The sequence below is a fragment of the Cucumis melo genome, chromosome 11 (assembly GCF_025177605.1).
Source record: "Cucumis melo cultivar AY chromosome 11, USDA_Cmelo_AY_1.0, whole genome shotgun sequence".
NCBI classification, from domain to species: Eukaryota; Viridiplantae; Streptophyta; class Magnoliopsida; order Cucurbitales; family Cucurbitaceae; genus Cucumis; species Cucumis melo.
In genome coordinates this window covers 13,414,905-13,486,993 of record NC_066867.1, presented here as the reverse complement: position 1 = coordinate 13,486,993, position 72,089 = coordinate 13,414,905, and the positions used below count along the sequence as shown (strand labels likewise).

Below are 72,089 nucleotides of genomic sequence, written 5' to 3'. Positions count from 1 at the left end.
TAAGGTCCAACCTATAAACTGACTCCCTCTCGGTCCAATAAGAGGGTGGGGCCCCTTGTTTGAGACTTGGATATACTCCTTAAGGGAACAACCTATATACTAACCCTAAAGCGGGTGGTGTGAATTCTATCTTGCACCTTATGTCGCTAGTCATCCACCCAGTCTTACCTCTAAAATGGGAGGCTTATTGGACCAGCGTTGTTGAGCTGTCCTCACCTATGTAGATCTAAGGATAATTCCGTGTGAACAGAAGTTTATAGTTAGTTTAAAATGAAGATTAAGTCACATAGGTCATCAATGATCAACATAATCAGTTTTATATAGTCGATGGTGTTATAACTTAAAATTGAATATTTCATGGTTCCAGTCTTATGTAAAATTTTTACATAGGATGCCCCCACTCTCATGTCTCTACTTGAACGATTTAGGATCACATTGTTTGTCTATACGAGATAGAATATAATTGAAACTACAAACTACCAGTTTTATGACATAAATTCCAACACTGATGAGCCAATGCGATGAAGTCCCTATGATAAGGACACTGTGCAAAGATAATTCTAGCGGAAGATGAATTTCGCAAAGGGATTATGTGATGAAAGGCCTCTACGTGAAAAGAGTTACATGGTATTCTCACTCACATGCATCTTAGGAAAATTTCCAAGAGGTCACCAACATAGGATTGTTCCACCTCATAAACTCAAGGCATTACATGCCTACCAACTTCCGCTTGGTTCGTTCCCAAACCACATCTTACTGGGAGAGGTTCCCCCTACATCCCCTACGACTTGACAACATCATCCTTACATGTCTTTAAGGCTTATTAGAGTGAAAGCATCCCCACAAACCAACACGAGTCCTTTTAGCATATTTTGTCCTCACTCACATACATTCTAGAAAAATTTTCCAGGAGGTTACCCAACATAGAATTGCTCCAAGTTAAGCATGCTTAACTATGAAATTTTTATTATCGAGCCACCGAAAAGGAAAGTGCACCTTGTTGGTATAGGTATTAACTTTTAATTCTTTTAAGTCTATATTAACTTTACATTCATGTCCTCAGGATCCCTCTCATTTAGATGTGATATTGATTCATTCAAGTCCCCTTCCTACACTCAGGGCGTTACATCTATACATAGAAAAATCCAAGTCAATTTGGAATTGTTTTTACCCTGAATTTGCTATGAAATAACTGAGGTCGTATCCAAGGATTCTGAAAAGTGTAAGGGAGACTCTTGGCCAAGGAAGCTAAGCTAAGGAGCTAGTTGACTGTGTCTGTGAGTGGTTCTTCTTACAAATGTTTCTCAAAAGAAAAAAAAAATCTAAAAGATACTTGAACCGTTAACCTTAATTCTATGGAAACCATGATGATGTGAATTTCCTCTTGCTTTCAAATTTTCAAAATATGTATAACATGTGAATGAATAGAACATCTAAAATGAGGTAATATACTACTCATGTTGTGTAGTGTGTGAACTTCCAAGAGAAAGAAATTTGCGAAAACCAATTTCTCTGGATCTTATATGGTAAATATGTTGTAACATGTGACTTGTGACATACATTATTGATGAGGTTGGTATTATTCGAAAAAGTGAAAATGCTTGTGAGATATTAAAAGGCTAAAATGAGAATATCTTTATACCCTATACGAAGTAATGTCTTATCCATGTTCTGTAATCTAGGATAAGATGCTCTACTCTTGATGTGTGATCTGGAATTGAATGCTCTATTCTTGCTGTGTGATCTAGAATAGAATGTCCTATTCGTGTTATGTGATCTTGAATAGGATGTCTCATACTTGTTGTATGATTTGGTGTGGGATGCCCTTTGCTTATTGTGTGATCTAACATTGGAAGACGCTTTGTGCGTGAGGGATTGATGGTATTTTTCAAATGCATTGAGGTTTCTCCGCTTGACCGTAACTTGGCAAAAGAGTGTGATAAACACTTAAGCCAAAGAGAGGGTACAAAGACGTAATTGAATATGTGGAATAAATCTGCAAGAGAAATGATTATTATGCGAGAGGCATACGACGTGATAAATATTGTGATAATTGATTTACATTTTGCTATGACGCCTAATTTGGAAAAAGATTATGTTGCAATAAAGCAAACTTGATTTTATTTAAGATGTTTGCTAAAAGATTTCACTCATGACCAGGCGTTTTCGTCTAACCTTTCAAATGTATTGTTTTATCCCCCCCCCAAGGTATTGAAGGACATATGGCATTGAACTTGCAATCTTGATCTCCCACCGTGTCTCCTCAATCGCATCGTTTTGGTAGTGGTCACCGTCTACTCATATATCATATAGTAGCTAAACAAGGGAAGTCCAAGTCTTGTTGAGCCATGTTTATTAGTTTTGTGATAGATGTTGTAAAAGTACTAGATGTACCTATATTTGAATTATCAATTAAATTCACATTCATCAAAGTCTACATTCTGCGATAAGCTTCTTGCGATTTTCTTTTAGTTTTCGCTTACTAGGCATTCGACGCGATTACTTCGCAGAGAATCTCGCATAGGATGTCTAGGCGGGTTGCGTCTCGCATAGAGTGAATTGGAACGAGGGCATGACACTCTCTATGGCACGAAGGGGTTTCTATTTATTGGTTGAACCATAAATAGATTGTTCATTATAAGAATATTGATATTTAAGGACTATAAGTAACCCAGGGTTAAAATAGTAAATTTGATCCAACTAGTGTTACAAACACTTGTGAAGGACTAACTTACTATTATTAGCCTACATTCGTGGACACGAAAATATATTTATAGTGAGAAGAGTTCTATTGTGTATTTAGTGGAGTGCACACGTAGTTAACGTGTAAGCCCTCGTTCCATTCTCTTTTATTTTATCTATATATTTTATATCTCTTTAATGGTAAAAAATAAGTTGAAATACTTTTATACTCCTTAAGATTAATTCGTGTAATAAGAAAATTTTAGAACTACATTAATGGAGTTTTAAAGCATAATTGGTTCTGTATGGGTGTTGAATAGAATGGAGGAGGGTAAAAAGGAAGTTTAAATTTAAAGAGATGGGCATTTTTGTCATTCCATCATATTTTTAAGTTTTTTTTTAAAAAAAGAGAAAATAACTTCTTCTTCTTCTTCTTCGTCTTCTTCTTCTTCTTTTTTTCTTGATTCTTCTAGACAAAATGACACCCTCCCCCTTTTGATATTTTCTTCTTCTTCTTCCTAAGCTCCGACCAACGTCGCCCTTTCCGTTCCCAATCTCCTCCTTTCGAAACTGTCGCCCGTTGTTTTCGTCCACACCACCGCGATAGAAGGACTCCTCTTGCGGTTCAGCCGCTCGTCGCTGCCTCCTGAAGCCGTCGCCTCTCCTTCCGTATGTGCTACTCGACCAAGCCAGCTGCTACACCACATTTCTCCTTCAGCCGCTATGTGTGGTAACCCATCGGAGATCGTTTAGCCGCTGGCGTCTATTTTTCTTTCATAGTATGGTTGGAAAGCTTATTCAATGTACTATAACTTCTATGAAGAAATTGTGAGCTAAATATGATTGGAAGTAAGCTTAATTTCATAAACAAGACTTTACCCTGAAGTGGAGCACCTGCTCCCTGATTCTGCGCATTCCCGGTAAGTCTCATCGGGCATCTATCAGCTGTATGCCCCTCTTGGCTACACTTGAAGCTAATCCTGATCCCAAATAAACAACGACCTAGATGGTGCTTCCCACAAGTGGTACACAACGGCTTCCCTCTAGCAGCTTCCCCTACCTCAAAAGGTTTTTGCTGGAAACGACGAAACTCACCACCTGATCTGAAGTTCCGCTGTGGCACTAAAATAGGCTGCTGCTCAGCCTTCCTTTTCTGTCCTGAGGTCGAACCTCTACCTGCAACCTTGGACGAGTTAGCCCTCTCTTGTAAACTGAGACCCACTGCCACAAGCAGTGCATCGGCATGAGTGGCGGGTCGGAAGACTCGAACCAAACCCTGGATGTCAAGCCTGAGGCCTCTAACAAACTTATCAGCTCTAGCCGCCTCAGTCGCTATCATCTCGGGAGCTCCTACTGCTCTACTGTCATGTCGTCCTGTTCTAGGTTCAGAAACTCCTGCTGTTTGGCATCTCTCAAACTAGCAGAGAAGAATTTCGCATAGAAACTCTCCTTGAACTGTTGCCAGGTGATCTGACCCACGTCACCCCCTAGCATTCTCTTTATAGTCTCCCACCAGGCAGTACCTCTGTCTGTCAACATAAAAACGGCGCACTGCACTTTCTGATCCTCAAGGCACTTCATATACCAAAATATGGTCTCCAAAGACGATAACCACAGCTGAGCCCTGGTGGGGTCCTCCAAAGACCCATCGAACGTCGTGGGGTTATACTTCCTGAAATCTCTCAAGTGCTTGGCCTCTGCCGACAACTGATCCGGCACGACTTGGGGCACAACTGGAACTGGAGCAGGAGCTGGCGGGGCAGGCTGCTGCTGCTCCCACGTCTGCACAATCAAATCCCTGAACCTCTGCTCCATAGCAGCGAGGTCTGCATGAGTAACTGGCGCAGCCGGGTCGGTGGCTTGGGTTATAGGTTGCACCTCAGGTTGAACACGCCCTGCTCCCCTTCCTTGGCCACCCCTACGTGCACCTCTCCTTGGCGGCATTTCCCTAACAACCACCAATGATCCCTTCAGTCACATGTGATAATTAATTTCGCAGTTTAACTTAGGTAAGGTAATGCATATAGAGTTATACATATAATTTCATGAGAGCATACCTGACGAGTGGCAAGGATCGTTTTAGCCATAAGGACACAAAAACACAGACTCACATCATAAGTCAGTCTACAGAACCTAAAACTTAGGCTCTGATACCAACTGTAACGACCCAACTTTCCGGACTAATCTGAGGTCACTACTCAGTACTAAGACTCAACCACAAAACACACAAACTCATAAAGGACCGGTTACGATTCATTAAAATGTTTTATAATATTACAAAAGCAGTTTCATACCCTATTTTACATCACAGTCACGAGAGTTTCAAAATACAGTACTCAAATCATCAAACACAACTCACAAAACTAAATATTCTAACCGTGACTCGGACTGATAATGAAAATAGAGAGCAACAAAAATACATCAGCGGAAGCATAAAGAAAACCAGACGCGTCCATATGGCCTTCACGCATCCTTCTTGCCCCTCGTCGGTCTGTCCCTCGCTGTACCCTTACCTGAAAAGTTAAAGAGGAAAAAGGGTGAGTATAAAATATACCCAGTAAGGGATCCACTACTGGACCCGTTAGGGAACAACAGTTAACTTTCTATTCAGGGGTACCCTACATAAACAGTCTAGTGGTTCCGTAGAACGCACACATCAGTCTCGTGATCCCGAAGGATGCACGTATCAGTCTAGTGACCCCGAAGGATACACCTATCAGTCTAGTGATCCCGAAGGATGCACGTATCAGTCTAGTGATCCCAAAGGATGCACATATCAGTCTAGTGATCCCGAAGGATGCACGTATCAGTCTAGTGATCCCGAAGGATGCACATATCAGTCTAGTGATCCCGAAGGATGCACATATCAGTCTAGTGATCCCGAAGGATGCACGTATCAGTCTAGTGATCCCGAAGGATGCACGTATCAGTCTAGTGATCCCGAAGGATGCACGTATCAGTCTAGTGATCCCGAAGGATGCACGTATCAGTCTAGTGATTCCGAAGGATACACATATCAGTAAGGTACACTACCCTATAGATGAAGCTAACCGTTACCCCTCAGTGCATACTAAACCGTCTACGACAGTCACACTCCGACAACGTTCATATTACAATTTTGTCATAGACTTCATCAGTCAGACAGTATAGGTTTAAACAACTACATCCTCAGTTGTTATATGCGTATCCAATTCACGCATCATTGTGATATTCTTTAGATCCAGTCAACTAGCCAAAATCAGAATCGGACTCATAGTCCTTCCACGACATAACTCCATAACCAATATCCAGACAATAGACTATCACATACTTAACCTTAAGACTTTAAAGTCCAACGACATACAATTCCAGTTCACAACGTAGCCCATTAATATAACTACAATTCACAGAACATCCGGGCATCGATGTCAATCCGTAAACAACTCATTTCACACGATGGCACACAAGCTACAACTAGCGGTCACGCTACTTTTAATCAGACAAGAGCATATAAGTGATATGTATTAGTCAAACATGCATCAATTCATTCAGTACAGTTTCTAACGTATAATCCCCTGTGGATTACTACGTTTCCAGCCTCGATCTGAGGTCCAGTAGTAAGAAATCCCTTACCTGAAACTTGGTTATGCCCCTTAATCGAGTCCACGCTCAACGAATCCACCCAAGTAAAGGGAGCTATCCCCAAATAAACTTGTCGTGGGACCCGAGAACTTGAGCGTCAAATTTCTAATACCTTCAAGGAACGAAAGATAGGGTCATGATTTACTCCAATATCTAAACTCGAATCGATTATAGCAACATTGGGAAACTCATCAAAATAATTCTTACCGAAGACTCACCGTGACCCGAAGTGGAGGGAAGAAAGCTCAGGTGGTTCGGTGGACAGGGAGCTCGGCTTGGGTCGCAGCTCGGCTCGACTTGTGGCTTGCGGCTCGGCTGGATCCTCGGCTCGGCTTAGCTCGCGGCTCGCGGCTCGGCTCGGTTTCAACTCGACTAGCTCGGCTCGGTCCTTGAACGAAAAGGTGACCCGGGTCGGGTGTGCAGCGCGAACTGGATTTGAAGGTGGCAGCAGAAGAACCGACGCCGGCGACGACTGGGCGTCAGCGGCCGGTCGATGGTCGGGGATGAGGGGTCAACGGCCTGCTCGGATGGACGAGATGAAGAGAGGGATCATCGGGGATGGCGGGCTTGCGTGGTCGTGCAGACGGCGGTGAAGAAAGACGAGGTCGTGCGGTCGTTCGTGGGCGGAAGACGAGGTACAGAGGATGTCTACGGTGAAGAAAGAAAGAAAAGGAAAAGATGAAGAAGAAGGGATGGAGGTAGCGGACGGCGGCGTCGGGTGAAGGATGGAGGAAGAAGAAGAAGAAGAAGGAGTCGGGAGGGGGGGAGACGCGCGGCTAGGGTTTATTTAAATATATATATATATATATATATATATATATATATATAATAATAATAATAATAATAATAATAATAATAATAGTAATAATATAATTATATTAATAATAATATAATTATAATAATAATAATATAAATAATAATACTTATATTAATATTAAATAATAATAATAATATTAAATGATAATAATAATAATATAATTAATATTATATTATTATTATATCAATTTACAAAATATTAAATTTAAAGAAATTTCATATCCTTAAATTTCTTTTTCTTCCATTTTCGAAACCAACCAAGAATTTACACCAAAATTTTAAATTTCTGAAAATTCACACGAAATGATAAAAATTTACCTCGAAAAATTCGGGGCATTACAATGTGTGAGCTATTTTTGGCCGTATCCTTAGATGCCTTGCCATGGTTGTACGGATTACAGGTTTGTTGATGGACTAATGGGTATGAGTTAATGGTGCTTTTCACAAATATTATACTTCTAATGCATATTTATAATTTTTCTCTTTAAGCATGTTTTATGAGCTTTATATTTAAGAAACTTGTCACTCACTAAGTATTCGACTTACATTTGAATGTCCCCCCCCCCCTAGGTAGTGAACAAAGACCAAGTGTTGATTGATCTCTCGTTATCAGTCGTAGATCTCCATTATTCTTTTGTATGTTTGTAGTTTTTTTTTTTTTGTAATGCATCAGGGAGTGATTAGATGTAGCGAGAGTGAGGCCAAGAATTTGTATAGGAGATCCCTCTTTAGAACGAAATCATTTTGTATGAAATTTTTTTAGTTAAATTCTGAACTTTACTGAAACCTTGAAACTGTCTGGATAAGTGTGTGGTGAGACACACTTGTTTTGTGTTGTGGAGTTTTGAAGTTATATAAAATTATATGGAAGTGCAAAAATTTCTTCCCTTTTACAGGTTTGGTTAATCCATATTTTAGGGGAGGTTCTGCCGAAATTTTTATAGAATTTTCTTGAAAAAGGTTTTACAAATCCTATATATGAAAGGAATGAGTTTAAAGAGTAGATTCACAACACGTTCTAGGTTAGAGGGAAAAACTTAGACCGGGGTGTGACATAACGAATATTGATTAATGTGGTTAATGAGTTTAGTAAATTAATCTTATATTTGTAGCTTCTGATATGTAGATTCATTAGGTTCCCTTCCTAGCTTGTAAACCGTAATAAGGTTAATATATATTTGATGTAATTTGAAATGTTCAAATTTACTTAGGAAATTAATATAATATATGGTGATACATTATAATGTAAAGTTTATATTTTAATTAGACTTAATTGTATAAATTTAATTTTGGATATGATTCACAAATTAATTTATGTAAGAATAAAATATTCGAATGAGTTCAAATATTAACTTAATATGAATTAGATTCATATTAAAATTACTGGTTAAAACTTAATTTGTATATGATATACATTAAAACTATAGGTTATGAGATAAGTTTATGTATGGATATGATTCAAATTGGATTAAATTAAATATTTTGTATTTAATTTAGCAATTAAATTAATTAATAGTTTAGTTTAATTCTATTTAGTTAAATTTGATTAAATTAAATTAAAACCGTAGGTTATGTGAGAAATATTTGATTTAAATGAAATATTAATTAAATATGATTTAATTAGTTATTAAATTTAAGGGAAATTGCATCAGATGACAAAAAAATTTAGAAAAAAGCAGTCAATAGCACCTCTTTTCTGCATATTGCAAATATGACAAGTAATTAGATATATCATAAGACTATCATAGGGTTATCCGTTTTTAAATTTGTTACTTTTAAAAATTAGAAAATGTAGTGACATAAACCCTATTATCATAAAAAATTTATTATTTTTGCAAACTCCCTTAATTTAATTAATTAATATTATGAAAATTTTCATAAATATAACAAACAAGCAAAATATTGAAGACTCTTGTAACAAAAGGAAAAAGGCCATGAAGGTGGCTATCTTTAAAAAAACATTCCAAGTTTGTCCTTCTCTTTCATCGTCTTTCTCCTCTTCCTCTTTTGTGATATTTTTTTTCTTTCTATCATCTTTCTTCTCTTCCTCTTTTCTTTTTTCCAATCCAGTATTTGGTTCAAGATCATGTATGAAATATAAAAATATCTATTTTTTTTATCTTTTTTCAAACTATTCTTTCTATCGTTTTCTTCTCTTCCTCTTTTTTTTTTAATCGTTCAAGATCGTGTACAAAATATAAAAGGTCTATTTTTTTTATTTTTTTCAAACTTTGATTTGGTTGTTCAAGATCGTGTACTAAATATAAAAGATCTTGAAAAATCGTCGTTTAGATTTGTTAACAAATCTAAATGATTGTGTTCCAAAAATAGTCAAATGTAAACGACTGTGACCAAAGAATCTTGAAAAAAAATCGTATAGATTTGGATAGCTCTATAATACCCAATTAAATTGAGGAAAAATTTTGATTAAATACTTCTACCGCGTAAAGGCTCTTATCCTTCAATAGAAAGCTAACTAGTCAACGAAGTTACATCTAGCCGTTAATATTTCATGGTCCAGTCTTATTGCATAAGATACCCTCACTTGCATGTTGCCTACACAAACGAGTTTGATCATTGTGTTTGTATCAAATACAAAGTAGATCATATTAACAGTATTACCAAGTATCCAACCTTATTTCTATTCTATAGACCCTTAAGCTATATCTTGAACATTGATCTATGTATGTCTCCACATACGGTTTAAGACTCACAAGGCAGCTTAGGATGTTAGTTTATTGGATTTAGGGTCATTAAGACAAAACTAATAAAATAATTCACAATTATTGAAAATTACCGTAATAACATTTTATTAATAACGATCGATAAATTTCATTTACTATTTATGAGTTTTAGGACATAAAACCTAACAAAAATATAAATAGGATGCGACGAAATACAAAACCAAAAAAATAAAAACAAAAAGATCTCACCAAGTACGACCAAAGGCATACAACAAAAATAATCGCACCAACACAAATGTACAAAAAAAAAAAGGCAGAGCCAAATATCCCCACATAAAGTTTAGAGCCAAATATAAGAACAGGAGAGATAAAAGAAAACATTAACTGCCAACCAAAAATTAACCATTTGTATCAACTAAAGCACCAGCCAGCTAGGTAGTTATGAAGAAACAAAAAAAAAAAAAAAAAAGTGAATAAGTCCAAAGATATCCAAAATCAATTCTCTTTGTAATATAAAGATTGACCACATCATCCACAAAATATCAATACGATGTGCCGTAGCTTTACTATATGAAACACAATGTGCCATAGCTAGTAAATGTTGTGCGCACACATTATTGGACTATAGTAACACCCACAACCATCCATTGCGGTTGTTGAGATGGTCACATTAATGGCAACAAGTAGTAGTTATGTCATGGCCAGGCATGACTTTATTTTATATGATTTTACAAACAATTAGAGTTAAGGTAAAGATTTTGCATATAAATGAATAGGGGAGAGGAAGATCATGTGAAAGTATATTTAAGTGGTCATGAAGAGGTTGGATGAAGAGGCTAAAGAGGTAAAAGGCATATGGCTTAAAGAGCAAAGGTGACTAAAGCTGACACGTCCTTTCTCATGAAGAAGATACCCAAAGATTCAGTGTCTCAATTTCATAGCCACGAGCAGTCCATGAAATACTCTACCTGATCTCTACATGTGAATCTTTTTAATTTTTACTTTTTTCTTTTCTTTTCTTTTTTTATTCCCACGGTTTTTCCCCTCTGTACATATATTATCAAAAGTTTGATCAATACCGTAAGGAAAGGAAAAGTGTTTATTTGTTTTCTTATTCATTGTGTACTGATGCGCTATAAAACTAAGTCAACATTTTGATTAAGGTACTATTTCAAAGTTTGTTTTTACTTTTTGAAATTTGGCTAAAAATCAAATCGTTCTACTTAATTTTGTGAAATAAGGAAGAAATACCCTCAATTTAAAATAAGGTTAATTTACATAAATATAACAAAAACCCAAAAATATTCACGGTCCGTGTAACAAAAAAATAAAAGCCCAAAAAGTCGGTAAAATATTTGGGAAGATTCGTCGCTTCTTTTTTTTCTTCTTCTTTGTAATTTATTCGTTTTCTTCTTCCAGATTTCTTCATCTCCTTTTCTAGATTTTTTTCTTCTATTTTTAAACGACTTATTCTTCTGTGTAAATCTCCTATTTCATATTCGTCATTTTTTGCAGGATTCTATGAAACTTCATTTCTTCATATTCAAGAATATCAAGATTGTTTAAGTATCATTTTGACATTATCTAAACGATCATTTACCATGGTCAACACGATCGTTTTTCTTCCATATCATTTATAAAGAATTACACGATTTTGTTGGCATGGTCTAAACAACCGCTTACCATAGTTAACATGATTGCTTACCGTTATCAACATCATCGTTGTTTAAGTTTAAAGTATTTTTCCAATCGTTTAAAACGACCTACATGATTATTTTGACATGATCTAAACGATCACTTACCATAATTAATTAACACAATCATTTAGCATGGTTAACATGATCATTTGATTCGAAGTTTTTAACGATTGTTTACATTGGATTATACGATTGCTTACCATAATCAATACAATCGTTTTCCATGATCAACACGATCGTTTAGCGTGGTCAATAGGATATCGTTTAAATTTGAAACATTTTTTTTCTATTATTTAAAAGAATTACACGATCATGTATTATGATCTAAACGATAGTAGATAATTCATTTACACTGAAGTACACGATCGTTCAGAAGAAGATTACTCACACCCGTGTGTGGCCGATTAATCCGTCTTGACTAGAACATTTTTTGTACTTTTTATTATGGGCCTATAAATTTTTTCCGTTTTCAGAATTGTTATATATAGTCTAAATATTTATACTTTTAAAAACCTTAAAAAGATGATTGCGAAACATAGTTGAAGAAATTAGTCTTAAGAAACTTATCGTTGTTTTTAGTAATAGACTAAAAATTCAAAATTGTATATATATAAATTATAAAATATGAAAATCATAAATAAGAACTTGTGAAAAATTGAGAATAATTTTGAAAAAATAGAAACCAATAAAAAAATTATTAAATAGATGAGAAAATTGTTTTTAAAAACTTGGTTTTGTTATTTCAAATTTGACTAAAAAATACTAAAGATGAAAACCAAAACAGTAAAATAATAGGACAAAATAAAAATAGAAATAAAAAACTAAAAATAAAGATCTTGTTGTATGGCCATTTTATTTGATTTTTAGTTTTTTGTGTTTTTAGAATTAAGTTTTGCTACGTAACGTCTTGGCATGATTTTCATATTTTTTTAATTTAAAAAGAAGGGATTTTTCAAAAATATAACAAAATATATAAAACAATTCTAAAAACGGAAAAAGTCTATAAGCCAACAATGAAAAATACAAAAAATATTCCGTCAATTACACGCGTAATATATTTGGTAACGCGCGTAATATATTTGGTACACGATCGCTCATATTTGACTATTATTTGGTATATGATCGTTTAGATTTTAATAACTAAATCTAAACGATTTATTTTTTAAATTTCTGCCGTACAATTGTTTAGATTGGTTAAACGATTTTTTGTAAGATTCTTTTGCTACACGATTGTTTATTTTTTGTGTACACGATTGTTTAGATTTTGCTACCCTAATCTAAACGGTTTTTTAAGATTTTTTTGTACACAATCGTTTAGATTTTGCTACTTTTTGTAACGATCGTTTAGATTTGACTACCCAAATCTAAATTACGTTTTTTTTCCAATCTTTTATATTCAGTATACGATCTTCAACCAAATAAAAGTTTGAGAAGAAAAAGAACGAAATGGTAAACCTGAAATAGTTAAAAGATGACCAATTTTATAAATTTTATTATAAGAGTAGTAAATAGTTTGGTATTTTGTTATATTTACAAAAGTTTAGAATTCTTAGTCTGAATTTTCAATTTTATTTAGATTTTTTCTAAGTCTGTAAAATACTTCTATTTATGACATTATATAAAAGACTTAAAAGCTAGCTTTCCTGTAAATTAAAGCACTACATAAATTTCAGGCTATGGTTATTCAAATAACTATTTACTATTTTGAAGATATAGATTTTCTTTCTTTCTTTTTTTTTTCTTTTAGTCAAACAAATGATTCTACGTACCAAAAAGCTTCAAAAAGACGTCTTGTTTTAATTAAAATGTTTTGGAATCCTTATGGGAGGTATCTTAATTCTTAATTTTTTGTTTTTCTGCATGAATATTGGATCATGTCGCAAAACACTCTAACTCACTTTTTAAATTACCTTAAATTAAATCTATTAAACTAACTTTTGATAATAATAATAATCAGGTTAATTTTCATAAATATAACAAATCATTCAAGTATTTATCGTACATTTAACAAATTCATTAAGTTAATCATTTTTTGGGTTTGGTCTTTCGTTTTTTTTCTCCTCTCGCTGCGATTTATTTCTATCGTCTTTCTTCTTTTCATCTTTTCCTTTTTTCGCTACGATTTCTTTTCATCGTCTTTCTTCTTTTTTATTTTTTTCACTACGATTTTTTTCCATCATCTTTCTTTTTTTATTCTATTTTTTACGTCATTTAAATTTGGATAACTGTGCAAAGAATCTTGAAAAAAAATCGTTTAGATTGGAATAGTCAAATATAAATGATCGTGTAAAAAAGAGTAAACCATCGTGTAAAAAAGTAAATGATTGTGTAAAAAAAAAAAATGATTGTGTAGACAAATATAAATGATCGTGTACAAAGAATCTTGAAAAGATCTTGTAGCAAAAGAATTTAAAAAAATCAAAATCGTTTAGATTTGGGTCCAAATCTAAACCTAAACGATCAAATCTAATAACTAAATTAAATGTAACCAAATTAAACGATAGAATTGAAAAAATAAATCGTTTAGATTTGGATAGTCAAATCTAAATGATATTGACGGGGCAAATTTGGTATTTTTCATTGTGGGGTCAGTGGACTTTTTCCGTTTTTGAAATTGTTGTAAATATATTTTGTCACTTTATTATATTTTTTAAAAGATCCCTAATAACTTTTTTCCTACTTCAGTTTTATTGTAATTTGTCTTTTAACTTTATTTTTTAATTTTAAATTAATTATTGTCTCATTTTCTTCCAACTATTCACGCTCTCTTTCCATATTAACTCTTTTGTATTTCAACCTTTCAAATTCTTTCTTTTGCGTTTTAACTTTATTTTTCAATTTAAAATTAATTATTGTAATTATTAATTATCTCATTTCTCCCTACTATTCATATTCTTTTCTCATATTAATTATTTTCTATCTCTTTCAACCTTTCAAATTCTTTCTTTTCAAATCTTTGGTATAAATATCTCATTCTTTTTTCATTCATGTTCACAAGTCACAACAAAATACTAAGGGTGAAAAGAAAATCAAATCATGTTTTTCTATTCTCTTCTATTTTTCTATTTTTTTATTTTGTTGTCTATTTTTTTATATAGAAATATGTTTTTGTATATTCCTTCACTCATAGGTTTGTTTTTAGTACACAACATAAATTGGAGAAACTTGAACCACCAACTTTGTCATTGACATATACATATATATATACTTTTTATGTTTAAATCATGAAATAGTAAGAATCTTTTTTTAATGTAACCATAAGATTCTTGCTCATATTTTTTCTTCATTTAGTTTTTTTTATTAAAACTATTTTATTAATGAAATGAATCAGTGACTTATATTTTGATTTTGTTAAAACAATGTAAATATTGTTGGAATTTATTAAGTATACATAAAGGTACTAAAATGTGTAAAGCAAAAAATATTAAAGTGTTTCTTTTAATTTTTTTACCTACAAAATCATTAAAAAATTATGATTTTACATTTATAATTTCATAATTTCAAAAAAAATATGATTTTGATAGATGTTTTACCCTTTCATTATAACTTTTTTTTAGTCTTGCTTTTAGTGGTAATTTTGTCATTCACGTAGATTTAATGTTTGTAATTGTTTTCATATTCAACACGATAGAAGTTACATTTTGCTAACTTTTCGTCTCCTTATTGAAAAACAGTTTTGATTCTATAGCTAATATTAGTTAATACTCTATGTTATTAGGATCATAATGTACCTTTTCCATCTTCCGTAACTAATATTACATAATGATATATGTTATTACATAACTAACAACCTTTCTATCTTCCACTTTATTTGGATATATTAGATGGTTAAGTTTGCAACGTATAAGCTCAAAATGTTAAGTGATGAAATTTGAATTATGCAAACAAATCAATTCGAACATACATTCTAAAGATGACAAAAATGTATCTTTACTGAATAAATTCATTTTTCACTCATTACAATGTGAATATAAAAATGATATAAATATGTAAGTATTAAAATGATTGTTCTAATTTTATAAAATTAAGTTAAAACTATAATTTTTTCTTGTGTGATTTTTACTTGCATTGCACGCATTCTTTACTGATTATTATAAAAGAAGGATATACATGGTTAGAGTGTATTTTCCACGTATAACATAATAAATAAGAAATACATATTTAGAAAGAAAAGAAAAATGACAGGTAATTCAAAATTCGAAGACCTAAAATAGTATGTTAATAAGTTTAGAAAATGGACAAGTTTGAAACGTAAAAGCAAAAAGAAAAATGAATATTAATTGATCTTTGACAATTATCCAAAAAAAAGAAATGAAAAGTCGCATGAAAACTACGTCGTTTTTTAGTAGTGTTGATATGGATTACGCGCCACGTATAAAATCAGAATCCTCCTGCCGCCTCGACCTGACGCAAGAGAAAAACCAACTAAACGGAACACAAAGAGAGATAGAAGTTTTTTTTTCGCTCCGTTTCTTCGGAGATTTTCCCTTCGGCATCAACCCCAAAGGTATTCTCTCTTCTTCTTCTTCAAATGTTTCGACAACCCTCCTTAATTGTTCGCTGCTTAATTAATAGGTTTTTTATTCTTTTTATTTTGTGAATTACCTTCGCTTTATATGGTTCTATGATTGTTGCGATTTCATCAACCCGGAAAACCTTTGATCTACATTTCCAACTCTTTGCAATGGTTTTCGTCCAATTTTCTGTCCATTTTTTCTCTTTGAAATGCGCTTGATTTGTTCATAGTAATGAATTTGAGTATTATGTTGTGGTTGTCATTTTTTTTTTAATTCTAATTTTAAAATATTAACAACAAGAACCAACGGAGAAAATAGTCAAGATTGGCATTAGTAATGGTAAATTTCTGTGCCTTTAAATATTATGGCTCTTTGGATATTTGTTGAAGCTGGGGTTAGCTGTATCGAGAATCAAGGTTATGCATGTGAGGACTAGGAGTATACTTGGTGCATTTCTTTTGGGATTCAACCGCCAGCTCTAAATTTATATGGTTGGTTTCATATTCACTTCGAATTCTTTTTATCTTTTGTTTTTGAACTACCTCTTGAATTTTGATCTAGGCCAAGTCACGTAGACTGCAACACTGCTGTAGTTTTATTCATCTTATCTGGTCAATTTACTTAAATTTTGATATTCTTTACAGATGCCAGCTGAAAACTCAATTCCATATGATCGAGATGCAGAGCCCTTTGTTGAGGTCGATCCAACTGGAAGGTTTGGACGATATGATGATCTTCTTGGGTCTGGAGCCGTAAAGAAAGTTTATAGGGCATTTGATCAGGAGGAAGGAATAGAGGTTGCTTGGAATCAAGTTCGATTGAGAAATTTTAGTGGGGACCCAGTGTTCATCAACCGTTTGAGATCTGAGGTTCAGCTGCTGAGCACTTTGAACAACAAATATATCATTGTTTGTTACAGTGTTTGGAATGATGATGAGCATAATACGTTGAATTTTATCACCGAGGTGTGCACATCAGGAAATCTAAGGGATTATCGTAAGAAACATCGACATGTGTCAATTAAGGCCTTGAAAAAATGGTCAAAGCAAGTACTCGAGGGATTGGATTATCTTCATACTCATGAGCCTTGCATTATTCACAGAGACCTCAATTGCAGTAACATTTTTGTCAATGGGAATATTGGCCAGGTATTTGATTTGCAGATGAGTTCTTTTTTGGTTTCTATATTCTCAATCGTTACTTTTTGTTGCAACATCAAATCTCATTCTATGGAAATGATCAGAAATATCAATGATTTTCTGACTTTCTTGCAGTACTCTTTTGAAGATTTGACTGAGTTGCTTGAATAACTGTTAATATCCTTAGACAAGATTGTCTGTTGACTTTATATTGGGGTAATCGTCGGAAATGCACTCATAAGTTTTTCGCCTTTCACAAATAACACTTCTGACTAATTCTTTTAATGAATCTTGGCCAGGATCGATATCGAGTCCAAAACAAGAATTTTAACTTCTTTTGGTGCACAATCGAACCACCAACTTTCTGGACTTTCTTGGTGAAATCCTTTGAACCTCTCCCTTCTCCCTTTATCATAACTCCCTCCTTTCTTGGTTCAAGAAAAACATAATAAGATGAAGTTTAGAAAACGCCTCAAGCAGCAAATTGAGGACACATTGCCAAGTTGGAGGAACAAACTTTTCTCCTACAAGGACTTGAAGAAACTTGTCCTCTGTACCTCTTAAAACGTCCTTTTCCACAGGCATTGTGTTTCCACGTGTAATTTCCCTTTGCCGGTATCATAAAACTAAAATCTAATCCCGACAAAAAAAAAAATAGAACAAAAAAGTTGAATCAAAAGATATTGAAATAGGGGAAATAAAAGCAAAGCTTGTGACAGAGGGATCAGAAATTAAATTGGGGATTTGGATTTGAATATGAAATTTGAAGAAGATTTGGAGAAAGATTGCTTTCGTTAGATTTGAGGGAATTACAAATAGAATAATATGAAAGAGTCAGTCCCAGTCTTTGTCTTGGCTGGGATTCACCAAGAAAGCCAAGAAAAAGTCTGGATGTCAAGTTAAAGATTTTGTTTTGGTCATGGTATCAATCGGTATGCACTGATAACCATTAAAAAATTAGCCAAACAAGATGCTGAGTGAAAGGTATAAAACCTTTGAGTCCTATTTTTCAGTTATCTTTTATTGAAAGGTGAAACTAAAACTGTGTTTATGATCAATTAGTTGGCATCATCAAGTTGTGTGATCATAGCAGCGAAAAACTGCAGTAAGGGGAAATGCGTTAACATCACTCTGTTTTTCTCTTATTCACTAGAATGTGTTTGTGGTTAGAGAAAACTCTTTTACAACAATATTTCCTGGATCCAAGTATCAACTATTGAATCTCAAGTCGGCTTGCTAATTTACAAGATTCCCAAGATAAGATTAGACCACAAACATTTAATAGTCCACCTACTTGTTTATCTTGTGTGGCTTTACAATGCTTAAGGGGGTTATTACATCCACTCTCCTTTGAACAGGTTAAAATAGGTGATCTAGGGTTTGCAGCTATAGTTGGCAGGAGCCATGCTGCACATTCAATCATAGGCACACCCGAGTATATGGCACCAGAGCTGTATGAGGAAGACTACACAGAGATGGTGGATATATACTCCTTTGCAATGTGTTTGCTCGAGATGGTTACTATGGAGATACCATACAGTGAATGCGATAGTGTTGCCAAGATATACAAGAAGGTAACAACTGGAATTAAGCCCCAAGCAATAACAAAAGTAACTGATGATGAAGTCAGAGCTTTCATTGAGAAGTGCATTGCGCAGCCAAGAGCAAGACCTTCCGCCTCTGAACTTCTCAAGGATCCCTTCTTCGATGAAGTCAGAGACGAAGATTCTGAACAGACTTCATAAAGACAGGGTACTACTACCAAGTACTGACTGACGAACACAAAAAAACTAAAAGTATATGGTACTCTTTTACCTACTGCATTTCAGTGTGTAATTGATTTCTAGTTCGATTGACTTGGCGTCAATGAAATGAAATCTTCTATTTCCACTTAGGCTTAATTTTCCTTACCCATAAGACAAATATTTTATAAAAGGTGTTTCGAGTTTTAACATATGGAAATACACAGGCGAAAATGAAAACATATTGTCTATAAAAAAGGACCAAGTTGAATTTAGATAAGTGAAGGAAGTGCCTCTAGATTTGAGGTAATAGTTCGAGATCCCATAACATTCTTCGAAGATTGTATGACTTCTTGTCCAGTGGCATAGTGATGGCGGCACACAGGCATATACACATCAGCCCCAGCGATAAGCTCGGTCTTTGTCTCCTCTGTTTTTCTCAATGTAAAAAAAGCTCTTTTCCCACAAAGTTCACATCTAGCTGTCAACTTTGTTACTGTATCAGCCAGAGGAACAACATCAAGCACTGAACCAAAACTCCTCCTGCCAACAAAAAAAAAAAAAACCGTACAAAACCCACTCACCAAATTAAACTTTTGAATTAACCCATGATTGCTCATCAGATGCAAGATACCACGCAAATCTTTGAATAGTACCTTAAGTAATCTCCGTCTAAGCCAGCAACAACAATGATTTTACCATCTCTATCAGCAACATTGCAGCAAAAATCATAGAGATCATCGAAAAATTGAGCTTCATCAACACCAATCACGTCCAGCTGCCGGTATTATTGAGAGTGAGATACAGAACAAGTGAATTTCCCAAACTAATACTATACAATGATTGTTTGTAAAAATTATACCTCATTATAAGCATCTTCTCCGAATTTCTGACGAAAAGATGAAAGATGTGGGAGAGCCCAGCATGGAAATTTGGCCCCATCATGTGTTACTACTGAATCTACGGCGTATCTTGTGTCTTTACTTGACTTGATCATCACCACGTTCCTGCTCATCATATAACAAATCAAACACAGATCCAATCCATGATCAATCTAAAAGGTAATTTGATCTGTTTGCAGATCGTAAGAATAACAGTTGGATTAACCCTTGGGATGCAAATTTCTTTACTTGCCACTGTTGCTCGCGGATTTGATCCGGCGGAGGAGCGCCGTGGTTTTTCCAGCAAACATAGGGCCGATGATGACATGTACTTCACCGGTAAGGCGATGAGAAGATTCTGGTCTAATGGCGTCGGCGTTGGAGGAGGTCAACGAAAGTGAACTCCTGCAGGACTCCATGGAGAAGGTTGAAGACGAAAAGTAGGGAAAAAATTAGGATGAAAAATTGAAGGAGATCGAAGGTATACGTGATGAGAATTTGGGGTCTGGTTGATGAAAATATATAGAAGAGGGAGAAAGAACCAAAAATCGGAGTGGAGGGTTTGAAATTTTCATTGGATGGTTTTGAAATTTTGGAGGGAATGTGGAAAAAGTGGGGACTTGGAGTTGGAGGGAAACTTCTTCAAGAAGTTTCGACTTTTAAATGGCTTTCTCGTAAATAGTAAAGAGAAAGAGGGTGAAAATATCATATTAAACTTAAATTAAATTAAAGTTAACTAAATGAACCGGTTTAACTTTGATAACCGGGTTATGATTTTTTTTCACGTAATTTAATGGTTTGAACGGATCGGTCCCACAAAAAAAAAAAAAAAAAAAAAAAAACAGACCGGATATATTTTCAACTTTAATTTGGTAATTAACTGGTATGTTTGAATTTATAAAGTAACCCTATAGATATAAAATCTTACACAATAAATCAATTAATCACTTTACAAAATCTTTGAAAATAAATCCAAAATTTTCCACATTTATTTCTGATTTATTATGTTTAACCTTCCCCACGTAAATTAACTAGGGGTTTTTTCAACAATATAACAAAGCGACAAAGTATTTAAACTGTACAGAACAATTTCAAAAATACCTCATCAACCACGTCATCAACAACGCGCGCGTAATATATTCGCAATCGTTTAGATTTGGTTATTGTTTGGTACGCGATCATTTAGAAAAAAAAAAGAAAAAAGACGGTGGAAAGAAACCACAACAGAAAAAAAAAAAAAAAAAAAAAAAAAAAAAAAAAAAAAGACGATGAAAGAAATCGCAGGAGGAAGACCATGAAAGAAATCGCAGGAGGAAGACCATAAAAGAAATCGCAGGAGGAAGAGAAGAAAGATGGAAGGGAAAACCTGAAATATTTAAAAAATGACTAACTTTATGGGCTCTGTTACACAGACTAAATAGTTTGGTGTTTTGCTACATTTATGAAAGTTTTCCAATTAATTATGTTTATTTAGCTATATTATAAATAAATGAGGTGTTTCAAAAAATCGAACTAAGCGCAAAAATATTTACACGGTATAGAACAATTTTAAAAAGGAAAAATACTCACAGGGTCACAACATGAAATAACAAAAATACCCCTGAATTTATCGGTCACATACGTGTGAACAAAATCTTTTAATAAGTCTAAACGATCTTATACCCTTCTACCTAGTCTAAATGATCTCTGTAGCAACTCTAAGCAATATTGTACCAAGTCTAAACAATCTTGTACTCATGTGTACCAAGTCTAAACGATTTTGTATCAAATCTAAATGGTCTTGTTCGGTTTAAACGATATTATCAAATCTAAACGATCTATTGGTGATAGTGATAAACAATTGGTCGTCTAGATATTGATACACGATTGTTTATATCATGTACCAATATCATTTAAATCTTGTATCAAGAAGGAAAAGAGAAGCTGACAACGAAGAAGGAAGAAATTCTGGGAGAGAAAATGAAGAAATTGGTAAATATTTACGTAAATAATCATAATATTATAAATTAAGGAATGAGTAATAATATGAAGTGGAGATGAATAAATTGCAAAGAAAAATAAGAAAAAGAAGTAAAAAATCGTCAACATTATTCCATGGAAAACCTGGAATTTATGAAAATATCATGAACTTTTTGATTTTGTTACATAGGTCGTAAATATTTTGGTGCTTTGTTATATTTATGAAAATTAACCTAAATATTATGGTAACAATCCATTTATACCCATCAACTTGTGTTGTGTCAATTTAAATTGAAAACTAATAATTATATAAATTGAAACCTTATGAACCATTTGGGGGGAAGGGTTGGGTTATGGGGGCTAGGGTTATGATAGACCTATTGTTATGATAAATCTAGAGTTACGATAAGATGTGTTTGAGGGAATGGTTATGAAGGAAGTGTTATGATAAGATGTGTTTGAGGGAAAAGATTATGGAGAAAGTGTTGTGACAAAATGTGTTCGAGGGAAGGGTTATGTGGGTAATGTTATGAAAAAGATATGTTTGGGGGAACAGTTATGTAGATATTGTTATAATTTTTTTATATATTTTTATTTCATATTATGAATTTGATACATAAATTTTGTATATTTAATCTACAAAATCGTTCTAGTTTTCGTAAAACAATTTGCCTTAATTTCTTTAAATATGACGTTCATTTTCAACATTTTTTTACGTGCGAATAATTTTTTTTAATTCATATTCTAAATCCAATACAAAAATTTTGTATATTTAATTTATCGAATCGTCCTAGTTTTCGTAAAACAATTTGTCTTAATTTCTTTAACTATGGCGTTCATTTTCAACATTTTTTAAGTATACGTTACATTTCAACAAATTAGTTTTATGAATATGACACACAACTCGTAAACATGTAAATAAGTGCAAATAACAATTGAAAATACGAAGTATCGAAAACAATGAGGTTGAGATTGATATCAAAATTTAATTACTTTCAATCAACTTTATGTACGAATTCATGTCAGTATATTTGTGAAATTAAAATTTTGATATCAATAAATACAATACGAGATTGATATAAAAAATTTAATTTCTCAAATATATTGATATGTATTCGAACATAGAGTTGATGGAGGTAATAAAATTAAAAATTTAACTGTGTAATCACAATAAATTACTTAATTCAAAAATAAAAGAAGAAATTAAAAATTTAACAATGTAATTGTACCAAATTCATAACTTAAAAATAAGTCGTGTTTTTAAAATAAAAATATTGAAATTAACAAAACTCATAAGTATTATAAATGAGAAAAGAAAAATGGATTAAAGAAGAGTTGAGGAACGGTTGATGGGGTAAAACTAGGGTTATGATAATAACCCTTCTTCCAAACAGGCTATTACTTTTTGAAGTTTGTATTAATTCAAATCTTAAACTTTTATGACTTTATCAATTTAAACCTTTAATTAAATTTTATTAACATACATTTATAAAAATTAATAGATTTATATTGATATAATTATAAAAATTTATAGTTTAAATTAATATAATTACGAAAGTTCATCTTTTAAATTGAAACAATACAAAGTTTAGAATTTAAACATGTAGAATAGAATTTAAATATATATTTGGAGAGTGCTCCTAAAATTTAGCTGAAAATTAAAAAAGAAAATGGAAGAAAGAGTAAATTTAGAGAATCATATAAAGAAAATGAATAAATTGGAAGAGGCAATTAAAATTATGATAAGTATTTGCATGTGATTCACCTAAGCTATCATCACCAACCCAGCTAATGGCAAGCTGGAGGAGACCAACCTCCCACTAATCAAATCCAGCTTAAATGTATAAAAGGAACTTTGCTTGAATATACATCTAAATATATAAACAAAAAGGATATGAAACTCAACATTTTATTACCATCGAAAATGGTAGCTCTAAAGAATGTGTGGAATGTTTTATTATGAAAATGATGACTTGCTATATTAGACTGTATTTTATACATTTATTCTTAAGAGATGGAGCTTATTCTATCATATGCAAAAGAGTAAATTCAACATAAGTAATATAAAGAGTGCGACACATGTTAGCCTTTTGAAACGACATGATATATATATATATATATATATATACACACGCTCGAATAACCAAGGACTAGTTTGGACTAAAAATCTAATTTATGAATCTTGTATAAGCTCCAACATAATTAGTAACCAATCTCCTAATGTGAAAGATTACGAAGTAAATAAATTAGGTAGATGTATACAAAATGTTAATTGGGGTTTGATTATGAAGGAATTCATGTGAAAGTTGAAAAAACCTTTGAAGGTTCACTTACAATTGGTTTTTCAAAAGTTCATATTTTGATCAATGGGCATGATATGCAAATGGAAGGACAAGAATCAAGTAAACCATAAAAATGTTAGAATTAAAAAAAAAAAAAAATTCCATAAAAAAAAGTTGAAAAAATCCATGGTTAATGGGATGGTCTGGTCAGACTACATTTCCATGCATGACATTATGCACCCCATGTTTAAGCCCTTTTATATATTTTGATTGATGATATTTAAAAAGATGTTAATTATTTATAAACAAGGGAAGTTGAAAGGGAGAGAACCATTTTGAAAGAAATAATAATAAAAAAAAACTTAATTTTATTTTGTTTATTATTATTATTAATCTTTCCTCCTGTAAGTTTCTAGTAAAGATCAAAATTAAAAAAAAAAAAAAAGGAAAAAAAATTATAAAAGGAAAGTGAGAGAAAATCTTCATCTTCCAGTTTCAAAGTTCTTATACATTTCTCACGCTAGACACCTTCAAGCTTCTGTTTTTTCACGTTCTCTTTGTTAGTGTACAGTTTTGTTTAAACATAAATAGAATTTCCCGATCTGCTTGGTAACTGAATTTGCTTTCGCGTAATCAATCTCAAACACAACAATTCAGAAAGGCTTAAAAGCAAAGTTTGTGGGTTGAACCAACATATTTACACACAGAACAGAAGAAGAACAAGAAGGATGAAGATTCCTGTCCTTATCATCCTCCATCCTCTCAGATCTTAGCTTTGCAAGATTTGGCTTTCTGGGTCTTCGCTAATCGGTCCGTTTTATGGGAATCTCCACTTTATTTTTCGATCTTCTCTGGAATTCTATTAACTTTGGATCCCCTTATTCCTTCTTTTTTGATTCAAATGCTTTCTGGGTTTTCTCAGGTTTGTTGAATTTTGGTCGAACAATTGATCGACGATGGATCCAGTGTTCCCAAATTGATTTATTTTTAATATCTCTTCTCTTGGGATATACATTTCTTCGATTGTCTCTTTGATTCAAAATAAAGGTACTGCTTCTCTTATTGATTTCTCATTCACCCGCATTTGATTCCATTTCCTTCTTCTCTTTCACCTTCAAGAGGTTACAGATTACAATTCTTCTACTTATGTTTTATACACCGATCTTCTACTATAATGAATCCTCATACCTGATTTTATTCCCTTCATTTCATTTCTACATCACTCTCCTCCAAATTCGATCTTCAGCTCTGCAATGGATGTTGGGAATTTAGATTTCTGTTGTGTTTTTTCTTATCTGAATCGACTAGAAATGTGTGGATGCTATCGCATTTAATGGTTTTTGGACATCTCAATGATATGGCTTCTGTTGCTGTGGTATGTAGGAAAAGGAAAATGCAAACCGATAGTGGAAAATTATTTGTTGGTGGAATATCTTGGGATACTGATGAAGACCGTCTTAAAGAGTATTTCAATGCATATGGTGATGTTGTAGAAGCTGTCATTATGAAGGATCGGACCACAGGTCGTGGTCGAGGCTTTGGCTTCATTGTTTTTGCTGATCCAAGTGTTGCAGATAGAGTTATAAGGGAGAAGCATAATATTGATGGAAGAATGGTGAGTTTGTTAACCTCAAATGCGTTTCTTTGGACCTGCAGAGATAGCTCATTTCTTATTAGCTCGTGATTCGTAATGTATTGCTGAGCCGTTTATTTTTCATCCTTGGTGAAATTTCTAATTGTCTGAGGATTGAAAGTTCTTTTCCTGATTAGTTTCTCAGCTTGACTTCAATCACTATAGTCTGCATTTGCCATTTTAAGGCTATTTGAACTCGACCTTCATTGTTCAATTTTCTTCATCCCCAGGTTGAGGCTAAAAGGGCTGTTCCTAGGAATGATCAGAACATTGTAGGTAGAACCAGTGGTAGCATTAATGTTTCTCCTGGTCCTGGACGCACTCGAAAGATATTTGTTGGGGGGTTAGCATCTACTGTTACAGAGAGTGAATTCAAGAATTATTTTGATCAATTTGGGACAATAACAGATGTTGTGGTGATGTACGACCACAATACTCTTCGACCCAGAGGATTTGGGTTTATTACATATGATTCTGAAGAAGCAGTAGAGAAAGTTCTTATCAAGACTTTCCATGAATTGAATGGCAAAATGGTTGAAGTCAAGCGTGCAGTTCCCAAAGAGTTGTCTCCAGGCCCCAGCCGTAGTCCACTTGGTGGATACAATTATGGTCAGAGTAGGGTTAATAGCTTCCTTAATGGTTACACTCAGGGTTACAGTTCAAGTACAATTGGAGGCTATGGTGTTAGAATGGATGGTAGATTTAGTCCAGTTTCTAGTGGTCGAAGTGTATTCACTCCATTTGGTTCAGGTTATGGAATGGGTGTGAACTTTGATATTGGCTTAAACCCAGGGTATGGGGGAAATTCTAATTTCGCCAATAATCTCAACTATGGACGGGGACTGAGCCCTTATTATACTGGTAACTCAGATAGATTTGGCAATATAGGATATGAAAGTGGCAATGGAGGAAACTCGTCCTTCTTCAGCTCAGCAACTCAAAACTTGTGGGGAAGTGGAGGGCTCAACAATGGAACAAACTCTGCAAATTCCAATGCTCATTTGGGATCAGCAAGCGGTGGCAGCATTGGGGGAACTGGATTTGCCAATTCTGGAGTTAGCTGGGGTAGTTCGGGAATTTCGTCTCAAGGTGGAGGAAACAATGTTTTTAGTAACTCTGGGAATCTTAATTATGGAGGTGTTGATAGTAGTTATAGTCTAGGAGCTGGAGGGTATGGGAGGAACAGTGGTACTGCTTTGCCTCCAACATCATCATTTCCTACCTCAACTGTCGGTTTTGACGGCCCCTTTGCTGATTTCTACAGTGCCGGTTATGGTGATCCCACGTGGCGTTCTTCCAATTTTGAAAGAGATGGATCTGGACCCTTTGGTTATGGGCTCGGCAGTGCTGCTTCGGATGTCTCAGCCAGAAGCTCTCCTGGTTTTATTGGTGGTCATAGTGTTAATAGGAGGCAGTCAAACAGAGGTTAGAGCCACTGTTTCAAAATTTATACAATGCCTCAATTCATTGTTTCAATAGCATCTCCTGATTTCTCTTATGAGAAATTTTGTTTTCCAAATGCTCAGATTATGAACGACCAATTTAGAATTATATTTTTATTGATCTTGCAGAAAGTTGTCATAGCATCATCATCATCTATGCCAATTCTGCACTTGATGATCTAGATATTAGCTCATTTGATACTAAATCACAATTATTTGAGTTGCTAACCGAACAAATATATATTTAGTTGGCTGCCCTGTGTATACATTTTCTTTTACACTCAGTGTGGGAAAGATGCATGTTCAGTATGTGTGGTACAGCTGAAAAGTGGCATAGTATATTGTAAGAATGTTTAGAGTTAGCTCCCAATGAACCTTTTTTGGGTGCCTGGATCTTGTTTCCAGTAACATGCTGTCTAAGGAATTAAAACACCATGTTGGTTTGTATTATTGAAATGTCTGGCTGAAGTAGCAATCTTCTATAGCTGTTTTCTTGGGGTTGCTAGAAAAAGAAGGGAACAAGAATAACTTATATAGGCATACTAACTGAATTTACTGAGTTATATAATGAAGGGCATTCAAATGTCAAACTTGCATAAACTACTCAACTGATCTTTTTTTTTTCCAATGGAAAGGTGATTTCTCTCACTTTCACTGCCTTGCATTTGGTGATTGAATTTTTATGGGTCCTCTACGTAACCTCTGTGTTCACATGCACACATATGCTTGCAAAGCTGCAATTGTGCAGCTCACTCATTTAAACTTGACAAGCTCAAGCATTTGGCTAGTTTTGGTCTTTGTAAATGCTTAACAACCTCATGCTTGTTGAATTCTCCTCTTTCATATATGAAAAAACTTGGCTGTTTCTTTTTATGCTCATTATCACTCAAAGAGACAGAAACTACTACTCAAATTATGCATTTACAATGTCCTAAAATATATCCCTTTTCATTTTATCATGTGATTATTGAGGCATCGAATATATTTAGTACAGCCTTTTAAAATGTTTTAATTAGTGAGTGTTTCCCAAAATCACAAAATGGTATCAGATTATCTGTGATGTTGAATTAAGTTTAGGAAACTGAAGCTGTTTGCCAAGACACAGTACAGTGTTGTTTATCATTTCGTCATTTTGTGTTATCGTCATATAGTGTTATTCTTTTCCTCCTTTTATTTGTTGCCTATCTGATGAAAAGCAAATGGAGTGATATAATATTCTCTGGTATTAATTGTCAAAAGCAGATTGTTAGATACTCAGTCTCCTTGTTTTTTGCTTCAGGAAACACTACCTAGGAATGATCGGATATGTCGACATTGTAGATGAAGATAATTGGTGAAGCATATGAAGTTGCGGACCAATCAATAGAATATTCAGTTCAATTACCCAACAAAAAGGAAAAAAAGGGGAAAAGAAAGAAGAATTATCTAAAGCTAACTGAGTGCCGATGCTGAGAACAAAGCTTAGAGGTATTTAGCCACTTGGGATTTTGTGTTCAGGTTTGAGTTTTGATTAGAAATTTTTCTTTTGTTTTTGTTTTTTTTTTTTCTTCTTATATTTGAGTGAGATGTAAAATCAGATTGCGGCAGTATAGCAAAATACGTATCATCATGCATCTTCAGTGAGGTGGGGATCCACAAAGTTATAGACTATGCCTTGTTTTTTATTTAAGGTCAACCTTTTTAATTTTTTAAGTTCATCATAATTGTAGCAGTAATGCCTGAGGCAAAGTTGTGATCTTTGTTTAGGAATACTGTTTATCCCATCATTTTGGTTTGTTTTTGAACAGATTTGTATCAGAGTTCCTCCTTTTTTGTTGAATTGTTAGTGTGAAAAACATTCAAGGGATATCCATCTAGGGTCTCCCTATGAATAAATAACCACAAATTCTTCGTCTTTCTCTTTTTCGAGTTAGCTTTCGTAACAACATGAAAAATTCTTGATTGATGCTTTTAGTTTCTGCTTTGAATAAATATGCCTAAAAACTTTACATGTTGCACTATCAGTCCATGTAAATTTTGAAGGTGGAACAGGAACAATCTCAGATTCCTCTCATCTCAGTCCCCTTTTTGAGGGGGTACCCTTCATTTTTCTTTTTCTTTTTCTTTCCGGTCCCTTTCTATTCTTTTTCCCCCCATTTTGATTTTCAGTCATGTTAGCAATGGTTTTTTTTTTTTTTTTTTAAAATTATTTTAATTTTATTTTTATTTTTTTTAACGATGATATGTCTTTTGGAATCACTGTGGTCTTGTATTAGTCTTGAGTCAATTCATTGACTCTTACATTACATCATGGTTGTGATAAGGTTTTTATTCTTTTTGTCTTTCCATTATACCGTTTACAGAGAAATAGAACCTCGGTTGGCCAAAACTGGCTAGTGAGAAGCTAAATATTTACTCGTCCATTTTCATTCTCACATCAATTTTTGTTTTTTGCAAATTGGATGTGTATGTTGGAGGAGCAAAGCCAATCTCTTCTCTTCTTTCTTCAAAATTGGGCATGCTCTCCTCTGATTGATTCCAGAGTCTTCTAACTTCTAAGGCTATGCACTTGAAAAGTCAGTTCCAAACAAACAACATGTGGAAGAGATTAGTATAATTGGCACTATAATCAAAAGCAGGAAATAGGATATCTAGTCTTGTAGGTTGATGCCGGGTTGGGAGTTTGAGGAAGGGTTTTCTTTTTGCTACTCCATTATATGACTTTGTGGCTTCCTAATTGAATTCCAATAAGAAAACTATTTGAAGGGGAGAAAAATTTCAAAGATTTGACAGGTGAAAGAGATAGCTGTTTTTCTTGGCTATTCTTTCAAAATCTGACCTCTCATTATCATCACAGCTTTACATCTGATTCTTTTATACTTCTCCTTTGGAAATTGAATGAGTAAAAGTGAAAAAAAAAAAAAAGAAACAGAGTATCAAAGTGGCCCAAAAAAGTTGAAAAAAAGGGCATGTTAGAACATTTTGCTTTTCTTTTTACTCTTTTTTCCATTTCTTCTCTGCCCATTTTTTTCCCTTAGCAAAAGTTTTGCATTTTGATATTGAGTTTGATGCGACTTTTGACAATATTATTTTTATATGAGATATTATTTTTAAAAATATTAACCAATGGTTTTAGAATTTTCAAATATACTTTCAATTTTGTTGCCAGACATATTGATATGTTTTAATAATACAGTTGACATACATAAACATATTGCATCATATTATTGGAATTTATTCAATTTTTTAATATGTAGATTAATTTGACTAGTGAAGCCTTCGTATTCATATATTTCAAGGAAAAAATATCTTTATAAACGTGTTATAGAAATGTTAAGCAAAACATTAACAAAATTCAAAAATATTTACGGTCCGTGTAATAAAAAGTAAAGGTCTATGAATTCGGTAAAATATTTTCATAATTTTTAGATTTGCTTTTAAATATTGCGAACAATTCGTCACTTTTTTTTTTGTCATTTATTTATCTTCTGTTCTAGATTTCTTCATCTACTCTTGCAAACTTACTTTCTTCTATTTGTAAACGATTTATTCTTCTATTTAAATCTTTTATTTCATCCTATTTCATCTGGACTATTTTTGGAAAGATTTTATGAAACTACTTCATCTTTCTCATATTCGAGAATATCAACGTCATTTAATTATCATTTTGACATAATTATCATTTTAACATGATCTAAACTATCGTTTATCATGGTCAACACGATCGTTTAAATTTGAAGTCTTTTTTCCATCCTTGAAAGCGAACTACATGATCGTATTGGCATGATCTAAACGACTGTTTACCATAGTTAACACGATTGTTTAGTATGGTGAACACGATCGTTTGATTTAAAATTTTTAACGGTAATTTACATTGGACTATATGATCGTTTATCATAATCAACACGATCACGATCATTTTCCATGATTAATATGATCACTTACCATGGTCAATACAATCATTTATTATGATTAACACGATTGTTTAAATTTGAAGCATTTTTTCTCAATCGTTAAAAAAAAACTACACGATTGTGTATCATGATCTAAACGATAATAGTAGATCATTCATTTATATTATAGACATGGTCGTTTAGAAGAAGATTACTCGCATGCACGTGTGGCCGATTAATCGAGTGTTCATTGAGGCACTTTTGTGATCCTATGTGTCTTTTCCATTTTCAGATTTGTTCTATACAGTGTAAATAGTTTATCGATTTGTTATATTTTTTTAAAAAAACCCTTATAGAAATAATAAAATATCGAATATATACTAAACTCTTGTTAATTGAGATTACATCAATGAATAGATTCTATACCTATATTTTTATTAATAGTGATTAATTTGGTAGGGCTTCAAAACTACTTTGTTATTTTTGTATAGTTCTATTTTTCTTTTGTAATAAATCATTACATAACCTTTTTGTTTTATGTTTTGAAAAATAATCTTACAAATATTACATATATTTAAAAGAATAATTTACATAAATGTAACAAACCCAAAAATATTTACGGTCCGTATAACAAAAAATAAAAGTCCATGAAGTCGGTGAAATATTTTCATAATTTCCTAATTTGCCCTTGAATATTGCGGATGATTCATTACTTCTCTTTCTACTTCTTCTTTGTGATTTATTCATCTTCTCTTCTAAATTTCTTCATTTTTTGTTAATCAAATTTTATATAAGTCCAAGGTTTCTTCCATTTATGTATTATCGCTTGCTTTCATTCTTACATTCTCTATATTATTTCTTTGTTGTTTCGCGAGGATAACTTACATGATAATACTCATGCAGACTCTAAATAAATTAGTATATGAAAATGAAACTTTCCTTAGTGAAACATACTTAGTAAATATTTTTTGTAATCTTTAGGTGAACAAGCTTTACCTCAAACCGCTTTTGTAAGATTTTCTTAAGTTCATCTTATCATTCACTTTTTCGTAATGAGGACCTTGTTGCCTTCTAAATTTGGGGGGTGTGCGAGATCCGAGCTATAACGTTCGAAAAATCAAAGAACTTGGCGGTGGAACTTAAAATTTCTTCTAAAAAAAGTGAATAAAAACTAACTTATTCTTTTATTTAAATTCAATTGAAATAAGAACTCTGATGTCATTACCTCTCAACCAAAGATAAGAAGCAAAGCTTCAACAAAATCTGAGCGTAAATTAAATAAGCGGCGATAAAGAGTTATAATTGAGGAGAGGAACGAACTCATAGAGTACCTATGATTTTCCACTCCAACGCCAAACGATAATAAAAAGGTTTTTCGCCAAAAGAAAGGAACCAAGAATTTTTGAAACAACAACCATTTCTTAAAAATGAAAATAAAATTTTCTGAAAATGAACAAGGATATTTTGCGACTTAAGCTTGCCGCATTTAGGATTTAGAAATATTTTCAAGTGTAGAGTAAGCGAGGAAAGTGGGAAACGTTAAGAATGCGATATGAATTAGAAACACATTTTTTAGAAGTTTAGCGAAGCTTGCGATAGGGATGGATTCTTAGAATTCCGGAATGAGCTTGAGGACAAGCATTATTTTAAATTTGAGGGTGTGATAACTTGTAAAAGTATAAGTTGTTGTAGCCTTTTATGTAAAATAATGAAGGTTTAACACATAAGATTGAAAGAAAACATGGAGAAAAGTAGAACAGTTGATTAATTTGTGCCGTGGACTACAAAAGAACTTTATCCATGTTTATTGCGTTTTACTTGTTTTATCGTAGGATTTTTAGGAAAAAAGAAGTATAGTCTGAAGACTGAACGTCAGGCGAGGAGACGAGTGCAATCAGCAAGACGACAATCACAATAAGCTAGGTGATTTGAAGCACTAGCAGACATTGGTTGGCGCAAATGTCAGAAAAAGGATGAAAGGACATTAGTGGCATCGATTCAGCTTTATCAGAAGAATTGATGATGCATGAAATGTCCTATCACATCACTCCTAGCCAATAAATAGAGGCATCTACCTTAGAGTCAAGTGTGCGAAAATTGAATACCGAAGAGCAAACTCATTCTTCCTTTCATTCTTCTTTCTTGAAGTTTTAGGTAAGAGTCTATAACAAAAGAGAGAGATTTCCTCTATCATTTTCCCTCATCACAATGGGCAAAAATTAGATCCAAGGAATATGAGAAATCATACTTTGAGGCTCGACTCATTTCTATGAATTCTATTTTGTATTTCTTTTGTATTGATTTGTAATGTTAACTCTATGGACGAGAGACCTAAAGTTCTAGTTATGATATTAATACATTTCTTCTACCATTCTCCCATTTCTCTTCTGCCATTTAGTTTTAATGCATTTCATTAGTTTTTGAACAATATAATGTGTTATTAATACTATAAAAACTGGATTATGTTTTATAAGTCCTGCTTAGCTAAACGCAGACATCAACGCCTTGTTTTATTCGAGAGAAAAGATAATCACATTGACAGTAATCACTTGACATGTGAAAACCCATATTTAAAGCGGACGACGAAGAGATTGTAGAGATGTAATCTCATCGCCGAATTAATCCTTCACATAAGTTGTAGAGACGTTAACGTGTGCGGCGAAAGCATCGAAAGAATGCTCGCCTTAAATTAGGAGAAAATGCTTATCATGCATACAGATGGATTGGATACAATCATAGTTTAACTTTAAGTATTTGAATCCCGAGAGGCGAGCAAGTATGGCAAAGGCACCAAGAGGACGCTCGCCTTAATTCTGAAATTAATAGATGCTTTATATCACCTTGAGTTATTAGTACACAATTCATTGCGATAAATTAGTTAAATATTCTTTCATGCCACGCTTGGTACATGAATTCATAATTAATTACACTCCATCGCCATGTTCATCTTGTACCACCAATTGCACCTTAGTATATATAGTTAAGATAAACATACTGTGCATACCTACACTATATAGAGTATATCGCATAGGATTAGTTGCACGATAGACTCAATTAGAACACTAATTCCCGATGTTTGACCCTGTACTTACTAGGAAACCTCTCTTCGCTTACACTTGGACGATAGAGAGGAAAACTTTTACTACATGCATATCAGTTTGAAATCAGCAACACATAGGTAGGACGTGCATTTTTTATCGTATCATCCTATTCTAGCCACTTATTAAATCGCTTACTTAGAGCCTAGTAAGACATATCCTCGAAGCATTGCTAATAATGAAAATATGCAAACAACTAGAACACAATTACCTAATGCATGATCTAGAGCTGACATCCATCGTTCATGCATTGAAGATTTGAAGGCACTGCCTCTTTTGAGAAAAGTGTAACATTTTCACTTATCATAAGAGTCTGAAGTACATATTTGATCAAAAGGAGTTGAATTTGGGACAGAGGCGTTGGATGGAACTTGTTAAAGATTATGATTGCACTATTGCCTACCATCTCGCAAGGCTAATGTTGTAGCTAACACATGAAGCAGAAAAAGCTCAAGTAAAGGGAAGCTAGCCTAGCTTAGAGAATTGAGAAATTGTAAGGCTATCTTAAGTACAGGATCATATATGAAGATGATAACTCGTTTTCAAATAAAGCCCACATTGGAAGAAGAGATTGTCAAATCGCAACCAGGAGACCTCGTGTTGAGGAAGTTGGCAGAAGAAGTTAGGTGCAAAAAGTGAAAGGACTACGTGTTCAGAAGTGATGGCACGTTGCTAAAAAGACACAAACTATGTGTTTCAATATTAAGGCGTTGAAGGAGAGTATTTTAGAGGAAGCACATAACTCAGTTTACGCGGTGCATCCTGATAATACTAAAATGTATAGAACTCTGAAAGCTTGTTATTGATGGCCAGGAATGTGTTAGGAGATAGCGGAGTTTGTATCTAAGTGCTCGATTTGCGAACAAGTCAAACTGCAACACCAAAAGACTAGCGCGTTATGGTGCCTCTTACCAAATCCAGAATGGAAGTGGGAGCACATTACTATAGATTTCTTGTTTGGGTTTCTTAGAACACAAAATGGATGCGATGGAATTTGGGTGATTCTAGACAAACTCACAAAGATGTGTGTTTCATTCCCATTAAGCAAACTTTTTTGTTAGACAAATTGACTAAGTTGTACGTGGATAAAATTGTAAGTCAATATGGAACTCCAGTATCCATAATTTCAGATCAAGATTTGCATTTTACTTCCAAGTTTTGGCCGAAGTTGCAAGACGCACTAGAAACTAAGTGGCTTCAAATCAGAAGGTGGTGACAACTTACTTACCACATCAATCTTTGCAGGATCCACTTCTAGTCCTGCGTGGGAGATTTTGTACCCAAGCATAATTCTATCTGTTATCATGAAGTGACACTTCTCCCAATTTAGAACGAGTCGTGTCTCTTTGCATCTTTTCAACACATCTTCCAAGCTATTCATACATTATTTAAAGGAGTCTAAAAAAACAGAGAAGTCATCCATGAAACTTTCAACCGATTTCTCTAGGAAGTTTGAGAATATAGCCATCATGCACCTTTCACTTGTCCCTGGCGAGTTGCATAAGCCGAATTGCATGTGGCAAAATGCAAATGTACCTTAAGGACATGTAAACGTTGTCTTGTGTTGGACTTCAGGTGCGATTGTGATTTGGTTATAACCAGAATAGCCATCTAGAAAGTAATAAAATTTCTTTCCCGCTAGCCTGTCGGACATTTGATCAATGAAAGGTAAGGGAAAATGGTCCTTCTTGGTTACAACATTTAGCTTGTGGTAGTCCATACAAATTTGCCACCCAAAGACTATTCGCGTTGGGATCAATACATTTTCTTCTTTCTTTACGACAACCATCCCTCCATTTTATGGAATGCATTGGCCTAGACTAACCCATCCATTATCTACGATAGGATAAATCACCCCGCGTCAAGTCATTTAATTATTTTTTCTTTACAACTTCTTTCATCGCGGGGTTTAATCGCCTTTGATATTGAATGGTGCCGCCTTCCCTTCTTCCAACCTCATCTTAATCATGCAATAGGATGTGCTTATTCCTTGAATGTCCACCAGGGTCCATCCTATCACCTTTTGTGGCGTTTCAACATAGTCAATAACGCCTGCTCTTCTGCGACATTTACTTTGATGAAGATGATGACAGGTAGGGTGCTTCCAAAATGTCTTTAGAGTCTTCATCTTTAAAGAATTCTTCAGGGATGAATAGCTCAACAAACACTTCTTCTTTGCAATAATCCCACCCAAGGGATTCGATTGCACTACAGTTTTCAGCATCAGAGGGGAACTTTATTGCGTTAACAATGTTGAAAGTTACTTCTTGGTCATTAAGTTGCATGGTCAATTCCCCTTGGTGGATATTTATAAGAGCACGACTTGTTGACAGAAATGGCCGCTCCCAGATGATAGAGAAGTCCCAATCAGCTTCGTTGTCTAGAATGATGAAGTTTATGAGGAACAAAAACTTGTCCATTTTAACTAGTACAACTTCAATCTTGCCCTCAGGCCATGCGGGATCTATTAGTAAATTAGAGCGTCATTTGTGTAGGTTGAACCTCTCTTATCCCTAATTTCTTGAAGATAGAGAGAGACATTAAATTAATGCTTGCTCCCAGGTCGCATTGTGCACGACCAAGATCCATGCCACCTATTGAGCATGGTATAATGAAGCTTCTAGGGTCTGTCATCTTGTCTAGTGCCCCATTGTTGAAGACATCCCTTGTTGCTTGCGATAGAGCTACGATCTCATAATGATTCATCCTTCGTTTCTTCGTTAGAATGTCTTTCAAGAACTTAACATACGAAGGCATTTGCTCTAACGCATCAACAAACGAGATGTTGATGTGAAGCTCCTTCAAGACGTCCAAATATTTTTTAGATTGTTTTTCGTCACCTATCTTCTCGAGGCGACTAGGAAATGGAGTAGGCGGTATGGGATGGGAGCTTGTCTTATGGTTAAATGCTTTGCTATATTCTTCATCTTGCCTAGTGCTCTCCACTTCCTTATTTTTTTCTACATTATTGTTCTAAGGAAGAAGAATTATTAGTTAAAGAGATAACAAATGGATTAGAAACATTACTTGGAGTGCCATTCTTGGCGTTAGAATTGAAAATAGAGTTTCTATGTGTAGAGTCTGGATCGCAAATGGCCAAATCCTTCCGCTTCTGAGTGTCACAGCTTGACACTTCTCTTTTCTAGATTTCCCTACCTAATTTGGCCTTTCAGTATTACTTGGGAGGGATCTCTGTGGTCTTCTAGAGAAATCACTTGCCAGCTGTCCCAATTACAACTCCAGATTCCTGATTGACATGGCTTGGCTTTGTAAGAAGGGCATCATTCCTCTGCATGTACTCGATTACTCCTCCTTTGAACCATGACAATCTTGACCAGATGCTAACTCTTGAATATCTCATATTCCTATAGAACTTAGTTATTGCTACTTCGATCGAGAATCTACTAACACCTTAGTAATTCTTGTAAGTGTAACCGTCATATTCGAATCTTAGAGATAAGAATCATTATGCTTTCGAAAGTGGAAAGACAATATGAAAATGGATCAAAGAGACCCTGTTTATATATGGAGTTCGCGGAGTTTCGAATCCTATAATACATCCCTTCGATTGGTAAGGTTGCTCGAGGGAATACATGTAGGCACATTTCAGAAATCTCGCGATGCAACCTAATAAAAGAGACCGTGGGATGTGTTGTCACATATCCCTCACCTACTTACTATGAACAACTTCCCCTATTCACCTTGTTAGAGCTCCATGCAAATAGTCTTCGACAGGAGTTTGCTCCTACGCACGACTCAAAACTCTAAATGGAACTCATGGCGTAAACTCTTAGGGACACTAGAGCTAAAAGTATGCTACTTTTCTCTAGCTAAAGTGTTCTAAGTTGACTTTCAAGGGTACTCATAAAAATAGGATTATATTTAGGCTAACTTAAACATATCCTAAGTCAAGGCAAAACATCCTGTTGGAATTTATGTCCTAAAACTCATAGTTTGTAGTTTAAATTATATTCTATTTAATAAAATTCAATAAAGTGGTTATTGAGGACATATTAGTAAAAATTGAATACTATAATATTGAGTTCAATAAACTAAGGTTTCGAGGCTATGTAGTATAGACTTGAACTTTATTTATAGACATAAACCTGAATCAAGTTCGAGTATATAGCCCAAACGGTCTATAGTGTATGAATAAATTTGGGTGCCTTATTTCAGAGACACTATGGATGTAACCCGCTTTGTAGTTAGTACAAATGATGTGATCTTGAATCGTTTATATAGAGACATGGAAGTAGGGGCATCCTATGTAAATAGTTTACATAGGACATGAATCATGAAATAGTTAGTTTTAAGTTATAACACCGTTGACTATATAAAACTGACTATTTCGATTATTGATGAACTAGGTAACTTAATCTTAATCCTGAGCTAATTATGAACTTCTGTTGAAATGAAATTATCCTTAGATTGAATAGCCTTTGCAAAGGGTTACAAGCTTCTAGAGCCAAATGGAAATGGATTGAAGGAGGAATAAGACGGAGTCGAAACTTCTGCGTTCCTGGTGGAATGTGGGTTTGACAAATAATAAGTAAACTTTCTTGGATGGTGCGATGTATGCACACATTCTGTTATGTAACATTTAAATATAAATGGAAAGTTGATTCGAGGAAGACAAATAACATTTACATGTAAAAACGTTTACAATCAATGTATAAGAACTTTTCAAAACTTCTCTGTTTTATACTTGTTAAACATTTACATAATCGTTTTATTAACTACGAGATCGTTTAAATTGTATAACATCATCGCTTAGATGTTGTAAAATGATCATTTAATATATAACCGTTAACTATTAGTTTTTTTCAAACAGTCGTTTGAAAAAATTAACATTATCACTTGAATGTTGTAAACGATCGTTTAAAATAATTAACTTTATCGTTTTGTTATTATTAATCGATCTTTAAATCAAATTTCTAATTTTGAAGATCGATTATGCTTTGAAGATCGTTTAGGTTTATTATTAAATCGTTTAGTCATGTAAATGATCGTTTATAGAGTACTACAAGATCGTTTAAGACTAACAACCTAATAATTTATAGTTTATTTGTAATAACAAGATCGTTTAACGTACTCAAAGATCGTTTTAAATAAGTACATGATCGTTTAACATATATTACCATCACATAAAAGGTATAATCGGATCGTTTAGATAAACTAGTACAATCGTTTAGGTTTAACAAAAAGATCGTTTGCATTTAAATCAAATATCGTTTTGATTACGGTACAGTCTAGATTATTGCATGATCTTAACCGATTGTTTTCACTTATGGTGTAATTAAAAATGTAAATTCAATTATAAAATTAGGGTATTATGGCCACATGGTGACCATGCGTAGAGTTTTAGGGCTTATGGGTAAAAATGGTCAATATGCGTGTTGTCAATAATAAATTTGCATTTATTAACCTGTCAACGAGTACAACGCAAGAAGACGCTTCCTTTTCCATCGCTTCATCTTCATCTTCTTTTAAAACTCTTCTCACAAATCATTAGATCTTAAGTTTCTCAACTTTTCGATTCAAAAATTTTCTTTCAAACTTTTCATGCCAAACTTTTTCTCATTCTATAAAAACCATTAGATGTTGCTACTTGGACAAAGAATGATAAGATCAAGGAGAAAAAGGAAACGATGTGCAAGGTGATTCAGAAAATGCCTGTAAAAGACTATGGTATGCTCTTAACAACTTCCTAGATTTCGAAGACTTTTCTAGCCAAAATTGGAAGAGGAGCAGATTCACAAAGGAAGATATCCTTGGTGTTTGGTGCATGACTCCACCTGGACAAGTTGAAAAAGAAAATTCGATCCTGGATACGTCGGAACAGGAATCAGAAATTGTACACCATTTAGATATTTCTTTGTATTACACTTGTTAAATAGTAACATGTGGTAACGTATTGTAAAAGAATCGTTTATAATAAAAATATAAACATTCGTTTAGATCAGATCGTTTAGTTGTATAGACATTAGTTTATAGAATACAATATGATCGGTTATGATTAATAAACCAATCATTCATCGTCATATAATGATCATTTAAATTTAATGAATAAAATCATTTAGACCTACTCAAATATCATTTTAACATAAATGCACGATCGTTTAACAAATAATTCCACTATGTAAAAGGTATAAAAAGATCATTTATATTTACTAGCACCAATTGTATAACTCTAAGGACATGATGGTTTACATGGTTTTAAAAAGATCATATAAACATTCATTTAGAACGTTTGGATTTTATTATCAGATCGTTTACTTGCATAAACATTCGTTTATAGAATACCACATGAATGTTTATGATTAATGATAACATCTTTTAGACCTACCCAAATATCGTTTGAACATAAATACAACATCATTTTACAAATATTTCCATTACATAAAACATATAGAAGCATCATTTAGATTTACTAGCACGATCTTGTAGGTTTAAAAATATGATCATTTACATTCGTTTATAGAACACCACATGATCGTTTATGACAAACATAAATGCACGATCATTTATATTTAAATCATATATCATTTAAATGACAGTAAAGTCTAGATTATTGCATGTTCTTAATTGATCGTTTACCTTTACCGTGCAGTTAGAGAAAGTCATTTCACTTATAAGATTAAGACCATGTGGAGACCATACGAAGAGTTTGGTGTTTTCTTTGTGTTGTACCTAATCAATTCGTATTTATTAGCCTTTATTTAAAACATCTCTATTTTATACTTTTTAAATTTAATAGTTTTGGATTAACTATAAGATTGTTTACATCTATCATAGCGACGATATGAATTATTAGCAGCAAAATCATTTAAAGCCACGTGGAGACCATGGGAATAGTTTGCGTTGTTTGTAAATAATCAATTAATTCCCATTTATTAACCTTTCACAGAAAGACTTTTCATTCTCGGATCCTTCATATTCTTTTTAAACCATTAGATTTAGGGTTTCAAAAATTTTTCCCTCGAACATTTTTCGCTCTTAAAATGTGCTTTAAGATGTTGCTATTTGAACCAAGAACAACAAGTTCCAAAAGAAGAAGGAAAAAGCGTGCAAGATGCAGATGTAAAGGAATGGATGACAAAGGAGACTATGATGGTGGTTCCATAAACGTCTATAAAAGACTATGGTAAGCTCTTACGTACTTCCTAACCCTGTATCCTCCTCCTTCAAAAAACATTGGTCACAGTCAAAATGACTGTAATCCTTTTCAATGGGTTGCAAGCTTCCAGAGCCTGATGGAAATGGATTGAAGGTGGAGTAAGAAGGATTTTATATTTTATTTTTGGAAGTGTTACAAGCTTCTAGAACCAGATTGAAACAGATGGAACATGGGGTTTGATAAATAACGAGTAAACATTTTTTGATGGTGCGATGTATAAACACATTTTGTCCATGAACAACATTTTGAAATGTCCTGTGTTTATGCTTAAAAAACATATAGGGTTTTAAAGCTACAAGATTCAGAGCCTGTGAATGAACATTAAATTTTATGGATGTATATTTTACATGTTCAGTACTATTTACATGTAATAACGTTTAGAATAAATGTATAAGAACTTTTCAACATTTCTCTATTTTATTCTTGTTAAACATTTACATTTGATAGTTTTGTATTATCTACTAGATCATTAACTTGTATAACATCATCGCTTAAAATTTGTAAAACGACCGTTTAACATAATTAACGTTATCGCTTAGATTTTGTAGACAATCATTTAAAATAATTAGCATTATCGTTTGGTTGTTATTAAATGTTTGTTTACATCAAATTACTAGATCGTCTACCTGAATGAACAACGATAGTTTACGATAACGACAAAATCATTTGCATGTTGTAAATAATCGTTTACATGTAATCGTTCAATTACAACATCATTTAATATATTAGTGTAAACAATGTTTTGTGGGTGAAAAAGGTCAATAACCGTGTTGTTGACATGTTGTTTTGAAGATCGCTTGCATTTTATTAACAAATCGCTTACTTGTATAAACCATTGTTTATACAACACTACATGATCATTTATGACTAATAACCTAATTGTTCATAGTTTACATGTAATGACAAGATCGTTTAGATGCACCCAAAGATCATTTGATATAATACACGATTATTTAACATATATTACCATCAAGTAAACTTATAAAGGGTTAAGGCCATGTGGGGACCATGTGTAGAGTTTAGGGTTTATGCGAGAAAAAGGTTAATACGCGTGTTGTAAATAATCAATTGACATTTATTAACCTGTCAGAAAAGTACAACAAAAAAAACTTTTCCTTTTCCATCCCATCATCTTCCTTTGGATAACATTCTTTAAACAGAAAAATTCGTTTACATGTTGTTTGGATATCGTTTAGACATACCCAAAGATCCTTTGACATAACTATACGATCGTTTAATCAATCGTTTACACTTATCGTGTAATTAATGAATGTGATTTCAGTTATAAAATTTTGGGATTAAGGCCACATGACGACCTTGTGTAGAGTTTAGGATTTGTGGGTGAAAAGGGTCAATACACATTTATTAGTATTTAGCATTTATTAGCCTTTCACAGAAAAACTCTTCATTTTCGGACCCTTCATATTCTTTTTAAACCCGTGCTCTTAAATCATTAGGTTTAGGATTTCCAATGTTTTTCTCTCGAACATTTTCCTTTCTTAAAATGTGCTTCAAGATGCTGTTATCTCTACCAAGAACAACAAGATCGAAAAGAAGAAGGAAAAAGCGTGCAAGATGTTGATGGAAAGGAATGAATGGTAGATTTGACAAAGCAAACTGTGATGATGATTCCAAAAATGTCTATAAAAGACATAGTAGGCTCTTACCTACTTCATCTTAAACCCACCAACTGTAAATTTTTATCTTTATCTAGAAGTTTGTAACCCATCGAAGAAGGTATACTACAAGAAAGCGAGTTTCTTCCGATGCAAAAAAAGCGTCGAAAGAACAAACGTCGAGAAAGACACATTATCTCGATGCCACTTTTCACACGTCAGGTGATGACCTTTTCTCGACGCCGTGATAGAGTTGTCGAGAAAGATGACAACACTTTCAATGTCTGGGTGTAGAGTATCGGGAATAATAATTTATCCCAATGCGGCATGCATCGAAAACTATCAGTAAGAAATTTTCAAGCATTAATTATGTCAGATATGAAGGGATGAAAGCCCTTTTCATAGCGGAAGAATTACAGAGACCTTAAATCAATTTAATTGGGAACCTAAAAAATATCAATACATTGGCAAAAGAAATTAGAAAACTAATTTCTATGACTAAACATGCACTCAAGAAATATTATAAAGAAGAAGAACTTACGCATGTTGACGACTCTAAATCTACCAAACGCCAATTTAGGGCACCACCACTTGGAAACGTTCCTATTCTCTTGATTTAGATGGTTTGTGGGTACCAAATTGGAAGAGGGAATTTTTTCAAAGAGGAAAAAAAAATCTTTCAGAGAGAATAGAGAGTCTCCTAAAATCACAATACTCTTCTGTTTTTGTTACTTAGATAACTCCCTTTTCTTCATACGGAAGAAGTGGGAAGTTGAGAGAAAATTTGAGAGCGTGGGAAAACCACCCACGTTCCCTATTAAGATTAAATTATCTAGGTCATCCTAATGAAATAGAAATCTAACTAGTTAACAGAGTTACATCTAATGGTTATTATTTCGCGATCCAGTCTTATGCAAACTCATTGCATAGGATACCTTCACTCGCATGTCACCTACACAAATGCGTTGGATTAATGTGTTTGTATCAAATACAAAGTGAGTCGTATCCATAGTGTTACCAGGATAAGATACTTAGCCTTATCCCTATATTATAGATCCTTTAAGCTGATCTTGAAACATCAAACAACTTAGGATGTTAGTTTATTGGATTTGGGTTATTAAGAGAAAACTAATAATAAAATCATTAACACTTATTGAAATTATAATAACAACACTTTACTAATTGATTATATTATTATCTACGAGTTTTAGAACATAAAACCTAACAAGATAGATATTCCGGACGCATCCTGCATGGCATTGGGAACATCGTTAGGAGTAAGGGGAGCTCCCAACACTATTTTGGTTCGTTGGAAATGACGTTAGGAGTAATGGGAGATCCCGATGCCATTAGTGATTCGTCGAAAACGGCGTCAGGAGTAAGGGGATCTTCCAACGTTTTCGTGCTACATCGGAAGTAATAGATGTGACAGTTCTGTGAAACACAGAATCGAAACGAAAGAGAAAAAAAAGAGAGATCAAATCCGCTAGCGAAACGAAGAGGAGAGAAACACCTAGCCCTCGCTACTGTGAGCCTACCGTTGTCCCTCTTCTGCCCTCTGCCACCGCACATCCCTATTTGAAGTAAGTTTAAAATCCTAAATGTTTAAAAATGTTAGTTTAGGTTAGGTTTATTTAAATAGTTTAGGTTTTTGTTTTTTAAAATTAGTTTTAGGATTTTAATGATGAATTAGTTTTAGGATATTGTTTAGGAATAGATTTTGTTGAAATGAGAATTTTGAATGTGGGTTAAGGGGGGGGGGGGGGGGGGAGGGGGTATTTGAGAAATTGATTTAGAGAATTGAAAATTTAAATTTGTGGGTTGAATTTAAAGAGGGGGAGTGGGGTTAAATTGAATATGTGAAGGGGGTGGGTTGAAAATTAGAGGGGAGGGGGGTTGGATTGAAATTTTGAGGGGGGGGGGGGGTGAATTGAAAATTTGAATAGAGGGGAAGGGGCAATGGCTATATTATTGTGTTAAAAATTCTGTAATATGTGTTAAGATTCGTTTTGGCTATCCTGCAGTTATGGTAGCCTTTAGTTCAATTCTAAAGTTTATTTCTTAGTAGTTTTGAATAACTTTGTTGTTGATTTGGGATGACTATCCTGCAATTATGGTAGCCTTTTTTGTTTTGAATTTGTTTGTATTTCTAAGGGTTTGAAGGGGTGGTAGTAGGATAGCTTGTAAGGTAGCGTTGTTGGAAGGGGTGGGTAGGATGCAAAGATTGAAGTTATGGTAGCTGGCTATCCTGCAGTTATGGTAGCCTCTGTAGTTTGAAGTTAGTTTTAGTGAAAATTTTGAGAGATTGTATATTCAGGGAAGTAAGTTTAAGATGTGAGAGGAGAGGAATATGTTTTTAATCAGACCTATTTATGTTTTAGGGACTTAAATGATGGACAAGGGTTGGATGAAACTTAAGAATATGTTTTCCCTTGAGTATAGAGAGGGAGTGACCCAATTTTAGAATTTGCCAAGTTTCACGTTGATGCCTACAGACGAATAAGGTGTCCATGCAAGAGATGTATGGACTTAAATTGGAACTTACTAGAGGGTGTGGAACGACATCTACTGATTATTGGAATATCCCCCTATTACACAGAATGAGTGTATCATGGAGAGTCATTAAGCTTTAGAGGTACAAAAAACTTTGAGGAAGGAACTAGTAGTAACCCTTTTGATGAAGGAATGAGTAGTAGGCAGTTTAATGAAGAAGATGATACGGTTTGGAGCGTTTTGTAATGTGCATTTTGGTGATGTCATCATTTAAACCCTTATGTTTGTATTTAGGTGGATTCGTTTGGACGTTGAATCCAACAAGGATTGTAGCTAAACTTCAGGTAAGAGACTTCTACTACTAGACTCAATTTTAGATTAGCTCGCATTAACTGATATGAGAATTATAATATAATGACTGTACTGTTCGAATGTTTGTATAAACCAAAAAGTATTGCCAAGTGATGCTTTCGACTGAGTATAAACATCATGCCTGCAATGTGTAGTCTAGTTATAATGATGGACTGTGCCGTCGATTGAGTTTAGATGTTTGGACCGTTATGAGTGGTTTATATATATATCATCTATATTGATGGGTTATATTATTGACAGAGTATAAATGACTTGGTTGTTACATGTAGTTTATACATACTGATTGGTTGTAGTTTTAATGGAGTAGTGATGTTTGAGCGGTTATGTGTAGTCTGTGCATACAGTCGGGCTGTGGTGTTGATGGAGTATAGGTTCTGGACTATAGTGTGTAGTTGTACATACTGATGAACTGTGTTACAGACTGAACATAGGCGTGATGCATAGCTTACTTATCTTCTTCGAGTTAAGCTGTTAAGGGAATAAGTAGTAACTCAAATGAGGGTTGCACAATAGCGACTGCACTTAAGTGATCGATGCACGTATGCCTAGACACACCACTAGTGTGCACTTGGTGACATGATTGTTAGTTGTAGCTTATATATATATATATATATATATATATATATATATATATATATATATATATATATATATTAATGGGTTGTTCTGCTGATTGAGTACGACGCCCAGATGTCCCGTGTGATATAGTTATATTGATGGATCGTGCTGTTAACCGAAATAGTAATGTCGACGGATTATGAAAATCTTGATGTTATGTATAGTTGAGGTATGTTGTTGAGTTACTTATTATCGAGTTATGTGGTGGATGGACTAAGAATTCGGGAACCTCAGGTGTAGATTGTGTATTCACTGTTGGACTGTGTTGTAGACTGAATACGATTATGCATAATATGGATGTTATGCATAACATAGGTTACCTGTAGTTGCGCTAGGGTTTGAACCGAGACGAAATGATTGTTAGGTGTATTTACATAGAGATGATTGATTCGTTTACTAGATTTAGATAAGGTAACAATATCGCGTGGATTGGATTTATGTATAGCGACTGATGAAACTGTTGACTAAACTTAAACTGTCTGAATGACTAAGCTTATGAATTGAACTGTTAGCTTGAACGATCTTGTGATGTGACTGTTGTAGACGGTTAAGTATGGACTGAGGGGTAACGGTTAACTTTATCTATGGGGTAGTGTACCTTATAGATATGATGTCCTTCGGGATTCCTTGATTGATATGTGCATCCTTAGGGATCACTCGACTAATATGTGCATCCTTCGGGATCACTCGACTGATATGTGCATCATTCAGAATCACTCGACTGATATGTGCATCCTCCGGGACCACTCAACTGATATATGCATCCTTCGAGATCACTTGACTGATACGTGTATCCTTCAGGATCACTAGACTGATATATGCATCCTTCGGGATCACTTGGCTGATATGTGTGTCCTTCGGGATCACTCGACTGATACGTGTATCCTTCGGGATCACTAGACTGATTGATGTGTGCATTCTACGGAACCACTAGATTGTTATGTAGGGTACCCCTTAATAGGAAGCTAACCTTTATTACCCTAACAGGCCCAGTAGTGGGTCCCTTACTGAGTGTATTTTTATACTCACCCTTTACTCCTTAACTTTTTAAGGCAAAAGTAATGCGGAGGGCAGATCGACGAGAGGCAAGAAGGATACGTGAAGGCCATATGGACATGTCTAGTTTTTTATGCTTCTGCTGAACGTATTTATTGTTTCTGTTTCTTTTTACTTATTAAATGGAGTCATGGGTAGAACAACTGTTTTCCTGTCTTGTTTTGATGACTTCATGGATTATGTGTTGGAACTTTGGAAAGTTATTTAAAATAGGACAAGAAACTGCTTTTCTTATGTATTGAAGGATTTTAATGAATCGTAAACAAGTCTTTTTATGAGTTTGTGCATTTTACTGTTAGTCTAGCAGTAATTAATGATCTTAGCTTAGTCCGGAAAGTTGGGTCGTTACAGTTACTTCCTTACAATTTGCCACCATGAAAATGCATGAAAGAGACAAATGTCTTTATGTCATTGCTCATTCCCGGTCCTAGATCTATTGGTAGGGAAATGGATGTGTATCTCTAACCATTGATTGGGGAACTGAAAGAGTTATAGACTTTTGGGGTGCGTACCTATGACTCTCTTACAGATCAGTTCTTTCAGCTACATGCAGTCTTGTTGTGGACGATTAATGACTTTCCGGCGTATGGTGACCTATCAAAGTGGAGTACAAATGGGTATCAGACATGTCCCATATGCATGGGTGATAGATCGTCGTTCGAGATATAAGGTATTATATCGTTCATGGGACATAGGCGCTATCTTCTAGAGAACCACATGTGACGTAAAAGTAGGCTACACGATGAAAAGGTAGAGCGTGGGGCTCCTCCAGTGGTGATGAATGGGTACGAAATCTTAGAACAAGTAGATTAGTTAGAGTTTCTAATTATGAGTAAACATCCTTCAATAAAGGATAAGAAAAGAAAGAGAGCTTTTAATTGGACGAAGAGAAGTATTTTTTTGAACTTTCTTACTAGTCGACACTACTGTTACGTCACAAACTTGATGTAATGCACATTGAGAAGAATGTTTGTGACAATTTGGTTTGTACGTTGTTGAATATCAAAGGAAAAACCAAGGATACCACGAATGCTCGATTGGACTTACAAGATCTGAAGATAAGAAAGGATTTACACCTTATAGAAATTGGTAACCGATTGGTCAAGTCACACGCGAGCTACATGTTGACTAGTAGTGAACGAGTTGAGTTTTGCAAGTTCTTGAAATTAGTTAAGTTTTCCAATGGATTTGTCTCTAATATATCGCGATGTATGCATGAAAGAGGGGAAAATATCAGGACTTAAAACGCATGATTGTCATGTTTTATTACATAGACTGCTACCTATTGGTATTCGAGGATTCTTACTGAAAAACATGTACAATGCTATTATTGAATCATGTAAACTTTTTCGTGACTTGTGTGCTAGAACGATAAGAGTAAGTGATTTGGATAGACTGCAAGCAAACATTATAATCATACTTTGTAAGTTGGAAAGAATATTTCCACCTGCCTTCTTTAGCATTATGGTATACCTAGCCCTTCACTTACCATATGAAACTAAGGTTACTGGTCTAGTTTCTTATAGTTGGATAACACTCTGTGTAGGTTGTGCGTCATGTCACTGACGACTTCATCAACGTCATGGATGAGCACTTGTCATATGCAAGTAGAACAAGTGACGACGATGAATTATAGTGACGAACCATGTACCTACATATTTATGTAGTTTATATATTTTGATTCTAGCTATGTGTTCATATTTACTTATCGAATGTTTGTTTTCTATGTTCACAGGCACTATGTCGTTATTCCCGTGTGATTTCGACGAGGCGGATGCCATGTTCCTCAAGTTTACAGAGGATCTAGATAACCTTGCGGGAAGGTCATCGTCGGTGGGCGACAATTTGAGTGAGTCTAATAATGGTATACATTTTAACTTTGAATTATTTCAACTTTTTTTCTAACATTATATGTTCTTATAATTTATTGAGCAGGTACTTCTCAACCATCTGCGACTTCAACTCCTAGGAGACGTGTGTAGTCTCGACTCTTAGAGTTGGAGTGCTACGTTGCAACCAATGGGCGGATTTTGATGACGATCGCCCCTGGCGCGAAGAAGCTTATTTCCCTACATGCTGTTTGCTTCAGCCAGGCGATTGGCGTGTGCGCGCGAAGGATATTTCCCGTTCACGAAGTGTTAGTTTCAGAAGTGGAACAAATGCAGAAGTGGAACAAATGGAGAAGTGGAACAAATGCAGAACAAATGCGGTACGTATAAAAGTTTCCATTATTCTTAAGTTTTTAAAATGACAGTATATAGTGATGGTATGCATAGATATGTACTAAACTTAGGCCAGTTTTGTATTATTGTAGGACCTGCGGTGTAGAATGACGTACAAGGCTTGTTAGGAGATGTACGACTTTCTTCGACTTTCTTTGCGCTGTTTTCTTTGAACGAGGAATATTTTTTATTTGTATTATGAACATTGTTACATTTTTTTAAACTTCTTTGTATTATGAACATTAATTGTTTTTGTTAAATTTGTGTTTGTATTTTGTAATTTATTAATTTATTTTGAATTTTCTTTAATTGAATCGAAAACAAATGTGAATATTTAAGGAAATAGAGACTCGATAGAAAAACATTACAGAAAAATATTTTAGGAAAAAAAATAAAAATTACATATTAAAAATATTTTTCGATGTAGTACAAACATCGGGAATATGCTACAAACGTCACGTTGGGGTAGTTATTCTCGATGCATGGATGACGTCAGATATAAACACGTCAGGAGTAGAGATGTTTATTTAATCCACGGGGACCCACCTTGAACGGGGCGGGGAATCCCCGAAGACACGAAGAATGAGGGAGGGAATGGGGAAATTTTTTTCTTCGTTGGCAACACGGGGCCGGGGATGGGGAATACATTGCCCAACCACAACCCCGGCCCCGACCCCACCCCGATCCCCCTCCCCGCTATGAACAAAAATATCATTAAGCATAAACATAATATATATATATATATATATATATATATATATATATATATATATATAATTGAATATAAATATAAATATTGATTTATTTACATATTTAATAATATGTAAAAGTGTAAAAAAACTTACTTTCATATTCTTCCTTTCCTCCTTTTCTCTATTCCATTTATTTATTTTTTTCTCCTAATTCCATTTATATGTTGTGAATTTTCTTAGAAAGTGCATGTATATGTTGTGCCTTGATTTGTGATTTGCAAACTTTTCTTAAAAAATATGTTGTTGTGTCTTAAAAAATATAATTAAAAGCTTTGTTAGAATATTTATGTAATTTTTTTTGTATGAATTGGAAAATGATACTAAACTGAAAAAAAAATAGGGGAAATTTTTCCCGCGGGGAACCTGATCCCCGCGAAATCCCTGCGGGGAATCCCCACCCCATTCCCCGTAGGGAAATTGATGGAGAAGGGGAATGGGATAGGGGGCGGGGGTGGGGACGGAGAGTGGCATCCTCGGCCCCACCCCGTCCCATGGACATCTTTAGTTGGGAGTAGTTATTCTTGACGCATAAATGACGTTGAAACTGTGGATGTCCGGGATCATTTATTGCCGACACATTAAAGACATCAATAAAGAAGACGTTGGAAGAAGGTTATTCTCGATTCCTTGCTGGTGACGCGTCGAAAATCTATCTCTCAATGTTTTTCTTCGAATGGTCTTTCCGACGTTCCTTTCTACGTCGAAAATTCTTATCTCGATGTCTTTACCACTTTCATCGATGTTTTTGTGTGTCAGGAGTCTCCCCACTTCTTGTAGTGGTATACAATCAGTTTAACAAAGGTCACCATTCTGGATTAACATGACTGTACAATTGTTTTGGTGGTCATAACAGAACCAGAGGAAATCTTGGTTGTTAAAGAAGTAAAGATGAAGAAGGAGATTGAGAGAAAGAACAAAGAATATGAGTTGCTCCAAAGTAAACACTAGTTTCTAAGGCTTGACAATCTTACTCATGATTCCATGGTCGGCGAAGACAAGATTGAGGCCAATCGAGGAGTTGAAGGAGATGGATAGTGAAATTTAACAACTCAAGGATTATACACGTTTGAATATTTCTCTGTATTACACTTGTTAAATAGAAACATGTAGTGACATATTGTAAAACAATCGTTTAAAATAATGAATATAAAGATTCATTAAGAACGTTTGGATTTCATTATCAGATCGTTTACTTGCATAAACATTTGTTGATAGAATACCACATGATCATTTATGATTAACAGACCTATCGTTCAAATGTTACTAAATGATCGTTTAAATTTAATGGTAATATGTTTAGACCTACTCAAATATCGTTTTAACATTAATCATGATCGTTTACGATAATGACAAAATCGTTTACATGTTGTAAATAATCGTTTACGTGTAATCTTTTAATTATAGCATCATTTAATATATTAAACGATAAGTGTAAACGATGGTTTGTGGGTGATAAAGGTCAATATCTGTGTAGTTGTTTTGAAGATCATTTGCATTTTATTAACAAATCATTTACTTACATAAACCATCGTTTATACAACACTACATGATCGTTTATGACTAACAACCTAATTGTTTATAGTTTATATGTAATGACAAGATCGTTTATACGTACCCAAAGATCCTTTGACATAACTACTCGATCGTTTAACATATATTACCATCGAGTAAAACGTTGAAAGGGTTAAGGCGTAGTGGGGACCATGTGTGGAGTCTAGGGTTTGTGGGTGAAAAAGGTAAATACATGTGTTGTAAATAATCAATTCGCATTTATTAAGCTATCGGTAAGTACAACGAAAAAAAAACTTTTCCATTTTTGTCTCATCATCTTCCTTTAGAATACCTTCTATAAAAAGAAGAGTTTGTTACATGTTGTTTAAAGATCGTTTGGATTTTATTACTGAAATCGTTTACTTACATAAACGATTGTTTATAGAACACTAATTGATCGTTTATGAGTTACACCCTAATGGTTTATAGTTTATATGCAATGACAAGATCATTTAGATGTACCTAAAGATCGTTTGACTTAACTATGATCGTTTAACATATATTACTTGATCGTTTCGATTTACTAGCACAATCATGTAGGTTTAACAACACGATCGTTTACATTTAAATCAGATATTGTTTGGATTACAATCAAGTCAAGATTATTGTATGATGTTAATCGATCGTTGGCCCTTACGTGTAGTTAGTAAAAGTGATTTCAGTTATAAGATTAAAGGAATTAAGGCCACATGGCGTATATGAGTAGAGTTTAGGGTTTGTGGGTGAAAAAGGTAAATACACATTTATTAACTTGTTTGTGAGTGTAACGCAAAGAAAAAAAAACTCTTCCTTTTCCATCTCTTCATCTTCCTTTAAAACCCCTTCTCACAAACCATTATATTTTAGGATTTCCAAACTTTTCCTCTCAAACTTTTCATCGTTCCCACAAAATGAGGTTCAAAATGTTGAGATTCAAGGTGGTGCTATTTGGACAAAGAAGGACAAGGTCCAAAAGAAAAAGGAAAAAACGTACAAGTTGCTTTAGAAATTCTCCATAGAAGATTATGATATGCTCTTATTAACTTCCTTTAGAAGAAAATTTGCTTCTTTTTCATCTTCAGCTATTTAGAAACCGTGATGGTGATTCGAGTTATTTTTATAAAAGATATGACAAGCTCTTACATGCCAAGTACACCGACTCTGGAGCTTCCGTACAAAGCAGATAACATTTACATGTAAAGCACATGTAGTTTTACATGTTCCGTAACATTGGCGTGCTCTTCTGCCCCCAAACTGTGATGGTGATTTCGAAATTTTCTTGAAAAGACTATGGTAAGCTCTTATATATTTCCTACATTTTGAAACTTTCAGATCATGCTAGAAGAACTGGAAAGTTGGTTTCATAACAGATTTCGACTTTGATTTGCAAGATTCATTTCAGAACTGGTAGACAAGAGCTCTACGAACTTTAGTATTTTTAAACAAAATGGTTGGACGATTTTTGCATGATTAATATCATTCGTTGCAAAACTGGTAGACAAGACTCCAAAACTCCGGTGTTCTTTAATCAAATGGTTGCACGATTTTTAGATGGTCGAAATTATAAACACATTCTGAATGAACATTTACATTTTATGAATATCTATTTTACATGTTTTGTAATATTGACATACAATGGAAAGTTGGTTCAAGGAAGGCAGATAACATTTACATGTAATAAAGTTTACAATCAATGTATAAGAACTTTTTAGAACTTGTCTGGTTTATACTTCTTAAACTTTTACATTTAATCATTTTGGATTAACTACGAGATCGTTTTAATTGTATAATATTATCGCTTAGATGTTGTAAAACAATCGTTTAATATAATTGATGTTATCAGTTAGATATTGTCAAACGATCGTTTGAAATGATTAACATTATCACTTGAATGTTGAAAACAATTGTTTAAAATAATTAACTTTATCGTTTTCATGTTATTAAATGATCGTTTAGATCATATTACAAGATTGTGCACCTAAATGAACAACGATCATTTAGATCAAATTACGAAATCGTTTACTGTTTAGACTTAAGTACACAATCATTTAATATTATATTAAATGATCAATGTAAAGGGTCGTTTGGTTGAAAAAGGTCAATACGCGTGCTGCAAATAATAAATTTGCATTTATTAACCTTTTTGCGAGTATAATGTAAAGAAACTTTTCCTTTTCTGTCCCATCATATTCCTTCGAAAAACATTATGTAAATAGAAACTTTCATTTATTTAGCATTACATGAGCTTTACATCTAACAACCTCATCTTTTATCGTTTGGGTTTATTATCAAATAGTTTACTCACATAAACAATCATTTATCGAGTACTACAGAATCATTTATCATTAACAACCTAATCTTTTATAGTTTATGTGTAATACCAAAGATCGTTTAGACGTACCCAAAGATTGTTTGAAATAAGTACACGATCATATAACATATACAACTATCACGTAAAACGTATAATAGGATTGTTTAGATTTACTAGACAATCATGTAGGTTTATCAAAACGATCGTTTACATTTAAAGCAAATATTGTTTTGATTATCATACCGTCTAGATTATTGCATGGCTTTAACTAATCATTTGCACTTATCGTGTAATTAATGAATGTGATTTCAGTTATAAAATTAAGGTATTATGGCCACGCGCCAAGCATGTATAGAGTTTAGGATTTGTGGGTAAAAATGGTCAATACGTGTGTTGTAAATAATAAATTTGCATTTATTAACCTCTCAGCGAGTATAATGTAAGAAACCGCTTCATTTTCCTTTATAATCTTCTCATAAACCATTAGATTTATCAACTTTTCAATTCAATCATTTCCTCTAAAAGTTTTTCTCCTATCAAAATAAGGGTGTAAATGTTGAGATTCAAGATGCTGTTATTTGGACAAAAAATGATAAGATCAAGAAGAAAAAAGAAACGATATGCACAATGCTTCAGAAAATGCCTGTAAAAGACTATGGTATGTTCTTAACAACTTCCTAGATTTCGAAGAATCTTCTGGCTCGAGTTGGAAGAGGACGTGATTCACAAGGGAAGATAACGTCGATGTTTGGTGTATGATTCTAGCGAAGTTGTGCACGACCTTGGTGAAGTGCACAACCCATGCTATGCAGGCATTACTGGACATCGACGAAGACCTTATTTTTGAAGCATTTTGAATTTCTTGAGAAGTAAAACAATGAGAAAATGCTTATTACAATGAATGCAAACTTACGAAGCAGGTGGTTGAGGAAAAACTGATTCATTGTAGAACTGGTAGACAGGAGCTTCAAAAACTCCAATTTTTTTGAATGAAATGATTATACGATCGTTGGATGGTCAAAATTATAAAAACATTATGTGCATGAACATTTAGATTTTACGAATGTCTATTTTACTTATTCTATATCATATACATACAATAGAAAGTTGGTTCGGGGAAGGCAGATAACATTTACATGTAATAACGTTTACAGTCAATGTATATGAACTTTTTAGAACTTCTCTGTTTTATACTTGTTGAAAATTTACATTTAATTGTTTTGGATTAACTACTACATCATTTAACTTGTATAACATTATCGCTTAGATGTTGTATAAAATCGTTTAAGGTTGGTATTGTTCTTGAATAGATGTTATGAACTATTGTTTAAATCAATTTAGTAGATCATCCTGGTACATTTGAAATGATCGTTTATGGTAACGGCAATATCGTTTAGGATTTAAGATCCAATGTTTATCGTTTTCGCGTATTCAAAGATTTTTTTTGACCTATATCAACAATCGTGTAGATTAATTACTTTGATCATTTTGAAATTAGTCGGTTTACTTAATTACGATCGTTTACTTTTAGCAATATGATTGTTTAGGACAATTGATTACGGGCAATATTTACATCCTTTACACTTATTGTTGACAGAGACATGCTAGCATATGAATGAAAGTGATTTACGATGTGAAAAGTTTAGGGTTTGTGAAAAGAGTAAATATGCATGTTTATGGATGAAAAGGCCACGTGGCGACTATGTGAAATGTTTAGGGTTTATGGATGAAAAGGGTAAATACGCTTGTTGTACGATTACGTAATTGCACGATCGTTTAACATTGATTACCATCATGTAAACTGTATAGCAGGATCATTTACATTTATTAGCATGAGCATGTAGGCATTTCAATACGACCGTTTATATTTAAATTAAATATCGCGTTGATTTCAGTATCATGTAGATTATGTTATAATCTCATCATGTAATTAATGAAGCGATTAACGTCACGTGGTGAGCATCTTTGAGTTAAGGCTTTGTGGGTGATAATGGTCAATAAGCGTGTTGAAAACAATCCATTCATATTTATTATTACAAAAAACTCTTCCTTTTTTGTCCTTTCATCTTCCTTTAAAATCCTTCTCATAAACCATTACATTTAGGGTTTATAGATTTTTCATCTTAAACGTTTTTCTCTCAAACTTTTCTTCATTTTGAGAAAATAAGTGTCTAAATGCTGCGACTCAAGATGCTGCTATTTAGACAAAGAACGATAAAATTAAGAAGAAAAAAGAAAAGATGTGCAAGGTGTAACGACCCAACTCTTTATACTAAGTTGAGGTCATTACTAAAAGAAACAATAACAAGAGGCACTTTCTTGAAAGGAGGGAAACTATTACTTTAAAGATAAATAACAATTTTGACAATTTCTTGAAAAGAGGAAGACTAAATTTTCATTAAAAACATAATACTGAAACATTAATACATAAAAGCGAAAGCAAAAATGAGTCTCCATATGGCATGTCACGGATCCTTCTTTGTTGCTCGCTAGCTTTCCTCTACCTTTACTTTGCCTGAAAAATTTAAACATAAAGAGTAAGTATAAAAAAATATACTCAGTAAGGGACCTACTACTCGTCCTGCTAGGTGTCTGTTAACTTCCCATTAGAGTCCTGTAGAGTGGTACCTCTAAATTGGCACGTTTCCAAACACGTGCAATCTGTAATCCCGTAGGAACATCTTTGGTTTTCGGTGAACCCAAAGGAACACCTAGAACAAAACTGGTCTTCGGTGAACTCGAAAGAACACCTAGGACAAACTGGTGTTTAGTGGACTCGAAGGAAACACTTAGACAATCAAGTTATGAGTGACCAGTCACTCATAAACATATTATCTCATACTGGACTGGTGGTCCCGTCGGACTACGCAGTAATAAAAAGGTGGTGATTACGAGGGACACCCATGTGGGTACGACTCTAATAGACAAAGTTAACAGAGCACCCTATCCATAGCATGCAACACATCATAACATACTAAACATGGCATGAGTATTAATCTTAACGTCCTTAAACATGTGATTAATATAACATGCATAATCATCAACGTAAATCAATCATCATCATAAACATACTATCAGTCATAAAAATAATATCAGTCATCATCATCAATCATCAACATCAAAACATTATGCATCTTAGCTACATCAACACATTATGTATCTTAACTACATTAATGCATAATGAAAAATTACATGCAAGCTCTTAACTTCAGTTCGAAGGTCTAGTAGGAGAATCTCTTGGAGATTTTAGCCAAACAAGGTACTCTCTAGCTGACAGTAAAAATTCTCCAATTAATATGATCCTGATTGTAACGACCCAACTTTCCAGACTAAGCTAAGGTTAGTACTTACTGCTAAGACTCGACAGTAAAACACACAAATTCATTCAAGACCTATTACAATTCATTAAAAACATTCAAAATATCACAAAACAGTTTCAGGCCCTATTTTACATCACTTTCCCAAAAGTTCCAAAACATAGTTCACAAAGTCATTAAAATAAAACGGTAAAACATATGTTCTAACCATGACTCCATCTGATAATTAAAAGAAATATGAAGTAACAAATACATTAGCGGAAGCATAAAGAAAACCAGACACGTCCATATGGCCTTCACACATCCTTCTTGTCTCTCACCGGTCTGCCCCTCACATTACCCTTACCTGAAATGTTAAAGAGAAAAGGGTGAGTATAAGAATATACTCAGTAAGGGACCCACTACTGGGCCCGTTAGGGTAATAATAGTTAGCTTCCTATTAATGGGTACCCTACATAAACAGTCTAGTGGTTTCGTATAACGCACACATCAATCAATCTAGTGATCTCGTCGAATACACATATTAGTCTAGTGATTCCGAAGGATACACATATCAGTCGAGTGATCTCAAAGGATGCACATATCAATCTCGAGATCCCGAAGGATGCACATATCAGTTGAGGAGTCCCGAAGGATACCGTGCCTGCAAGGTACACTACCCCATAGATAAAGCTAACTGTTATCCCTCAGTCCATACTAAACCATCTACAACAGTCACATCACAATAACGTTCAAGCTAACGGTCCAGTTTATAAGCTTAGCTAGTCAGGCAGTTTAGGTTTAATCAATAGTCTCCTCAGTCGCTATACGTATATCCAATTCACACGTCACCGTGACATTACTTAAATCCAATCAACTAGTCAAATCATCGCTTTATAAAATCACCTGACGGTAACTTCGTCTCGGTTCAAATCCTAGCGCAACTACAGGTAATCTATGTTATACATAACGTCCATATTATGCATAACGATCGAATTCAGTCTATAGCACAGCCTAACAGCGAATACACAATCTACACATGAGGTTTTCGAACTCTTAATCCCTCCACGACCTAACTCAATAACTAGTAGCCCAACAACATACTTCAACTATACATAACATTAAGAATTTTCACAATCCATTGACATTACTATTTCAGTTAACAACACAACCCATCAACATAACTACATTACACAGAACATCTCGGCATCTGTGCTCCATCCGTAGAACAACTCATTCACATATATAAATACTTAGGCTACAACTAACGATCATGTCACCTTTAATCAATCAAGAGTGCATATTGGTAATGTTTTCTAGGCTAACGTGCATCAATCAATTCAATACACTCGCTATCGTATAATTCCCATGTGGGTTACTACGTTTCCAGTATCGGTTTGAGGTCTAGTAGTAAGAAATCCCTTACCTGAAATGTTGCTAAAATCCTTGTTCAATTCAACGTCCAAACGAATCCACCTAAACACAAACATAAGGGTTTAAACGATGGCATTACCTACATCCACATTTAAAACGTTCCAAAGTAACATCCGCCGACTTACCCGAGTAAAGGAGGGCTATCTCCAACTAAGCCTATCGTGAAACCCAAGAACTTGACTGCCACTTCTCTAACACCTTCAAGGAACGAAAGGTAACCCAACCGATAAGTTCCACGTTTTATTCAAATATCTATACTTGAATCGGCTATAGCAACGTTAGGAAACTCATTAAATAACCCTTACCAAAGACTCACCGTGACTCGACGTGGAGGAAAAGTGGCTTAGTTCAGCTCAGGGAACAAGGAGGTCGGCTTGGTTTGGGAGGCGGCTAAGCTCGGCTAGGCTTGGTTCAGCTCGCGCCTCAGCTCGCGGCTTGGCTTGATTCAGCTCGTGGCTCGATCCGGTTCATGGCTCGGCTCGGCTTAACTGAGCCGACTTGGAGGAGCCAGTTCGGTTTTTCACGCGGCAGCGGCAATACGGGCACACGACGACGGAGACGGAGAAGAATGCACGGTTACTTTTGCCAATGACAAGACGCACGGTGGCCGATACTGCACGATCGAGGCAGAGATGGCCGACGGTTGGTCGTACGCGTGGAACGAAGAAGAAGAACGATCGGAGACGAGCTGCTGCTGGATGTCTTCACGTCGGTAATGCGCGGCTGATGGCGTACGAGGCAAAGACAGAAGTTGAATGTGTAGCTGAGGCAGATCCGGCATTGTACGGAGGAGCGGTAAAGAAGTTCGACTGTCGCGAGGACTCGACGGCAATGGTCAGCCGAAGACGCCAACTGTAGGCGAGGTTTCGACGTGAGGCGCGATTCGACGAAAAAGAAGACGAGGAGACGCGAAAGCGTCTGTGTGCTGAACAGAAGAGGAATGGAGATCGGAGGGGATGGCGGCCAGCTGTCGGGAGGAGGAGAAGAAGAAGAAGAAAAGAAACAGGGTGGCGGCGCGACGCGGGAGACAAGGGGCTTTAGGGTTAATATATATATATATATATATATATATATATATATATTAAATAATAATAATAATAATATAATTTATATCATATTATTATTATATTATTTTATATCATATTATATTATTAAAAAAAAATTATGCCCTTCATTTTATTTTTTTCTTTTTTCTTCTAAACCAAATAAAATTTAACACCCAAAATTCTTAAATTCCCAAAATTTAACATAAAAATGTTAAAATTTACCTCGAAATTTGGGGCGTTAAACTAATCATAAAAGAAAAATTCAATATCTTAATTAATGAAATTAGCAATTGACTATCATCCAAAAATTCTCCCAAATTAATTAACTTCCAAAAAAATGGGGTTGAAACCAATTCAACCTTGATTGGGAAAAATGATTTGGTTTTAACCCAAGATTAAATCTTAAAAAAAATATTAGTTAATTGAACCTTTAAAAAAATCTCAAATAGATCCAAAATTAAATTAACAAAATATTAATTTAATTTCCTTAGCTTACCAATGTTACTCAAATGGAGGTTGAAAATTTCTCTTATCCTTGATATGAAAATTCATCATTTTAAATCTTCAAGCTTTGCCAAAGGGACCAACCATAACCAAAACTGATGAGCCGACGACAGCAGAGGGTTATCTTAGTGAAGAAGATGAAGTTTTTTTTTTCTTTTTCCTTTTCTTTTGAACTTAAGCATTCTAATGCTATTTATAGACTCAAATAATAACAATAATATTTATTATTATTATTTCATTTTCTTTTTAGGATATATATTTATAATACTAAAATATACATATATATTTATCCAATAATTATAATTATATTCCGTCATATAATTAACTTTACTTTTCCATATTAATTATTTATACAAAACCAAATAATTTATATTATATTCCACCAAAAATCCTAATTATTAATTTAATATATATATCCATATATATATATACTCAATTAAATCTAATTCAACCAAAATTAACTTTTCCCTTCAAAATCTCAAATTAACTTAAATCCTCAATTCTTTTAATCAATCAAATCTTTTTCAATAAATCACTCATAACTTCCAACATGAATTATCTTAACCCAACCATTAAATTTTGACTCCAATTCTTAGTATAACACCCAAATAATTTAACATAGTTACATTCCTTTTTCCCAATAATTATATTTCAATATATAATTATCAATTTTCTTTTAAATAGAATCAAATCATTCTCTTGCCTTATTTACTCAATCATAACAACTTCTTTCCAGAATCAGTATTTATCTTTCTCCAAAATAATTAATTATTTTCCACAATAATTAATTATTATTTATCTTTTTCAAAATAATTAAATATCTTCCACAATAATTAATTATTATTTATCTTTTTCAAAATAATTAAATATCTTCCACAATAATTAATTATTATTTATCTTTCTCCAAAATAATTAATTATCTTCCACAATAATTAATTATTATTTATCTTTTTCTAAAATAATTAATTCTCTTCCACACTAATTAATTATTATTTATCTTTCTCCAAAATAATTATCCTTTTACAAATATTTCCAAAATAATTAACTTTTTACAAATATTTATCTTTCTCCAAAATGCAATTATCTTTTCTTTAAATAATTATATTTCAACAAATATAGTTATATTTTCCTTTCACATAATAATTATATATATATTTCCACATATACATATAATTATCAAATCTCCAACAAATAAATAACATCCATAATTATTTAATTAAATTCAACTTCAATAACACTAAAAATCCACAACTTTACTTAATCCTCTTGACCTACCATTTAATGAGATCTTTGCAAACACCACATGTCAAAACCTCTAATTAATTAAATATTCATCCAAAAAATATTTAATTAATTTCAATCCTCACAAAATCAAATAATTCTCATTAACTGAATTCAAAATAACGTCCAATAAATTAAATCTAATTAAATAAAATTAAGATAATTAACCCCCAAATTATCTTAATTTTAGGGGCATTACACATCTCAATTGTTTTTTCATTTTGAGAAAATAAGTGTCTAAATGCTGCGATTCAAGATGCTGCTATTTAGACAAAAAACGATAAAATTGAGAAGAAGAAAAAAGATGTGCAAGGTGCTTCCGAAAATGTCTATAAAAGGCAATGGTATACTCTTATCAACTTTTCTTGATCCCAAAGCATTGTCCCACCACAGTTGAAAGTGGGCAGAATTCAAAAAGGAAGAAATCGGCGCTGTTTAGCTCAAGAAGGATTAGAATATTTGAATCCTCGTATCCATTCTTCTGCAGTGCCTTCAGGAGACAATCCTTTATTTTCGACTGTTAGAGACGGTTAAGGTGAAGTCGTCCAGCCATTGAAGAAGAGGAAGGAGTAGAAGAAGTCCCTATAAAAAGAAGAAGAAGCAACCATTGAGGCGACGTGGTGTATGCTAGTGTGCCACAAGTGACAGCTTCTAGTAATCTTAGATATGGTGAATCAAATTTGCAATCATCGTCTTTATTATTACTCTTAAGCTATTAAAAGACTAAGCTTATATAGGTAAGTGAGCCAGCCAACGTCAGTCTGAATTTAGTTCAAACTAAAAATGTGTCTTTGTCGTCTTAATTCCATTTAATGAAAAACCTTGTTAAGTGTGAAGGCCTTCTTTTTGAAGTCCTTTAGTTTCTTGAGAAGAAAATGAATGCCTACATGTTTGTTGCACTGAATGCAAGCTTACGAAGCTTTATAAAAATAATGTATAAGAGTTTTTTAGAATTTCTCTATTTTATACTTCTTTAACTTGTATAACATTATCGCTTACATGTTGTAAAATAATCGTTTAAAAGAATATAAAAAAGAATGAAATATTAAATATAGAAAAGAGTGAGCATATACATATACCTAGTAAGGGACCCACTATTGGTCTCGTTAGGTGATCTGTTAACTTCTTGTTAGAAACATAATCATAATGTCGTGTGTCCAATGGAGCACACCTGGGTGAGTGAGACCATATGAACACCCCTAAATTGTGCGAGCGGTCATATGAAAATACCTCTAGTCGTGCGAGTGATCGCAGGTACACACTCCATAAATATATCTGTAATACATAGGTATACCCCTAATCGTGCGACTGGTCTCGTCGAAACACCCCTAGTCATGCAGGTGACCCCGTATACACAATATAACTATCCCCTAACCGTGTATGTGATCCGTAGGTACACCCTTAAATCGTGTGAGTGGTCTCGTAGAAATACCCCTAGTCGTGCGAGTGACCCCATGGATAGGATCACAATATAGGTGGGGTAAAAAGCTCAACAAACAAAGTTAACAGAAGCACCATAATCCAAAACATGTAACATCATTAGAAACATCATAACATGACATGAATATTAATCATAATGTCCTTAAGCATGTAATTAATATATCATGTATCATAACCATCATAACCATCATAAATATATCAGTCATCATCATCAACATAATATCAATCATCATTTACAGCATCGCATTATGCATCTTGGCTACCATCAATGCATAATCGTAAATACATGCAATCTCTTAAACTCAGTTCGAAGGTCCAGTAGTAGAATCTCTTACCTGGAGATTAGTTAAAAATATTTCTTTGCTGACAGTAAGTTCTCAATTAAAGTAGATCCTAAACAGTAAAAGGAAAATTTTAATATTCTTCATTAGTAAAATTTGTCAATGGCTAGTATCTAAAATTTTCTAATTTAACTTATCAAAAATTTAAGGTTGAAACAAATTCAACCTTGATTGGGAAAAATCCAAGATTAAGTGTAAAAAAAATTTAGCCATTTGAACCTTTAAAGAAACCCCAATTAGATCCAAAATTAAATTAACAATTTTTGCCAACAAATTACTAATTTAATTACCTTAACTTACCAAACTTAACCAAATGGAGGTTGAAAAGTCATCTTAACCTTGATGGAAAAATTCATCACTTAAATCTTCAAGCTTTGCCAAAGGGACAGATCATAACTAAAACTAGTGAGGTGGCGGTAGTAGAGGGTTATCTTAGTGAAGAAGATGAAGAACCTTTTTCTTTTTCCAACTTAAGCATTGCAATGCTATTTATAAAGCCAAACAATAACAATAATATTTGGGGGATCTTTTAAGAAATATGACAAAGCAGCAAAATATTTACATTGTATAGAATAATTTCGAACACGGAAAAAGCTCACAAGCCCACAGTGGAAAATATCAAAAATGCCCCGTCAACCTCACGATCAACAACGTGCATAGTATATTTGGTACACGATCATTTAGATTTAGCTATCATTTGGTGCATAATCGTTTAGATCTGGTAGTTTAGATTTGGATAACTAAATTTAAACAATTTATTTTTCAATTCTATCGTTTAATTTGGTTACATGATCGTTAGGTTTAGTCGTTTAGATTATGGCTACACGATTCACCAAATCTAAACGAATTTTTTTCAAAATTGGATACATGATCGTCTAGATTTGTTTACACGATCGTTTATTTTTTCAAGATTATTTGGTACACGATCGTTTAGATTTGGCTAAATTTTTTTTTTAATTCTTTTGGGACACGATTGTTTTTTTTACATTATCGTTTAGATTTGGCTTCTTCAATCTAAATGATTTTTTTTAATATTCTTTATACACGATCTTTTAGATTTGGTTACCCTAATCTAAACAACGTAAAAAAATACATGATCGATTTGGTTACCCTAATCTAAATCATGTAAAAAAAAGAGGAGAAGAAGAAAGACGATGGAAAGAAATAAAAAAGAAAAGAAAAACAAGAAAGACGATAGAAAGAAATCTGTAAAGAAAATACAATGGAAAAAAAAGAAGAGGAAAGGAAGAAAGACGTACGATAGAAAAAAAATTGCAGCGAGGAGGAGAAGAAAGATGGAAGGGTAAACTTGGAATATTTAAAAAATGACTAACTTTATGGGTTTTGTTACACGGGCCATAAATATTTTAGTAGTTTGTTATATTTATGAAAATTTCTCTAATATTTATTATTATTATTTCCTTTTCCTTCTAGGATATATATATATAAAATACCAAAATATACATATATTTTTATTCCAATTATCTTTACTCAATCAATTTCTTAAATGCTCAAAATCTTAGGTATCAAAGCAGTTTGCTCCATGGGAATTAAGGTAGAGCGGTTAGCTCTAAGAAGAAACTGGAAAGTAAATAATTGAAAGTCAAGTTAGCTTAAAGGGAACTAGTGGAGTATGGTCTAGGTAAGGGTAGAAGTGAGTCCAATTATTATTAATACGTGAGTAGACATTTAGTATCATGCATTTGAGTTAAGTATTTATAGTATGTCTAATGTGTTGACATATTATAGGAGTCATGCCACCACGTACTGGTAGACGACGCCGGCAGAATCAGGACGGGATGCAAGGTCCTACCCAAGGTCCATCTGTAGGGGCATCTAGTACCCTAGGAGTTCGAGGTGGTGTAGGAAACGAGCAGTTTGCGAGAAAAACACAGGAAATAGGAAGGCTAGATAGAGCAGAGCCTAGTGATCCAGAAAAGGCATACGGAATTGAACGGCTGAAGAAGTTAAGGGCTATAGTGTTTGAAGGTTCCACAGATCCAGCTGATGCAGAGAACTGGTTGAATATGCTTGAAAAGTGTTTTGATGTGATGAATTGTCCTGAGGAGCGAAAGGTTAGATTGGCCACATTTTTGTTGCAAAAAGAGGCTGAAGGATGGTGGAAATCTATATTAGCAAGACGCAGTGATGCACGTGCTTTAGACTGGCAGACTTTTAGAGGCATATTCGAAGATAAGTATTATCCCAGCATATACTGCGAAGCAAAGAGGGATGAATTTCTGGGGTTGAAACAAGGATCACTTTCAGTGGCTGAGTATGAGAGGAAGTATACCGAGCTTTCACGGTATGCTGACGTTATTATAGCTTCTGAGAGTGACAGGTGCCGAAGGATTGAAAGAGGGTTGCGTTTTGAAATCCGTACCCCAGTTACAGCCATTGCTAAGTGGACGAATTTCTCTCAGTTAGTGGAGACTGCCCTTCGTGTGGAGCAGAGTATAAAAGAAGAGAAATCGGCAGTGGAGCTTAGTCGTGGGACTTCAACAGCTAGTGGATTTAGAGGCCGTGAGCAGCGGAGGTTCACGCCTGGGATAAATATTTCAAGCCGTCAAGATTTTAAGAATCGCTCTGGAGGCCAAGCATCGAGGAACGTGAGTTATGGTAGTGTTTTTCAGAGACAGAGCCAAAGAATACCTTGTCAACCCATTAGATCAACAGTAAGATCGCAACTAGGTCAGGAGTCCATTGCTAGTACCGTCAGGCGAATACCATGCACGAGTTGTGGCAGGAATCATCGGGGTCAGTGTTTGGTAGGTGCCGGTGTATGTTACCAGTGCGGACAGCCAGGACATTTCAAGAAAGATTGTCCGCAGTTGAACATGACAGTTAAGAGAGATCAGGGAGTTGGGTCCCAGACAGTTGAGCAATCGAGAGTTTCAGTGGTTCCAACAGAGGGCACCAGTGGTGCAAGGCAAAAGGGAGTTGTTGGAAGACCGAGGCAACAGGGAAAAGTCTATGCTATGACTCAACAAGAAGCAGAGGACGCACCAGACGTTATTACTGGTACGATTCTTATTTGTAATGTACCTGCAGATGTTTTATTTGATCCAGGTGCTACGCATTCCTTTGTTTCTAGTATATTTCTGACTAAGTTGAATAGGATGCTAGAGCCTTTATCTGAGGGGTTAGCTATATACACTCTAGTTGGTGACGTTTTACTTGTTAATGAGGTGTTACGTAATTATGAAGTTTTAGTAGAAGGTATCAGTTTGCTAGTGGACTTGCTACCACTAGAGTTGCAGAGGTTAGATGTAATTTTGGGAATGGATTTCTTATTTGCTCATTATGCATCTATGGATTGCCATAGGAAGGAAGTGGTTTTCAGAAAACCAGGCTTTGTTGAAGTGGTTTTTAGAGGTATGAGGAAGGCCGTTTCTAGAAGTTTAATCTCAGTTTTGAAAGCTGAGAAATTACTGAGGAAGGGTTGCACAGCGTTTCTTGCACACATCGTAGTAGTGCAGAGAGAAACTAAAACCAGAAGATGTTCCTGTGGTGAAAGAGTTTCTTGATGTATTTCTAGATGATCTGTCAGGTTTGCCACCTGATAGAGAGATTGAGTTCACCATTGAATTATTACCAGGAACAGCACCTATTTCACAGGCCCCGTATAGAATGGCTCCAAGCGAGCTAAAAGAATTGAAGATGCAGTTACAAGAACTAGTTGACAAGGGATACATCAGGCCTACTGTTTCGCCGTGGGGAGCACCAGTGCTTTTTGTGAAAAAGAAAGATGGTACCCTCAGATTATGTATTGACTATAGACAGTTAAACAAGGTTACAATACGTAACAAGTATCCTTTACCACGCATCGATGACTTATTTGATCAACTAAGGGGAGCAGCGTTGTTCTCTAAGATTGACTTAAGGTCAGGATACCACCAGTTGAAGGTTAGAGAATCAGATATTGCTAAGACATCATTTAGAACGAGGTATGGGCTTTATGAGTTTCGAGTTATGCCATTCGGTTTAACGAATGCGCCAGCTGTTTTCATGGATCTCATGAACAGGATCTTCCATCGATATTTAGATCAGTTTGTGATTGTGTTCATTGATGATATATTAGTTTACTCAGTTGACAGAGAATCTCATGAGGAACATCTGAGGATTGTTCTACAGACTCTACGTGAAAAACAGTTATACGCTAAGTTCAGCAAATGTGAGTTCTGGTTGGAACAAGTAGTATTTTTGGGGCATGTAGTTTCAGCAAAAGGAGTTAGTGTCGATCCACATAAAGTAGAAGCGGTTGTCAATTGGGAAAGACCAATTAGTGTGACAGAAGTACGTAGTTCCCGGGTTTGGCAGGATACTATAGGCGTTTTATTGAGGATTTCTCTCGATTGGCATTGCCTTTGACCGCTTTGACAAGGAAGAATGTTAAGTTTGAGTGGTCAGATAAATGCGAGCAAAGTTTTCAGGAATTGAAGAAAAGACTAGTTACAGCACCTATTTTGGCACTTCCTGTAACACGGAAGGACTATGTGATTTATTGTGATGCTTCAAGGCTAGGATTAGGTTGTGTGCTTATGCAAGATGGGAATGTAATAGCTTATGCTTCAAGGCAGTTGAAGGAGCATGAGTGTAATTACCCTACCCATGATCTTGAGCTAGCAGCAGTTGTTTTAGCATTAAAAATCTGGAGACACTATTTGTTCGGGGAAAAGTGCCATATTTTCACAGATCATAAAAGTCTAAAGTATATTTTTGATCAAAAAGAGCTAAATCTGAGACAAAGGCGATGGCTAGAACTGATTAAAGATTATGATTGTACTATAGAGTATCATCCAGGTAAGGCCAACGTAGTAGCAGATGCATTAAGTAGGAAGTCAAGACTTCCGAAGAGTGCCTTGTGTGGTATTCGAGTAGCTTTGTTGAATGAGTTAAGAGGTTCCAAGGCAGTAGTAACTACAGAGGATTCAGGAAGTCTCTTAGCTCAATTTCAGGTTCGGTCTTCTCTAGTAACTGAGATTGTAAGAAGACAGTCAGAAGACAGTAATTTACAGAAGAAGTTTGAGAAATCCAAGAAAGGCTTAGAGGTGGAGTTTGAGCTGAGAACAGATGGAGCCATTGTTAAACAAGGAAGATTATGTGTTCCGAATATCGGTGAGCTTAAGAATTCTATTCTAGAAGAAGCTCACAGTTCAGCTTACGCTATGCATCCAGGTAGCACCAAGATGTACAGAACTTTAAAGAAGACTTATTGGTGGTCTGGAATGAAGCAAGAGATAGCTGAATATGTTGATAGATGTTTGATTTGTCAACAGGTTAAACCAGTAAGACAGAGGCCAGGAGGATTTCTTAATCCTTTGCCAGTGCCAGAGTGGAAATGGGAGCATATTACTATGGATTTTCTATTTGGATTACCTCGTACATCAAGTGGACATGATGGTATATGGGTAATAGTAGACAGACTCACCAAGACGAAACGATTTATACCGATTAAAATGACATCTACGTTAGACCAGCTAGCGAGATTATATGTTGATAAGATTGTTAGTCAGTATGGAGTACCAGTGTCCATAGTTTCAGATAGGGATCCGAGGTTTACTTCTAAATTTTGGCCTAGTTTACAGAAAGCAATGGGAACAGGGCTAAAGTTTAGTACATCATTTCATCCCCAAACAGATGGTCAGTCCGAGAGGACCATCCAAACTTTAGAGGACATGTTGAGAGCATGTGTCCTACAACTTAAAGGAAGTTGGGATACCCACTTGCCACTTATGGAGTTTGCTTATAATAATAACTATCAGTCTAGTATCGGTATGGCACCATATGAAGCCTTATACGGGAGACCATGCAGAACTCCTGTGTGCTGGAATGAAGTGGGAGAGCGGAAGTTAGTAGGTCCTGAGTTGGTTCAGATTAGGACAAACAATATTAAGTTGATCAGAGAAAATATGAGGAAAGCCCAAGATCGACAGAAAAGTTATGCGGATAAGCGACGAAGAAACCTAGAATTCCAAGTTGGAGATCAAGTTTTCTTGAAATTATCTCCATGGCGAGGTGTTATTCGTTTCGGAAGAAAAGGTAAGTTAAGTCCTAGATATATTGGGCCATATCAGATAACGGAACGAGTGGGACCAGCAGCGTATAGACTTGAGTTGCCAATAGAACTTGCACGAATACATGATGTTTTCCATGTATCCATGTTAAGAAAATATATACCAGATCCATCGCATGTGTTGCAAGATCAACCAGTTGAATTAAAATAAGATTTGAGTTATGTTGAAGAACCAGTTCAGATTCTCGACAGAAAGGAACAAGTTTTGAGAAACAAAACGATTCCACTCATAAAGGTTTTGTGGAGACATCATGGAGCAGAGGAGGCAACTTGGGAACCAGAATATCAAATGAAGAAGAGCTATCCGATACTTTTCAGTTAAGGACATTCTAAATTTCGAGGACGAAATTTTCTAAAGGGAAGGTAAGTTGTAAACCCGATATTTTCTTGGTTTAATTTCTTTAAATGTGGAAAAAAAAAGAAAAAGAAAATGGAAATTAAGTGTAAATATAAATATATATATATTTATATATTAAATAGTTTTATTAAATTAATTAAAGAAAAGAAAGAAAAGAAAGGACAAAAAGAAGAAAAGGAGAAGAAAATTTCATTTTCTCTTTTCTTCTTCTTCTTCTCTTCCCTTCACCGCCAAGATTTTGAAGACATCCAAGTTCCCTTTATTTTTTTTTCTTTTTCCTTCTTCAATTTGCAGAGAACTTCTAAGAGAGAGTTTGGAAGAAGAAGAGAAATTTTATTAGAATTTTTAGGTTGAAGAAGAGGAGGAGAACTCAAGCAAAGTGTATCAATGGCTGAATTTTAGTTCATTCTGCACATCTCTGGTTTTTAATTCGGTTTGAACTCTTCAAAAGGAATTAAGAGGTGAGATTTACATTTACTGAAAGTTAACTCATTTTTAAACAAACTTTATGAAGAACGTTGGAGCAAATTCGGATATTCATTTGGTGCTTTTTGATGAAGAAAACAGGGCAGTTGGTTTTCACTCGAAATCAGGAGGTCTCTGGTTTTTCTTGTATTTTAGAGTGTATCGGTGGAGTTAGAATCTCTATTTGGTATGGCTGGAAAGCTTATTAAATTTACTACAACTTTCATGAAGAAAGTGTAAACCAAAAACGACTAAACATTGGTTAAATTGTAGGAACAAGTTAAAGAGGTCGTGTGCGCGCGATTCTGGAAGTGGTTCTGTTTTGAGGGTTATATGTGTTTATGCACGGGGAATCAGATTTATATGTCTTCAGGTAAGTTTTAGAGGATCTCAAAATGAAGATTGTGATATAAAGAACACTTATTTTGGTTAAGTATTGAGAAAGTTATAGTCCTCTGAAGTTTATGTTAGAAATCTGGAAATTTTAGAGAATTGTTGAAATAGGATTTTATTTCTTAAGCTTTGTTTTCGTGAGCGTCATCTTTGGTGCGACATGTTATGTATATCTTTAGGAAACCAGAATGTTTAGGGTTTTAATACTCGGTTGGGTTGTTGGCAGGCCGAGAAGAATTAAACCGAGCTTATAGACCAAGGATCTAGCCCAAGACTGTGAGTGACAAAACCAACTTTGAAATATTTTCCATAACTTTTATTATGATTGAATGCGATAAATGTTTATTTACGAAGCCATGAAAGGTATTTGAATTTCATGACTATTTTCAAGTATACATTTGGAGACTAGATTTCTTAAAGAAATTTATGCTAGCACGTAGATATTAAATGTTTGGAAAGTATTTAAACCACAATATTTTAAGCAAAGCATGAATTAGTATGAAGTTTTGTTTTAAGAACTACAATTTTCCACGAAAGAGCTGAGTAAAGTTCGAGCTTTGTGTAAAATTTATAAGCAGGCATGTTTTAATATTTTATGATGATTTATGAAATTTTCATTAACTACATGACTGAGATCTTGAGCCTGAGGCTAGAGATTACCGTGTGCACACTGGTTAGATTTCGTTGTTGACGTTGAGTGTACTCCGTAACAACGATGCTGTCGTGAGTGCTGGGCGGGCCCCACTACGACAAAGACGATGGGAGTGCTGGGCGGGCCCCACTACATCGTAGTGCTTGTAAACGTTGTTGTACTAGGTGTACCCTACACAACGTAGATTCGTCATGTTAGTTAAAATGCTTTGATATACTTGATATGCCTTGCTAGATTTCAATGATGAACATGCTGAGTATTTAAGGAAGCTATTCTTACTATTACACATTTACATTTACGACTTGTATAAACAGATTTATATGTGTAAAGTTTTCACGTGCTCTTATCTTTAAATTCATAGTTTTAAACTGAGTCACTCACTGAGCTTCATAGCTCACCCTTTCCAAAATGTTTTACCCATTTTCCAGGTAGAGATCGACTTCCCGGTGCCTGATAGATTGCCTTAGTCTGCGGAAGCTTCATTATCGATTGCCAGTACGTGTTTTGAGTTGGGCATAAAGTCTGTTGTGTTGTGATGTATTCACACCCTTGTATGTTATAGATACTCCACAGTTTGTATAAGCTTTAGAA

At 34.3% G+C, this 72,089-nt stretch overlaps 3 protein-coding genes across 6 annotated transcripts; 2 read left to right on the top strand and 1 right to left on the bottom strand.

The window, feature by feature from the left end:
- Positions 1-15,876: 15,876 nt before the first annotated feature.
- Positions 15,877-19,050, top strand: LOC103502127 (probable serine/threonine-protein kinase WNK11). Of its 3 annotated transcripts, none has more exons than XM_008465966.3 (4): positions 15,880-16,007; positions 16,417-16,508; positions 16,662-17,165; positions 18,515-19,050. In XM_008465966.3, the coding sequence occupies exons 2-4, from the start codon at positions 16,506-16,508 to the stop codon at positions 18,899-18,901; spliced, it is 894 nt and encodes a 297-aa protein (XP_008464188.1). In that variant the 5' UTR covers positions 15,880-16,007; positions 16,417-16,505; the 3' UTR covers positions 18,902-19,050. The 3 variants fall into 3 exon arrangements, with proteins under 3 accessions (XP_008464189.1, XP_008464188.1, XP_008464187.1); XM_008465965.3 differs by having other exon boundaries at positions 15,892-16,007; positions 16,407-16,508; XM_008465967.3 differs by lacking the exon at positions 16,417-16,508 and having other exon boundaries at positions 15,877-16,007.
- LOC103502126 (thymidine kinase) lies at positions 18,263-20,344 on the bottom strand. Its single transcript, XM_008465964.3, has 4 exons — positions 20,029-20,344; positions 19,761-19,905; positions 19,555-19,676; positions 18,263-19,441 (listed from the first exon to the last, which is right to left on the bottom strand). The coding sequence occupies exons 1-4, from the start codon at positions 20,196-20,198 to the stop codon at positions 19,171-19,173; spliced, it is 708 nt and encodes a 235-aa protein (XP_008464186.2). The 5' UTR covers positions 20,199-20,344; the 3' UTR covers positions 18,263-19,170.
- A 4,067-nt stretch (positions 20,345-24,411) lies between these two features.
- On the top strand, positions 24,412-28,993 carry LOC103502128 (heterogeneous nuclear ribonucleoprotein 1). Of its 2 annotated transcripts, XM_008465969.3 has the most exons (5): positions 24,412-24,830; positions 24,943-25,067; positions 25,404-25,635; positions 25,884-27,078; positions 28,375-28,993. In XM_008465969.3, exons 3-5 carry the CDS (start codon positions 25,414-25,416, stop codon positions 28,386-28,388), a joined length of 1,431 nt encoding a protein of 476 aa, XP_008464191.2. In that variant the 5' UTR covers positions 24,412-24,830; positions 24,943-25,067; positions 25,404-25,413; the 3' UTR covers positions 28,389-28,993. The 2 variants fall into 2 exon arrangements, with proteins under 2 accessions (XP_008464191.2, XP_050935562.1); XM_051079605.1 differs by lacking the exon at positions 28,375-28,993 and having other exon boundaries at positions 24,505-24,830; positions 25,884-27,083.
- The last annotated feature ends 43,096 nt before the right edge of the window (positions 28,994-72,089 follow it).

Bases quoted from the DNA above. Each gene is read 5' to 3' on its own strand.
- LOC103502128 (XM_008465969.3), top strand. From the start codon at position 25,414: ATGCAAACCGATAGTGGAAAATTATTTGTTGGTGGAATATCTTGGGAT. The intron at 25,636-25,883 runs GTGAGTTTGTTA...CTTCATCCCCAG, and splicing joins ATAATATTGATGGAAGAATG to GTTGAGGCTAAAAGGGCTGT.
- LOC103502127 (XM_008465966.3), top strand. The intron at 17,166-18,514 runs GTATTTGATTTG...TCCTTTGAACAG, and splicing joins TCAATGGGAATATTGGCCAG to GTTAAAATAGGTGATCTAGG.
- LOC103502126 (XM_008465964.3), bottom strand. From the start codon at position 20,198: ATGGAGTCCTGCAGGAGTTCACTTTCGTTGACCTCCTCCAACGCCGAC. The intron at 19,906-20,028 runs GTAAAGAAATTT...TATGATGAGCAG, and splicing joins TCCGCGAGCAACAGTGGCAA to GAACGTGGTGATGATCAAGT. The intron at 19,677-19,760 runs GTATAATTTTTA...TAATACCGGCAG, and splicing joins GAGAAGATGCTTATAATGAG to CTGGACGTGATTGGTGTTGA.